Source organism: Ptychodera flava, chromosome 1 (assembly GCF_041260155.1).
Source record: "Ptychodera flava strain L36383 chromosome 1, AS_Pfla_20210202, whole genome shotgun sequence".
Classification (NCBI taxonomy): Eukaryota; Metazoa; Hemichordata; class Enteropneusta; family Ptychoderidae; genus Ptychodera; species Ptychodera flava.
This window is the reverse complement of record NC_091928.1, coordinates 17,168,317-17,240,405: the sequence shown is the minus strand read 5'-3', so window position 1 is coordinate 17,240,405 and position 72,089 is coordinate 17,168,317. Positions and strand designations below refer to the sequence as shown.

At 38.0% G+C, this 72,089-nt stretch overlaps 3 protein-coding genes and 2 long non-coding RNA genes across 6 annotated transcripts; 2 read left to right on the top strand and 3 right to left on the bottom strand.

Annotated features, from left to right (window-relative positions):
• Positions 1-24,174: 24,174 nt before the first annotated feature.
• Positions 24,175-29,642, top strand: LOC139143200 (FK506-binding protein 4-like). Its single transcript, XM_070713342.1, has 3 exons — positions 24,175-25,157; positions 29,044-29,287; positions 29,549-29,642. The coding sequence occupies exons 1-3, from the start codon at positions 25,133-25,135 to the stop codon at positions 29,640-29,642; spliced, it is 363 nt and encodes a 120-aa protein (XP_070569443.1). The 5' UTR covers positions 24,175-25,132.
• On the top strand, positions 29,634-32,526 carry LOC139131571 (uncharacterized). The gene is made up of 6 exons (XM_070697683.1): positions 29,634-30,115; positions 30,288-30,474; positions 30,759-31,019; positions 31,395-31,566; positions 31,822-31,970; positions 32,250-32,526. The coding sequence occupies exons 1-6, from the start codon at positions 29,786-29,788 to the stop codon at positions 32,429-32,431; spliced, it is 1,281 nt and encodes a 426-aa protein (XP_070553784.1). The 5' UTR covers positions 29,634-29,785; the 3' UTR covers positions 32,432-32,526.
• A 437-nt stretch (positions 32,527-32,963) lies between these two features.
• On the bottom strand, positions 32,964-34,791 carry LOC139131563 (uncharacterized). The gene is made up of 3 exons (XR_011552153.1): positions 34,332-34,791; positions 33,363-33,599; positions 32,964-33,184 (listed from the first exon to the last, which is right to left on the bottom strand). It is a non-coding gene; the product is annotated as an uncharacterized lncRNA (long non-coding RNA).
• A 2,099-nt stretch (positions 34,792-36,890) lies between these two features.
• LOC139131581 (peroxisomal membrane protein PEX16-like) lies at positions 36,891-44,058 on the bottom strand. 2 transcript variants are annotated; one of them, XM_070697702.1, is made up of 6 exons: positions 43,807-44,058; positions 43,162-43,307; positions 42,032-42,104; positions 38,579-38,698; positions 37,813-37,871; positions 36,891-37,539 (listed from the first exon to the last, which is right to left on the bottom strand). In XM_070697702.1, the coding sequence occupies exons 1-6, from the start codon at positions 43,893-43,895 to the stop codon at positions 37,478-37,480; spliced, it is 549 nt and encodes a 182-aa protein (XP_070553803.1). In that variant the 5' UTR covers positions 43,896-44,058; the 3' UTR covers positions 36,891-37,477. The 2 variants fall into 2 exon arrangements, with proteins under 2 accessions (XP_070553803.1, XP_070553795.1); XM_070697694.1 differs by having other exon boundaries at positions 37,813-37,877; positions 43,807-44,057.
• Positions 44,059-49,702: 5,644 nt separating this feature from the next.
• Positions 49,703-58,299, bottom strand: LOC139131596 (uncharacterized). Its single transcript, XR_011552161.1, has 4 exons — positions 57,929-58,299; positions 53,609-53,644; positions 53,020-53,096; positions 49,703-49,840 (listed from the first exon to the last, which is right to left on the bottom strand). It is a non-coding gene; the product is annotated as an uncharacterized lncRNA (long non-coding RNA).
• Between the last annotated feature and the right edge of the window lie 13,790 nt (positions 58,300-72,089).

Below are 72,089 nucleotides of genomic sequence, written 5' to 3'. Positions count from 1 at the left end.
TTGGTCGGCCAGAAAGCCCCAGCTAAATAGCATCAAATTTATAAAGTTTAGAACGATAATTATCGCGCTAAATATCGGATATATCACCCCAAAATTTTTTCCCTTGGCCGGCCAGAAAGCCTCAGCTAAATAGCATCAAATTTATAAAGTTTAGAACGATAATTATCGCGCTAAATATCGGATATATCACCCAAAATTTTTTTCCTTGGTCAGCCAGAAAGCCCCAGCTAAATAGCATCAAATTTATAAAGTTTAGAACGATAATTATCGCGCTAAATATCGGATATATCACCCCAAAATTTTTTCCCTTGGCGGCCAGAAGGCCCCAGCTAAATAGCATCAAATTTATAAAGTTTAGAACGATAATTATCGCGCTAAATATCGGATATATCACCCCAAAATTTTTTTCCTTGGGCGGCCAGAAGGCCCCAGCTAAATAGCATCAAATTTATAAAGTTTAGAACGATAATTATCGCGCTAAATATCGGATATATCACCCCAAATTTTTTTTCCTTGGTCAGCCAGAAAGCCCCAGCTAAATAGCATCAAATTTATAAAGTTTAGAACGATAATTATCGCGCTAAATATCGGATATATCACCCCAAAATTTTTTTCCTTGGTCAGCCAGAAAGCCCCAGCTAAATAGCATCTAATTTATAACGTTTAGAACGATAATTATCGCGCTAAATATCGGATATATCACCCCAAAATTTTTTTCCTTGGGCGGCCAGAAGGCCCCAGCTAAATAGCATCAAATTTATAAAGTTTAGAACGATAATTATCGCGCTAAATATCGGATATATCGCCCCAAAATTGTTTTTCTTGGTCGGCCAGAAAGCCCCAGCTAAATAGCATCAAATTTATAAAGTTTAGAACGATAATTATCGCGCTAAATATCGGATATATCACCCCAAAATTTTTTTCCTTGGTCGGCCAGAAAGCCCCAGCTAAATAGCATCCAATTTATAAAGTTTAGAACGATAATTATCGCGCTAAATATCGGATATATCACCCCAAAATTTTTTTCCTTGGTCGGCCAGAAAGCCTCAGCTAAATAGCATCAAATTTATAAAGTTTAGAACGATAATTATCGCGCTAAATATCGGATATATCACCCCAAAATATTTTTCCTTGGTCGGCCAGAAAGGCCCAGCTAAATAGCATCAAATTTATAAAGTTTAGAACGATAATTATCGCGCTAAATATCGGATATATCACCCCAAGCCTTAGCTGAATAGCGGCAAATTTATAAAGTTTAGGACGATAGTTTGGTAGTTGTTTAGCTGTGTTTAGCCACTTTAGCTACATTAGCTCCCATAGGCAATACATGGAGTTTAGAAACGCATCAGTGTAAAAGACACAATTCCGCACCTTACTCGACTGCGATCTCGTCCCCCCATTTTGTTTATATAGGCAACTACCGTGGCATTGTCCATATTGACGAGGACACTCTGGTTGGCCACTGAAACTTTGAAGCGCTGAAGAGCTAAGAAAACGGCTTGCAGCTCCAACCAGTTTATGTGCCTCCTGCCCTCGGCCACTGTCCACTTACCTGCTGCATACAGGTCGTCCAGATGCGCACCCCATCCTGTGGTAGACGCATCTGTAAAAAGGAACTTGTCGGGCCTGACAGTTTTCAGCGAAATACCCCGCTGTAAATTTTCCGTGTCCTCCCACCATAATAGGTGGTAACGCAGGGCAGGTCTGATAGGGATCGGATATGTTATGGCATGCCGATTTGGCCGCCACATTGACAGGAGGTACAGCTGAATTGGGCGTAAATGAAGTCGAGCCCATGGGACGATGTCTATCATGGACACCATCATCCCGATTATGCCTAATAATATTCTGGCAGGGACTGACGGCTGTGGGAGAATACCGCGTATTAGAGACAGGAGTCTGTCTATGCGATCTCGAGTCGGTGATACTATGCCTCTGTCTGAGCGCAGTCTCATCCCCACGAAAACCATGTCCTGCGACGGTGTCAGAGACGATTTCTCCACACTTGGTATGAAACCGAGGCGGAGAAGAGTGTTCCAGGTCAACAAGAGATGCTCCAAGAGAATTTCCTTGGCCTTGTTGCGAAGAAGCCAGTCGTCTAAGTAAGGGTGTATTTTGACTGACTGCCTGTGTAGGAAAGCAACCACCGCAAGTACTACTCTGGTGAAAACGCGTGGTGCCGTTGCCAACCCGAAGGGTAGAGCCGTGTACTCGTAAACTAGTCCGTTTACTATAAAACGGAAGTACCGGCGAAAATCCTCGTGGATTGCAATGTGAAAATATGCCAAATTAGCCAATCGTCTGGTTCTATAGCAGCTAGGATCGACCGATTTGTCTCCATCCGAAAGGAATCTACCTTTAAGAAACGATTGAGGTATGTAAGGTTTAGGATTGGCCTCCACCCTCCTGTCTTTTTTGGCACAAGAAGAGGTGGTTGTAAAACCCTGGACCCTCCAGGGATGGGTTTACACGTCTTACCACATTTTTGGACACCAACCCCTGAACTGCTTCGGTGAGTTGAGGGGTCTGTGTTGTGTTGAGGGGGCGAAAATGTACTGGAGTACAAGCCAGGGGCGGGGGGCGGATGAGTGAACTCTGGCTTGTAACCCTCCTTTACTATATTCAATACCCAAAGGTCATCTGTTATGGCATCCCACTTGGGGCCAAATTGACAGAGCCGCCCTCCCACTGGAATGTCCGGTGATGGTAAGGACGGGAGGGGAGGGAGCCCGTCAGGACTGCTGGCTGGGGTGACCCATTCCCCCAGGGGTAGAAGAGGGGAAAGGTTTCTTAGCCTTACCCCGATTTGATTTGTTAAAAGGCCGAGCACGCGATTTCTGTGACTGAGGGCGTGCTTTGGCCCCTGTGGCTCCACCCTTAAATTTGTTAGTGGGTTTCGACACGTTAGTAGCTTTTGAACAACTCACTCTCTGTTTATTCCTTTCGAATAACCAAGCATTATTTTGGCACTCCTGGGTAGCCTGCTTGGCCAGGTCTGGTAAAGTGCCAGCAAACAAGTTCTTTGGGGAAAAAGGTGCTAATCGAGCCTTCCCTTTTAACTCATCAGACAATTGAATGGAGTGGCAACTCAAAAGTGCATCGCGTTCAATAAGTTGTAAGGCCACATGATTTCGGACAGCAAACTCAGAGAGATGATTCACTGAATTAGCGAGCGCCCTAAGAGACTGCTTAGCTTTATCAGGGAGTTGCAAAGCTTGCAATTCACGCACAGTTAACCCCAAAAGCCAGTCAATATATGATGCTGCACAGATGGTCATATTAACTGTGTCACCCAGCCGGCGAAACATAGGCATATCAATCGAAATGGTCTTAAAAGACGATGACTGATTATCCACAGTAGAGGCGTCTTTATCCAAATGCGGGAGTCCCCCGGAAAAAAGAGAGGCATGAGTCTTATAATATTTATTTTTTAATTAACTAGACCTTGCTCATGGATACTTGCCGATTGGCAAAGGGTTAGAATCTTGCACTTCTCCTGTTACTTCTCTCCTAACCTTTTCAAGGTTTGAAGTGATAACTCGAGAAATGGGTAACGACCTGTGAGCAACCTGCTTCTCTGGGCCATTAGACAGTTCCGAAGCAGTGACTGACTCAATCTGAGCAGGTGCCTGAGGCTTAGGACAGTCACTACCAAAAGCTTCATATACCCAGGAAATGCACTGTGCAAAATTTGATTCCCTAGGTTTAGCTTGTGATTCTGCTACGCTAACCTGGTCCTCTGGCAAATCGGAATCATGTTCCGGTGCCTTAGCTATAGTCTCCCTAAGGACTGATTGCGTTGTAATATTATCCGACTGATAACCCTCCAACTCGACATCCACTGAAGGGGCATGTAGCTGGATTATCTCTGGATTGTGATCTCCCTCCCCCTTTGAAAGTGAATGGACTGGCCCTGAAGACTCACCCTCACTTTCTACCGGGGAAACATATCTCTTATGTGGGTCCCTTGAGAGCGAATTCTCAGAATTAGCATGGGGACGAGACAAGGAAGGGCGCGGCTGTAATTCGATCGACACGTTCTTACTGCCGTGTGCGAGATGCCGCCAAGTGCTGAGTCATCGTCCGGGCGCCATCTTGTTTTTTCCCCTTCCTCATGTCGCGCGAGAGGGAAAAATCACTAGCGCTACAAGACTCTTGCCCTGACACAGAGTGGTACGTGCATCACACGACGCTTCCACTCAGCCAGAATTCTGGGGGCTATGCCGAGAAGGCATTCTCTCAGCAAAATGAGGCCGCGTAGCGGTACCGCCCAATCCAGCATTAATCAGCATTTGCTGTTGAACTGATAGTGACTCCGCTATGGCGTGCATCGCCCCGCTCAAGTCGTGGTCCCGTTCAAAACGCCTAGACGTTGAATATCGGCGTCTGGAACTCGGGAAATCATCATCGGAATCAGAATAGTCAGAATGATATAACCCTGATCGATGATAGTAATCGGCCCTCGCTCTCTGGTGAACGGAAATCGTGTCTAAAACGCTTAGGTTCGCGTCTAGATCTCCGTGCTCGACCTTTCGGTCGAAGGTCGGACGGTCTGGAGAGCTCAATCGAGCCCCATAATCGTCATACCGATAGGGCGATTGATCACGCTCTCTGTAAGTTCTGCAAGGGGAGCGATGACGTCTACCCTCAAAACGCTGAGGCGGAAAATCATTACGACGTAAGCCTCGGCTGGAGCGAGAGATATAATTCGGACTAGAACGTCGCTTCGGAGATCTTTCGAGGCGTAAGTCCTGCCTAACTTCATCGTTAGGTTTGCCTACACTAGGTACCGTGACCTCTGGGTTTCCTTGGTACTACTGTCGGACATATCGATCGTTCTCCCTGAACCTGAACCACTTACCTTATCCGCCTGACCAATCGTCGAGTCTTCCCAATTCCGGGAAGCCGACTGCCGGTCGGAGGGATCAATATTTTGTTGGTCAGAGTCATAGGAACTTCACCGTCATCTGAACCAACGATTCTGCGTTCCGAACTTGCTAGCGTAGATGGAGAATTCACCGATTGTTGGCTAGCGAACGCAGTGGAGAAGAAAAATTGTTCCAATCGAAAACAGACCAATTATGACAAATGTCACAAGTATTGGACCGATTACAAGCGCGGCAAAGATGACACTTATCGTGCCGATCGAGGTTCGACATTTCATGTCCGCAAACACCCTCACGTCGGACTTGCAAGCTCATGACGTAAATAATAACGAGAAAGCTGGCCGACGAAACGAAAAGACAAGCGACCTAGCGGCGATATAGCTCCGCTGTGTTATGTAGAGAATAACTATTTTTGACACATGTTGATGAAGAAGGTGGAAATCTTTGATAGCTCAATGCAGTGGCCAGAAAAAAGTAGCTAAAATAGCTGCAAAAATACACAATCGAAGATTTCATCATACTTTGAATATATCACATGGGATCATCCCTAAGAACATGTCAACCAAAGCTATCTCATGAGTAATTTTTTGGAGAATAAAATTTTCTGACCAAAAATGGCAACAATTGCCCCCAAAAATAAAATTTGCAGATTTCATCATAATTTCAAAAGATCAAATTTAGTTCATCTATAGAAACCTGTATACCAAATTTCAAAGCTGTTAGAGCAGTTAACATGTTATGCTATGTTATATCAATTTATTAAAGTGTCATGTGTGGTCTTAAACAGTTTGGTTGCAAGGCCTCACCCAGCCCTAAGGGCTTACAAGACACGAAAACAGTATATTTTGAGAAACACATTTTTTAACCAAAAATGGAAAAAATTGACCCAAAAATTCAAAATTGCAGATTTCATCATAATTTCAATAAATATTATTTAGTTCATCTATAGAAACCTGCATACCAAATGTCAAAGCTATCAGATGAGTAGTTTTGGAAATACACATTTTTTGACCAAATATGGCAAAAATTGCCCCAAAAATACAAAATTACAGATTTCATCAGAAATTCCATATATATTACTGAACTCATCTGTAGAAACCTATATACCAAATTGCAAAGCTATCAGACCAGTACTTTATGAGAAACACATTTTTTGACCAAAAATGGCAAAAATTGCTCCAAAATTACAAAATTGCAGATTTCATCATAAGTTCCACAAATACCGTTAAGGTGATCTGTAGGAACCTGTATACCAAATTGCAAAGCTATCAGATGACTAGTTTTGGAAATACACATTTTTTGACCAAAAGTTGCAAAAATTGCCCCAAAAATACAAAATTGCAGATTTCATCATAATTTCAATAAATATCATTTAGTTTATCTGTAGGAACCTGTAGACCAAGTTTCAAAGCTATCAGATGAGTACTTTTGGAAATACACATTTTTTGACCAAAAATGGCAAAAATTGCCCCAAAAATACAAAAATACAGATTTCATCAGAAATTCCATATATATTACTTAGTTCCTCTATAGAAACCTGTATACCAAATTTCAAAACTATCAGACCAGTACTTTAGAGAAATACATTTTTTGACCAAAAATGGCAAAAATTGCCTTAAAAATGCAAATTTGCATATTTCTGCACAATTTGTACAAATCTTAAATAGATCATCCCTAGGGACATATGTACCAAATATCAAAGCTATCTGACTGGTAGTTTTGAAGAAGAAGATTTTTAAAGATTTTTTTACCAAAAATGACAAAATTGCCTTAAAAATACAAATATGCAAATTTCACCAGGATTTGAACAAATCTGACTGAAGTCACCCTAAGTAAACTGCATATCAAATTTGAAAGCAATCGGACAAGCGTATCCAGAGAAGAAGATTTTTTTACCAAAAACACCAAAAAATGCCCCAAAAATACAAATATGCAAATTTCACCACGATTTGAACAAACTTAAGTGAGGTCACCCCAAGTGAGCTGCATATAAAATTTCAAAGCAATTGGACTTGCTGTTTCAGAGGAGAAGGCAATTGTTGACGGATGACGGACGACGGACGACGGACGACGACGGAAAATCAACCTATTTGATAAGCTCCGCGTCGCTGACAGCGGAGCTAAAAAAACGAGAATGGCGATTGGGAAAAACGATACGCCTGATAAAACAAAAGGCGGAAAGGAACCAATCGTCGGAAATACAATCAAGAACAAAGTCTTCAAAGAAGAACAAAGGCAATGTAAAGAACACAAAAAACGGCACAACAATAGTGAAGATACACTAATCTGTCTAACTCTAGTGAGTTCACGAGTGAGTTCACGAAAAAAACATAAAATCCAAGCGGTATCGAGAGCTTCTTCAATACACGTCCAAGTGTAATGAGCGCAGAGAAAAAAACTGGTGTATCGTGGGTAATTATTCGTAGACCAAGGGGGGTTTGAGGCGAGATTTAAAGATCTTATCTGCGGTTAGAGAGCAGTCAGGGAAGAAGTCTTATAAGTACAAACAGGTAGGTAATTGGTGACAGAATTCAACAATATTGAAAACATGGTTGTTATCAATAAGAATATGTACATCCATGTCCATGTCTTTAACATGAAAGGAGATGCATGATAAAGAAATTTATTTGGTTAAGAAAATCATTAACTTTATATTTCGTGTTAATAAGGCATGTAACACATCTCATCTATACAAATATACTCAGAGTGGATCAATCTACACTGACCAACTGGCAAGACCTATGTTGAATTATAATATTAGAAGTGTTGATAGTTTGACTATAGTGTCCAAACTGTACAAGGAATACAAAGACAAAATTATGACATCTTGCCTTCTGGTAAACTATTATTCCAATTAATCTATATCCACTGAAACTGTAAGGATGAGTATTTGAAACATGAGTAATTATTTGTCATTTCACACCTCTTTACACAATATATTTACTTTAGGCTTCTGCGTATTAGAGAACAGCTGTACTCTTCCTATGGTTACAAAGTAGCTGACTGAACTCTATAGATGGCACTGTATCACTTACTTGGAATATCTGTCATAGAAAGGAGATCTTAGACGGTAATATAAAAGATACACTGTCCGTCTTTTCATCTCTGCTTCCCCATTGACATTCAAGACAAAGTATTTCCCAAGAATATTGCAAGAGAATCATCATTATCAAAGTATAATGTAAAAGCCTGCAATATGATTTATTTGTTGTTCAACTGCATCTGACAACCAACATTTCCCCTTTTTCATCGTTAGGCCTTACTGCGCAGTCGCAGTAAGGGTCCTTGGTATCATTAGAAAAGGCAAGGAATAAAAATGCATCTCAGTGAAGTGGAAGTCAATAACTCATTGTCAGGCAGCAGTCAACATAAGGCAATGGTCATATGAGGTCACTTAAATTATCTACCAGAAGAGCAGCTACACTGTATGTGTTGGTTTACTTCAAAGGTTCCACCTTTTTTTGGTACACTACATTATTTTAACATGTGCTGGTCAATATTATTGTAACAACTATTACTTTATGTCTCTCTTCCATATGGTGAAGTTCTTCAATGGGCACAGTGACAAAGCTATTCGAATATGTCACATTCAGAGGACAGCTTTAGAAAAATGGTTCACCGTTCACTATCACATGTTGAGCGAAGTCCAACACTCATGTAGTCAGCTTGTGTATTGTTTGTTAACTTTACACCTAAAGAATTAAAGTATTTCTCCATTGTAGATTTTGTGTTCGGCATTCATAAATGTTGATCAAAATAATCATTCAGAGATGTCGCTGAAAATTCATCAGTGTTTCTATGATATAACTTGTGACTTACAGACTATACTGGTATGTACTCACCTCAGACAGAAATCTGTCACCAAATAGTCCATTCCTCTCCCAACAGGTGACATACGAAAACTTGAAAGTTTAATATAAGGCACTATTTCTTATCATGTCACCATATCATATGTAATAATATGACTATTAAATATTCATTAATTATTTATACTATTTACAAACATTGTCATATGCTGACATGCATGCAGATGCCTATTTGGCCAATTGGTAGGTACAGTGAAAGTTGGGAGAACTGGTAGCTAATCCAAAAAGCTGTCGTTCATTTGTGTATCACCATTGTGATAGAGACTATCCTAGGGTCTTTATCAACTTCACATTTCGTTGAAAACTAATTAGCAAATTATTGGAAGTTGTCAACTAAAAAGAAATTCCTACATGTCTTTACACTAACATTAAAGTAACTCATCTAAATTGGTGATGTCTAAAGAAATTATGCCGATCTCTCTGCATTCTTTCAAATGGAGTGGTTCATTGAGGTGTTGGCTTTGCAATTACAATAAGATGCACTCTGATCTTTGTGTAATTACATGGAAATTTCTAGAAACCTTATAACAGAGAGCCTCGTTTTCACCACAATCCAACATGATTGTACGACCTGTCATGTAGTGTGCTTATATAAAACGTTGGTTCATTTTGGACCATTTATTGAAATCCATGTGATTAGTTATTTCGGGAAAATCCCTTGTAATTCCGCACTAGCAACGAAGTAACGAACTTCACTTACTGCTTCTTGTTTTTATTTACAATTTAGTGGCAAAATTGCTCATTATTTTTTTCGACGCCACAAAAATATGACTTGCTGCCGTGGTATCGTAGAAAAATTCAACTTACAGCATGGATGCCCGATAATAAAGTTTACTTTGACGTGCCTATTTTTTCTAAAAGGAAGAAAGACTTATGTCTGAAATTTTTCCGACATCAATGAAAGTTATCATCTACGCATCTACTTCTTTCTCAAACTCTTTTGCACCAATTCTTGGTTCCAGATAACGCATTTCAACATATGGATCGTTTCCGTTGACGTGACGCGTGGACGCTAGTTGGGTTGATGCGGTTAAACATGCCTGCATGAGCAAAAATAAAACTTTCTGATTTCAATTTATCAAGCAAACTTTATTATGTCTTAAATACCAATGCGATGTCATCAAATTAAGAAGAATAATAAGTAAACTTTTTGTAAGAAAGATGATCACAACAAAACTCTGGCAGTTCAGAAAAATCATAAATATTTAAACAATTAACCTCTTTTCTTTTATCGAGAGTCTCTCCTACAATCGCCCTTGATGTCCTCCTTTTTACAAATGCATTTGCTCTCCAGTGTAATTTTGTGGTACAGCATCATCTTGAAGTCTTTTCCTGATCCAAATTTGATTATGGATCGTCAAACAGCTGACAAAGTCCTTCTCTTGGAAAGGGCCTTCACATACGTAAAAACATGCACTGCACTTATAATTTTGAAAACTTATGTCAGTGGCAATCTTTACCAGCAACAATTTTTAGAGGCAGTGTTTTCACTTCGGGTTTCGTGCAGAATGCCTTATAAAAATCTCGCACATGATTATCGGTACATCCGTAATACTTACAGACAGGCATATGTTATATCTAAGCTGTTTGTGAGACTCCCTAGATCAGACCCCCTAGTCAATGCAGCCAAACCCGAAAACTTTACGTCATCATCCGGGCATTTCTCCCGGCATGCTTTGTGAAGGAAGTAGACAACATGGCCACGCACAGTCGACTAAAAAGGTCTCGATATTGCCTGATTTTGATATTTATTTTCATAGATAACTTCAACAAATCGCTGTTTCTGTGCAAAACGTAATGATAAATAGGAGGCCCCGTAGACCAGTGGTTAGGGTAACGGACTCACTATCGGAGGATGGTGAGTTCAAGACACGGTTCAAATCCCGGTAGATCCAGAGTAACGGATTCACTGTCGGAGGACGGTGAATTTGAGACTCTAGCTCGGTGTTGTGCCCTTGAGTAAGGCACTTTACTCCTCAGTGCTCCATTGGGGAGTTAGTGGGTTCTGGGTACCTAATCCTGTAAATGGGCTAGCACTCGTTCGATGATGGACTAAATAAAAAATAAATAAATAAATAAATAAATAAATGCTTTTATGACATAAATAATATAAACCTGTATAAAGCAGATTACATTTTGGGTGGACTATTCCTTTAACAATGTGGCTTTGCCGCTATAGCTCAAAATCATTCTCTTACACCTCAACCCAAACCAAACACCTCCACCAGTTTATGATATGACCCATCACTATGGCATGACGTTGCCGGATATTGACGGAAAGAAGTTAGAAGTTGATAGCACCATACTGGTTTTCAACTCTAATAGCGTTTCTGTCTATAAATAGACGAGAAGCTAAAACCAACAAACCAAAGTGTTAAATTGTAACTTTCAGATCGTAGTTTTAATCAGAGATTAATATAACATTTACGCAAAGGATTTTCGTCATCCTTTTTTTTTAGATTTTTCTGTGTTTACAGCCTATAACATACCTGTACTGTAATACAGATTGAATTACGTAAAGTTTATGTAAGAATTTGAAATCGATTTTCTTTGAAGTTTGTATCTCGCCTAAGACGCGTCACAAACAGAAGATATTATAAGAAGAGTATGATTTAATCTGTACCTGGTGAATTGTCTTATCAAGCATGATTAGACACCAGACTGCCATTGATCTTACAGATGAGATAAGCCTTTCGAAGTCTTACGCTTATCGTTAATACTTAACTCTTGAGATTTATTTTGTGTTATTTTACCATTTCTGAATCCGGTTGTGTAAGATTGTCAAAAGACTTTATCTTACCGGTGGGAGTATGTTGGGAATCATGTGTATGATGTAGCTCCACATACCCACCAACTCCTCTACTAATTAAGCAGATTATGCATTCGGAGTGTCATTAGTTAGGCGTGTCTTTAATTAATCCTAATGATTATTCATACTACAATGTACATGTGGACCTGTGATACTAATAAAGGTCAACTTGGACATAATTAAGACACAACACAAAGCTGTCTCTGGCCATTTTGTATTCCCTTAACCCGAACCTATCTCCAAGTGTGTATCCACATAATGATAGAAACTACCACATGCCTATCTGTCGAGCAGGGCTTTAAGAATGTCGATCTCTCTAAAATGCAAAGAATTTGCATTTTTCTGGGTCAGAGCAAAGTACAATTACATAACGCCAGAACACACACTTCTATGATATCATAGGTTCGGTGTGCATCTCGGAGCTAAGCTCCTCATTCACACCTTTGAACAATACAAGTTTCCTAACCAGTGGGGTAGGGTAACCGTGGATGGATCAACCACTGCTATAAATTAGTTTATGGCACTATCATGATAGTGCCATATAAACTAATTAGAGACTTGTGTCTACATTGCCACTATGAACTTATATGCAAGCAGACCTGATGAGTTGAAATGCAAGTGCATAGGTAATTACCTTGCAAGTCTCAATAAGTCACGCTCATGAAACTTTCAGCATATCTACACATGACCAACATATTTCACAGGTCTGCTGAACTTAAGTTCATTTGATGTTGATCATGACCAAAATGTAAGCAACAGCCACCAAACATTTCACATAAAAGTAAGACTATGGGACATTTGAAGTGCCTACAAAGTGATAGAAAATTTGCTTCTCAGGAACTCTTGAGATAAACCCATTTCGTTTTCAGGTAGGTGAAAATCCATAGGTGGTCGAACAGTACATTGTAAAATATTGAGTCCAGATATCTGAAAGTCCTTTATTAAAATATGCCTCATGGTTGATAATTCTAGACGCTACAACCGGAAGGCACACAAGTTTCAAATAAATATACGGTTTGCTCTTGAGGGTTGAAAGCTTTTATACAAATACTAAACAACAAGGCTTTGCCTACCAAACTCCAATAGATGATGAACCATTTTTCAAGTTACCATGCCTTTGCAACAAGCTGACTTCACGTCATCGAGTTGCGATTCCGTCTTCCTAATTACAGAACTGAACACAAACTGTGAAGGAAAAATTTGGAAAATTGACAGTAATGCAACATACCTTAATAAAAAAGCTTGTATGCAGTGTTGTTGGAGGCTCCTTCGAGGGCTAAGACTGCAACACTCAGATGTCAAAATGCTCAGAAGGATGTGCTGAACTTGATGTTGAAATATTGGCAATATATTGATAGTAAATTTTGGAAAAAAGGGTGCCTGAATTCTGCACTACCTGTACATGGGTAGGGCAATTGGTTTTGAATGCTGGTCATGTGACTTGTACCACCAGTCTTCAGCAGATCTGGTGAAACAGTATGAACAGGTTAAAGTTCAGCTGTTATTTGAAGTGTTACCAAGTTTATACCATTTAAATTCGATGTTTCTTGCAAAAACTTATACAAGACATTATGGCCTTTACAATTTGCCATACGTATTTTGTTAATTTATTGGTGGTCGTTACTAAAATAGATGTATTTGTGGCTCAAATATCACTGAAAAATGAAATAAATAGTTAAGCTAAAGGTCAAATTAGGTCTCTTAACCGTTTCACCACCATGGTTTGTCCCAAATCCATTGTTTACTATGGTAACGTTGGACCTGTAGACAGGGTACTGGGGTGTGAAAGGGTTTAATTATATTTAAATTATACACCTTACATGCCATATGGTGTATTGAATCAAGACTTTGTATAATACAAAATGTGCTTTGGTGCAAGTATCATAACCATTACTTTCACTTTTGGTCAAAGTATCACAACTACATGTATTATTTTTTTCTTGCTCACTTTCTAAAAGGTATATGCAAAACTGATACAGCAACAAACATAAACAATGTACTAAATGACAGTATTTGATGTACATGTAGAGTTCTGTATCAGTGGGTAAAGTCCAGCACTCATGTACTCAGCTTTACATTGTTTGTCAAGTTAATGATATACCGGTATGTGTATTGTACCACCTAACTGAGGGCACAAGGATCTTGTTTCTACCTCCATGCCAATCAACATACAAGTATTTAGAATCTGCAGTAAAGATTGGCAGCATGCCATGTTAATTCAGAGATGGGAGCTGAAAATTCAGTAATTTTGCTCTTGGACTTAAACTGAACAACCTACTGTATGTACTCGCCTAACAAGAATATATAACTTAAAGTTACTCTCACCCTAAACCTTGTGATGGAAGGGCAGTGTTGAAATTATCAAATTTATCACAAAACTAGCTGTCATTGACAATCATGACTACATGTAGTTTGGCAAAAAATTACGTATTAACTTACCTGTAAGAGTATTCTATGTTACTCCAAAGAAACAAAGCGTTGAAGAACCAATGCTATATTTGAGAAAAAGAATCACAATATTGAAATGGACAACTGACAGTAAATGTAGGATTCTTGAAAACTGAATCTAGTCAAGTTGAAAATTTTGGTTCACTTTTGTAACCCTACAATGTATTACTCAATTATTTCAGTGACAGAATGAAGTTAAGAGTTCAACAATAGTGAAGCATGGTTGTTATCAATGAGAATATGTACATACATGTCCATGTCTTTAACATGAAAGGAGATGCATGATAACAAAACTCATTGAGTAGAAAATCATTAACTTTGTATTTCATGTTGATAAGTCATGTAACATATCTCATCTATACAAATACACTCAGAGTGAATCAATCTACACTGACCAACTGGCAATCGACCTATGTTGAATTATAATATTAGAAGTGTTGATAGTTTGGCTATTATAGTGTCCAAACTGTACAAGGAATATACAAAGACACCAGATATGAACTGCAAATGCTCACGTGTTTCATTATATATTGCAGTGTTATGTGTAAATTTGAACCTTTGCCACATGTTTGCAACTTCATTGAAAGTATTATGATCAACATAATGAACAATATTCACCACAGATTAACTCTATAGGTTATTGCATTAAGTATTCAAATACACAATTAGCTGAAATAGAAATAATTAATGTCTTTGACTGCTGTCATATTGTATCACCTCTTTATATAGCAAGTGTAATTGCCTCTTGTCAAGTCCTTCCAACTATATATTCCAAACTTTGAAAGCTCATTAGATATGCAAACTATAAATTAGCTGACATGAAAACTTAAGTGCGAAATGACTTTCAATATTGATATAACCTGGTATAATCATCAATGTACATAGCAGGTTATGCCAACTTTGATCAAAAAATCCAAGTATACTGGTATATCCCTTATTAGGAAAGGTCATTAAATACATAAATTACGAATTGGCTAAAGCAAAAATGCTTAATGCCTTTCAATAATGTTAGCCTACATACTAGTATCTTTATGTACATGGCAATTTTCATCAATTTTGGTCATGTAAATTCAAATATATATCCCTAATTTCAAAAATTCATTAAATATGCAAATTAGGAGCTGGATGAAGTGAAATGCTTAATGACCTTAATAACCTCGTATCATAGTATCTTTAATGTACATAGCAAGTATCGTCGACTTTGGTCCAGTCAATACAGATAAAAATCCCTGATTATGAAAGTTCGTTAAATATGCAAATAAGGAATTGGCTAAAGTTCAAATGCTTAATGACTTTCAATAATGTTCTTCATAATATCTTTCATGTACATAGCCAGTTTCGTCAACTTTGGTCCTGTCAATTCAGATAAATACCCCTAATTAGGAAAGTTCATAAAATATGCAAATTAGGAATTGGCTGAAGTAAAAATGCTTAATGACATTTAATAATGTTCTATCATAGTATCTTTAATGTACATAGCAAGTTTCATCAATTTTGGTTAAGTAAATTCAAATATATATCCTTAATTTCAAAAGGTCATTAAATATGCAAATTACGATTTGGATGAAGTAAAAATGCTTAATGACTTTCAATAATGTTAAATCATAGTATCTTCAAATGCATACCAAGTTTCGTCAATTTTGATCGAGTAAATTCAGATATATACCCCTAATTAGGAAATTTCATTAAATATGCAAATAAGTAATTATCTTTCACGTCACCCCTTAATAACTTTTACAGCTGATATATCTTGATGTGATTAACATCTGTAGCAAATCTCATCAAATTGTGTGCAGTTGTTCTCAATGTAAATCCGTTTTTTCTAAAATCATTAATTATGCAAATTAGCAAAAAGTAAGCAAGCCACATCCACCAAAAACTAATCAGTTCTTGCCATTTGCAAACTGAATCTATGTACCAGATTTTATTCTGATCTGATGAGCCGTTTTTGAGATATTCTTACAAAGTAACTGACTGAACTCTACAGATGATACTGTATATCACTTACTTGGAATATCTGTCATAGAAAGGAGATCTTAGAAGGTAATATAAAAGATACACTGTCCGTCTTTTTATTTCAGTTTCCTCATGGACATTAAAGTCTTTAGTGTTTCCCTTCATAAGAATATTGCAAAAGAATCATCATTATCAAAGTAAAGTGTAAAAGCCTGCAGTATAATTTATTTGTTGTGCAACTGCATCTGACAACCATAAGGCAAAGGTCATATGAGGTCTCTTAAATTATGCACCAGAAGTGCAGCTACACTGTACGTGTTGATTTACTTGAAAGGTTTCACATTTTTTGGTATACACTACATTATTTTAACATGTCCTGGTCAATATTATTATAACAAGTCATTGACAAGACATAGTCCCCACTTGTAATAGGGAGTATTAGTCTTGATGGGGCAGGGAAATGTGGTCATTAAGAAGTATCACTGTAGTGTATATGTTGAGATCTATGGGCACATAGGTCTATGTTGTTGTTCCCAATTTGAAACACATGAGGCATGTCTAAGTTATGGTTCTAAATCGGGAAAAAAGATCAGACCTCTAGCTGTATTGGCCAGCCAAGAAATACATATGTGCATAATAATGAGGTACAAGATGTGACATCTTAAGGTCTAATATCCTATCAGAATTGGAGGTATAGAACTTGTGGTTACTGAGTTATGCATATATATGTATAATCAAGGTCAAAGGTCATAAGGTCACGTGACATTTTGAAAAAAAATTGTATTGCTAATTAATCCCAATATGCCAAAAATCAGACCTCTAGCTCTATTCGCTTGCCCAGAATTAGATGTGTGCATAATTAATGAGGTAAAGCGTGTGTTGTCATAAGGTCTCCCACCCTACTAAATATAAAGGACATAGCTCTTGTGGTTACGTATTTATCGACATAAACGTATATTTCAGGTCAAAGGTCATCAAGGTCACATGACATTTGGTCAAAAATTTCTATCCTATAGTTATCCCTATATACCAAAAAACAGACATCCAGCTTGCTCAGAATTAGATGTACGCATAATAATGAGGTACAGTATGAAGCGTCATAAGGTCTCCCATCATACCATATATGAAGGGTGTACCACTTGTGGTTACTGAGTTATTGACAAATATGTATATTTGAGGTCAAAGGTCACCAAGGTCATGTGACATTCGGTCAAAAAAATTGTATTGCTAAGTTATCCCTACATACCAAAATCAGACCTCTAGCTCTATTGACTCGCTCAAAATTAGATATGTGCATAATTAATGAGGTACAATATGTGGCGTCATAAGCTGTCCCATCATACCAAGGGTGTAGCACTTGTGGTTACTGAGTTATGGACAAATATGTATATTTGAGGTCAAAGGTCACCAAGGTCATGTGACATTTTGTCAAAAAAATTGTATTGCTAAGTTATCCCTATATACCAAAAATCAGACCTCTAGCTCTATTGGCCCGCTCAAAATTAGATATGTGCATAATTAATGAGGTACAATATGTGGCGTCATAAGCTGTCCCATCATACCATATATGAAGGGTGTAGCACTTGTGGTTACTGAGTTACGGACAAATATGAGGTCAAAGGTCACGTGACATTTTGAAAAAAAAATTAGTATTGCTAAGTTATCCCTATATACCAAAAATCAGACCTCGAGCTCTATTGGCTCGCTCAAAATTAGATATGTGCATAATTAATGAGGTACAATATGTGGTGTCATAAGCTGTCCAATCATACCATATATGAAGGGTGTAGCACTTGTGGTTACTGAGTTATGGACAAATATGTATATTTGAGGTCAAAGGTCACCGAGGTCACGTGACATTTTGAAAACAAGTCATCGTTGATGACACAGTCCCCACTTGTTAATGGGTACTTTGATTACAGGTCCTCAGAGAGGATAGAGTCCTCTTCATTAGGTCTGTGATAAAATACTTTTGAATAAATTCGCTTGATACATGTCTGAGTTGTAGTTCAAGACATGAAAAAATCGTAATAAAATTGCCACACCGTGGCCATATTGGATCGTATCCCAACAAATCAATGTGCATATGTATGACATAGGTGAATGTCCTTGTACCAACTTGGATTAAAATCGGTTGAGATATGCCTGAGTTATGGCTTTGTACATGAAAAAAATCATAACAAAATGGCCGCACAGCAGCCATATTGGATTGTATCACAAAACAAATTAAGATGCATATATATGACATTGGTCAATGTCCTTGTACCAACTTTGAATAAATTCGCTTGATACATGTCTGAGTTATGGTTCTGGACATGAAAAAAATCATAACAAAATGGCCGCACAGCAGCCATTTTGGATTGTATCACAAAACAAATTAAGGTGCATATATATGACATTGGTCAATGTCCTTATACCAACTTTGAATAAATTCGCTTGATACATGTCTGAGTTATGGTTCTGGACATGAAAAAAATCATAACAAAATGGCCGCACAGCAGCCATTTTGGATTGTATCACAAAACAAAATTAAGGTGCATATATATGACATTGGTCAATGTCCTTGTACCAACTTTGAATAAATTCGCTTGATACATGTCTGAGTTATGGTTCTGGACATGAAAAAACGTAATAAAATGGCCACACAGCAGCCATATTGGATTGTATCACAAAACAAATTAAGGTGCATATATATGACATTGGTCAATGTCCCTTGTACCAACTTTGAATAAATTCGCTTGATACATGTCTGAGTTATGGTTCTGGACATGAAAAAAATCATAACAAAATGGCCGCACAGCAGCCATTTTGGATTGTATCACAAAACAAATTAAGGTGCATATATATGACATTGGTCAATGTCCTTGTACCAACTTTGAATAAATTCGCTTGATACATGTCTGAGTTATGGTTCTGGACATGAAAAAACGTAATAAAATGGCCAACCAGCAGCAATATTGGATTGTATCACAAAACAAATTAAGGTGCATATATATGACATTGGTCAATGTCCTTGTACCAACTTTGAATAAATTCGCTTGATACATGTCTGAGTTATGGTTCTGGACATGAAAAAACGTAATAAAATGGCCACACAGCAGCCATATTGGATCGTATCACAAAACAAATCAATGTGCATAGCTATGACATTGGTCAATGTCCTTGTACCAACTTTGAATAAAATCTGTTGAAACATGCCTGAGTAATGATTCTGTACATGAAAAAATCATAATAAAATGGCTGCCTGGCGGCCATATTGGATTTTATCACAAAACAAATTGACGTGCATATGTATGACATAGGTCAATGTCCTTGTACCAAGTTTGAATAAAATCGGTTGTGATATGCCTGAGTTATGGCTCTGTACATGAAAAAATCGTAACAAAATGGCCACACGGCGGCCATATTGGATCATATCACAAAAAAAATTGACATGCATATCTATGACATTGGTCAATGTCCTTGTACCAACTTTGAATAAAATCAGTTGAAACATGCCTGAGTTATGGCTCTGTACATGAAAAAATCGTAATAAAATGGCCGCCTGGCAGCCATATTGGATCGTACCACAAAACAAATCGACGTGCATCTGTATGACATATGAAGTAATCCTTGTACCAAGTTTGAATGAAATCGCTCCAGGCATCTCTGAGATATCTGCGTGAACGGACGGACGGACGCACGCACGCACGCACGCACGCACTGACACACGCACGCACGGACATGACCTTGCAAACCTATAAGTCCCCCCGGACGGTGTCCGTGGGGACTAAAAAAATAGTATCCATATATACCATATATGAAGGGTGTAGCACTTGTGGTTACTGAGTTATGGACAAATATATATATTTGAGGTCAAAGGTCACCAAGGTCACGTGTCATTTGTCAAAATATCTGAGATATCTGCGTGAACTGATGGACTCACAGATGGACTCACGGACGGACATGACCCAATCTATAAGCCCACTGGACTTCATCAGTGGGGACTAAAAACTGTGTCACTGCATCCATTTTGCAATATGAATACGATGAGAAACCAAAATTTTTATTTTTCTTGGCCTTATACATGGGAGTCTATGGACTGCCTTATACATGGGAGTCTATGGACTGCCTTGTACATGGGAGTCTATGGAGACTGCCTTATACGTGGGAGTCAATGGACTGCCTTATACATGGGAGTCTATGGACTGCCTTGTACATGGGAGTCTATGGAGACTGCCTTATACGTGGGAGTCTATGGACTGCCTTGTACATGGGAGTCTATGGACTGCCTTATACATGGGAGTCTATGGAGACTGCCTTATACAGGAGACTGCCTTATACATGGGAGTCTATGGACTGCCTTACACATGGGAGTCTATGGAGACTGGCTTATACATGGGAGTCTATGGAGGTGAAAACTAAAAAGTCCTCTAACACGGCCAAAATTGATCGCATTGTGAAACAAATCGACGTGCATCTGTATGGGGTAGGGAACTATCCTTGTGCAAAGTTTGAAAGAAATTGACCTGGGCATGTCTGAGATATCTGCGTGAACGGACGGACGGACGCACGCACAGACGGACGCACGCACGCATGCACGGACGCACGCATGCACGGACATGACCAAACCTATAAGTCCCCCAGGACGGTGTCCGTGGGGACTAACAGCTATTACATTTTTTCTCTTTTTCAAAAAGATGAGGATCTCAAAGGACAGTGATAAAGCTGTTGAAGTCACAGTCAAAAAGACCGCACTGGAAAGGTGGTCTACCTTCCACTATCACATGTTGAGCAAAGTCCAACACTCAGCTTGTTTATTTGTTAAGTTTATACCTGCAAAGGATTAAAGTATTTGGCCAGTGAAGCATTAATGTGTTCAGCACTGATACATGTTGACCAAAACATAAAGTCAGAGATGTGGCTCAAAATTCATCATTGTTTCTGTTACATTAATGTGCGACTTACAGAATATAATTGAACTTACCTCAAACAGAAATCAATGTTACCAAATGGTCCATTCCTCTCCCAATTAACAAACAGGAGGTACATCAGGTGACACACAAAAACTTTAAAGTTTTAATATATTAGCACTATTGGTAATCATATCATATGCAATAATATGACTATTAAATATTCATTAATTGTACTATTTACAACATTGTAATATACTGACATGCATGCAGATGCCTATTTGGCCCATTGGTAGGGACAGTGTAAGTTGGGAGAGCTGGTTGTTAATCCAAAAGGCTGTCGTTCATTAGTGTGTCACCATAGACTATCCTAGGGTCTTTGCCAACTTCACATTTCTTGAAAGACTAATTAGCAACTCATTTCAAACAAATACATGTATTTAAATTTACTTAATTTCTTACATGTCTTTACACTAACATTGTGTATCGGGAAAGTAACACATCTAAATTGGCAATGTCTAAAGAAATTATGCCAATTTCTCAGCATTATTTCATACCAAGTAGCTCAATGAGGTGTTGGCTTTGCAATCTACTAGGATCTATTCAATTTACACATAGAAATTACGAATGTTAACCATGAAAGTGCCGCGTCGGTTTATAAACCGACACGGCATTCTCGCTCTCAGCGCCACGTCGGTATATAAACCGACAGTGATTGCGTTCTATGCTTATGCCTAACTTAGCTGTGCATTCCGAACTCAGCCAGAAGGAGGGTATTCCTGACCCTTTGAACCCAGTTTAGTACCATATAAGGACTAAAATAATGACATCATGCAGCCTAACAATCGAAAATTCCAGTAATTTATGCGAACTTTCTTCAAAAGAGGTCAGCGGTTTTCATGAATATTTAATCAGGTCTGCAGTTTTACCCGTACGCAGATACGGCCACAGTGCATTGAACGAAACACGTACGTACGTTTTGAAAGCTTTACCATGCCGTAGACACGGAAGACAACAATATTATGCCAAGCTACTGCCCTCTGGGTGATAGAAATGATAGATTTTACAGTTTTTTTGAGAATATTTTATGGAAAAATGACGCGATTTGGTGACCAAATCGATCGCGATAGTGAACTTCGAACGTATCGGCGGCCAAGATGGCGGCACTGTGTGATGCCTAACTCTCGACATGGAGCCCGAGGTTAAGGTTTTCGAAGTCCAAAACATGCAAGATTGAGAAATTTGTAAGGATTTGGTTAAATTGAAGTGTATTTTGTGAATTTTCAAGCGTTTGACTGCCAAAAAGCCCCTTTAAACTGTTGATATTTGACCTCCGGCCGTCCTGAAGCGAGACGGCCATAACAGTCGACCCGGTTTGTAAATGAAATGTAGTTGTTCTGAACTGTTGACATTGCGAGACATTTCCTACGTGTTACGCATTTTTTAACTGAAATAAACCGGACATGAAACTTTTTTCTCGATACTTAGTGGTTTCTTTCCATTTTGTGGCGGATTTTGTGGCGTGCTTGTCAAAAAATGTGATCAAACTTGGCGAACGGATTGACTAGTATGTATGGTAGTACGAGTCCGTGACTCGATAAGCCACAGATAGTTACACACGCGTACGTGAATTAAACTAATGTAAGTTGGGTCAAACACCAAAATTAATCGATAAAAAGGTTAGTGAAATGTGTTTTTGTCTTCAACTCTTCATTATAATTATACAGGCGGTTCAAACTATACAGAGTCAGTTGAATATGCCCTATAGTTGTGTGCATGTGTTGCACAATAGTTACCCTCCATGTACAATATGGAACCTTGTTGTCTCTGTGTATGCAAATTAATTGTTTGTGTTTACAGGCAAACAAGACTATAATTGATTTCTTCTAACTTTGAAGACAGATTTTAAATAACACTAACAAGAAATCGTATGATAGATAGTAAACTGATGACAAAGTGGATATGTACACTGAATTTTTCTCTGGAAAATCATTTCCACTAGAAGAAATAAAAATATATAACAAGCAAACAAATACAAACAAACAAACAAACAAATACAATAGACAAGTAAACGACAATGCTTGGGCAATGCAATCATGCTGCTGCTCCATACACAGTAGTTTTCAATCTACATTTAGTGTACTGCATGTAAAATATTATTGTATTTTTGTAGAGATGCATTTGCACTGGAAGCATTTGTATTATTTTGAAAGACACTAATTGTTTGTTTGTTTTTGTTTATTATTTACGTATGATGTTACATGATGCTGAAATCATGTGCCTGAATTTGTGTCTTCCATAACATGAAATTTTATTCAAGTTTGAAGGCCGATGATGAATTTTTTACATTTTTAGAAACTTTTTATCATTTTCAGTGAATTTTGAACAAAAACGAGCATTTTAGCCCAATTTTACACCTTCAATGTGTAAATTGAAACTTTCATTGTCATAGAGAGCTTCTTCATATCCTGAGCTTTGGAAATAATAATGGGTTGTTAGGGTTTCTCGTCACAGAAAATGAACTGCACCTGTCTGAAAAATGCATAACATGTTGAGAAGTTGGGTTCAAAAAGTCCTTGGCCTGGCAGTTGCATTGCATAGAAAGTCTATGGCACTTTAAAGTGTATGTCCCGCATAAATTCAAAGTTATTTTTGCTTAAAATCAACCATGCTATATGATTTTGCCATCCCTACTTTATCAAATAAATGCATCATCCCGAGAAAACGACGCGATTAAATATTATAAAATACAATATTTTGTGCGATTTTGAAGTTGACTGCCGTTCGGCTCGTTTCGGAAATCGCGGGCCTTGCAACCGGAAATGACGTAACTAATTGAACATACGACCAGCTTGCCCTTAGTAACGGGGACGCCGGACGCTCGCAGTTTCATGATGGTGAAAAGATGCGTTGTCGGTGGCTGTAGCAATAGCAGCGATGGCTGTTTTAGCATGCATAACTTCCCTCGTGATAAAATAATGAGTGCAAAATGGGATAGGTTTGTCAAATTGACAAGGAAAGATTGGAAAAGGGGTATTCCGACAAGCAATATATGCGGTGCCCACTTTCGAGTGCCTGATGACTTCGTTGGATACGCACAATGGCAAGCTGGGTACAAGAGTAGGCTGGATTTAGTTCCAGGGGCCATTCCATCAATTATACGACCGCAATGCCTTATCGATGCGACAGGAACCCCTCTTGCGGCGCCCAGTGTCAAAAGGAAGCGGTCACCGGTGCCACCATCTGCTTCGCCAAGAGTGACAGTGACAAGGCGCGACAGACCGGGAAGAAACTGTTCATATCGAGGGTAGGTAAACAATACAATGATGCCATAGATACTATACGTATATGCAATTGAACGGATAAAACCTATTTTTAATTGTAAATAAAAGAAATACGAGTGCTTGAACTGTTATATGTGTGACACTATGGTAAACAGATGTCGAACTTTTTTCACTGGCTGTCACTCAGTAATTTGTAAAACTGAACGTAAGAACGATAGGCTTCTACTATAGGATAGAGAGGTGGACGGTACCGCTGCTGACACAACGAGTCAACATACAGGTATACCAACGACAAAGCAGTCGGAAAGCGTTACCATATGCCCTCATTTTGCCAAAGAAAAATGTTCTCACTTTCTTGATAATTTCGTAGTTATCAATCGATGATCACCGTGCTTACAGCAGACATGTATTATGAAACTGCATCGGTCTTTCTTAGTTACGGAACAGAAGAAGTGACCACGGTCGTAGCCCCCTCGACAGATATGCCTCCGGATATTTAACCTTGATGTTGCATAAAAAAAATTGCTTCACAAGAAGTCTTGTCTTTTGCAATGTAAAGATTATTGAAATCGATTAGGTTTGTGATGTTTTTCTCAAAAGCTAGCGGCGAGCAAACTACAATTTACAGGCACTAATGTTTTGGCGCCAACGAAGTGTCAAATGACGTCAAACTTATATTTGTCATCGATGAATGATTATGAAACCTGCAAACATCATTGCGTTATTTTAACTGTTTCTCACAGATTCTAAACGACGCAGTTTACGTCGAAAAGGAACGTACCGACGACAATGACGAGTCACATGAGTCACAGCGTGCAAGTACGTCAAATTGTGATGTCTTACAGACCAAGTTACCGGCGGCACTGAGCCAACGACTGAAAGTTTAGACACCTGTGTCAGCTGTGATGCTGTACAGAGTGGACCTGAGTGCATCAACAACTCGGCGGTACCAGTAATAAAAAGTGTACAAACAACAGGAACTCAAGTGACAATGAGAACGAAAAGCCGAACTAAAGGTAGGAATTTCTGAATGCTGCCTTCAGATTTCTGTAGTTGGAGTGACACCGCGTCTGTAGTAACCATTGAATTTCCTTTAATACACGGGGGCACAGGAAACAAACAAACAAACAAATAAATAAATAAAAAAATAAATAAACACAAATAAACAAAAATACAAACAAACATACAAATACATAATAAATAATAAACAGAAAAACAAACTAACAAATGTATACACAAATGCACAACACACACACACACACACACACACACATATATATATATATATATATATATATATATATATATATATATATATATATATCATGTGTGTGTGTGCTAGTGTAAGAGACAACAGCATATTGAAAAATGATTGAAACGATCGACTCAAGCTCATGCAACATATTCAAATGTGATTGCAGTACCACTACTCCTATACTTCCCAACGGATGTGACTTACATAACCAGCAACGTCTCTACATGAGCAGCCATTAAGTCACATCCCTTTGGAAAGTATAGGAGTAGTGCAGTGGTACTGCTGTCGCATGTTGAATATGTTGCATGAGCTGTTCAGTCAATCATTTCAGTCTTTTTTCAATATGCTGTTGTCTCTTACACTAGCACACACACACATGATATATATATATATAAGAGTGACAGTGACAAGGCCGCGACAGACGGGAAGAAACTGTTCATATCGAGGGTAGGTAAACAATACAATGATGCCATAGATACTATACGTATATGCAATTGAACGGATAAAACCTATTTTTAATTGTAAATAAAAGAAATACGAGTGCTTGAACTGTTATATGTGTGACACTATGGTAAACAGATGTCGAACTTTTTTCACTGGCTGTCACTCAGTAATTTGTAAAACTGAACGTAAGAACGATAGGCTTCTACTATAGGATAGAGAGGTGGGCGGTACCGCTGCTGACACAACGAGTCAACATACAGGTATACCAACGACAAAGCAGTCGGAAAGCGTTACCATATGCCTCATTTTGCCAAAGAAAGTGTCTTCCCTTAATGTTCTCACTTTCTTGATAATTTCGTAGTTATCAATCGATGAACACCGTGCTTACAGCAGACATGTATTATGAAACTGCATCGGTCTTTCTTAGTTACGGAACAGAAGAAGTGACCACGGTCGTAGCCCCCTCGACAGATATGCCTCCGGATATTTAACCTTGACATTGCATAAAAAAATTTGCTTGACAAGAAGTCTTGTCTTTTGCAATGTAAAGATTGTTGAAATCGATTAGGTTTGTGATGTTTTCTCAAAAGCTAGCGGCGAGCAAACTACAATTTACAGGCACTAATGTTTTGGCGCCAACGAAGTGTCAAATGACGTCAAACTTATATTTGTCATCGATGAATGATTATGAAACCTGCAAACATCATTGCGTTATTTTAACTGTTTCTCACAGATTCTAAACTACACAGTTTACGTCGAAAAGGAACGTACCGACGACAATGACGAGTCACATGAGTCACAGCGTGCAAGTACGTCAAATTGTGATGTCTTACAGACCAAGTTACCCGGCGGCACTGAGCCAACGACTGAAAGTTTAGACACCTGTGTCAGCTGTGATGCTGTACAGAGTGGACCTGAGTGCATCAACAACTCGGCGGTACCAGTAATAAAAAGTGTACAAACAACAGGAACTCAAGTGACAATGAGAACGAAAAGCCGACTAAAGGTAGGAATTTCTGAATGCTGCCTTCAGATTTCTGTAGTTGGAGTGACACCGCGTCTGTAGTAACCATTGAATTTCCTTTAATACACGGGGGCACAGGAAACAAACAAACAAATAAATAAATAAATAAATAAATAAATAAACACAAATAAAAAATACAAACAAGCATACAAATACATAATAAATAATAAACAGAAAAACAAACTAACAAATGTATACACAAATGCACACACACACACACACACACACACACACACACACACACATATATATATATATATATATATATATATATATATATATAATGTATGTGTGTGCTAGTGTAAGAGACAACAGCATATTGAAAGAAGATTGAAACGATTGACTGAACAGCTCATGCAACATATTCAAAATGTGATTGCAGTACCACTACTCCTATACTTCCCAACGGATGTGACTTACATAACCAGCAACGTCTCTACATGAGCAGCCATTAAGTCACATCCATTTGGGAAGTATAGGAGTAGTGCAGTGGTACTGCTGTCGCATGTTGAATATGTTGCATGAGCTGTTCAGTCAATCATTTCAATCTTTTTTCAATATGCTGTTGTCTCTTACACTAGCACACACACACATGATATATATATAATATATATATATATATATATATAATATATATATATATATATATATATATATATATATATTATAGTCTAAAAGTAATATCTGTTACTGAGGCTGATCTTTTTTTGCATAATTATTGTGAGGCTTACACAACGTACTTTCGGAGCTAGCTATATGATTAAAAGTAAATAAAATGCTGCACTTGATATCATAATTTGCTTGACTGTAGTCCGTCTGAGCTCTGGTTTGCGGCAGATATGGTATCTGCTTCAATTGCCTGAAATTCAAGCATAGTGACGTGGTCCCGGTATCTTGAATTTTTGATCAGTGAAACTAATGTGTTACGAGATAATGCAAAATGCAAAATTTGATTGACAGCTGCTTGTTGTCCCCAAAATGAACAAAATGTCCCCCAAAATAAATGGTAGTGGGATACAGTATGTCCTGATCTAAAATTCCTGGCCGCAACACTGATATATATATATATATGTGTGTGTGTACATTTGTTTATTTGTTTGTATATTTGTCATTTATTCAATGTTCTATGATATTGTATGTTTGTTTATCTATTTGTTTTTCTGTGTTTATTACTATTTATGTAATTGTATGCTTGTTTGTATGTTTATTTATTTTTGTTTATTTATTTATTTGTTTGTTTCCTGGGGCCCCTGTGATCATTAATAGGGAGTGTTCAGAATTTACTTCCAAGGGGGCCTGGGTGATTTTAAGGGAGGGGGAACCACCCATTTTCCCCAGTGGCAATTGGACTGAGCAGACAAAAATACCACAATCTTTTAGGGGGAATTTAAGGAAAACAAGATATCAATTCAATATTTGCCCTGAAGTCCTGATCTAAAAAAGAAAACCATAGTAGCTATAGCTACCATGCAGGGTGTCAGATCACAGTTCCGTCATTGTATTTAAACTCTTTTAGCTAAAAAATTTGGTAATACAGGTTGTTTCATATATCTACTGCTGCACAGTATCTTGTTTTTCTCCCTGATGCGTCATTAACTGCCCAGTATTTAGCATGTCAACATGGACCATCCGGTGAACAGTAACTTCATGCATGGTTTTTATATTGGAAATACATGTAGAGGATACTTAAGAATGAAGAGTGTAATGAAATATTTTTTCTCACCATGGCTACTGTTTTCTTTGAACAGGTCAAATTTGCATTAAGGTTATGTATGGAGCTCAAAGTCATGGGAATGTAAATTATCTCACAACATATATTGGTAACACCCATTTAAAAAAAAACACCAGGAAAATAGAAAATCCTCCGGCCTTTCCTGGAAGTCAATTCTGAACACATCCATGAATTTAATTGTACAAACCAATAATTTCACCACATCATATCATGATGAATATGAAATATGAGAAATATATAGTTCAGATGTGATGTGCTTATCACCGAGGAGCAAATGAAGCAAATATTATGAAAAATGAAGCTCTGTAAAAATGCATTAATTCAGAATTTAGGATTCTTAATATCTATAAGTGAGGTGTTTAAGTTCAATTGAAAAATGGAATAATAAAAGATATTTTCTACGGGTAGTGTAAAAAGCCCATAATACAGTTCATTTTATTTTTCTAGGAGTCACTGTGAAACCAGAAACCCACCATATTGGCATACAGTGCAACTTGATTGATGCCAGACTGTTTGTGAATGAAGTTGGTTTGTCACAGTATCCAGATGATGATGATGGTGAAGATGATGATGATGATGATGATGATGAAGATCAAGATGAAGATGTAGATGATGATGATGATGGTGATGGTGATGATGATTATGTCTCCTACCAAAGTGACCTTTCTAATCAATACTTACCTCAAAACATGTGAGTACTTATCAAGCAATTTAATATGTAGCAATACTTTGATTTCCATATTCTCGTTGTATCATAAATGGAATGAAATATTTCTCTAGGAGAAATAAAATACATTGTTGAATGGACCAGAGCTTTTGCTTGGCCCTTGTTGGTTAGGGAAAGGACTTCTCTGAAATATGTCAGTCATTTGACATATATTATGATATCGCAAAGTTGTTAAAATTACTACATTATTTGATCTGACTCATTTTTACATCATTCTAATTGCAGACAATCATCAGCACAAGATGATCCACTTAACAATGCCAATGCTAATCAACCGCACAGAGAAGAAAAATTTCTAGTTTTCGAACAGAGTTATTAGCACTGTTTGACCACTGCCCTCAGTGTAATGGACCAACTCATGGTGATATTTCTAAGAGGGTTGGTAGTCTGATCCATGTCACCCAAAAGTGTGGTAAGTGCGGACACATCCGTACTTGGATTAGCCAGCCGTATTTGGGAAAGATGCCTGCTGGTAATCTGCTCATATCCGCAGCAATTTTATTTTCCGGATCCATGGTTACACAAAGCCTGAGATTATTTGACTTCATGAATATGCTCTGTATCAGACGAACTTCCTTTTATCGACACCAGAAAAATTATCTCCAGCCAACAATAATGAAAGTATGGAGGGACGAGCAGACAACCATGATCAATCAGCTTGCTGACATGGAGGGAGGACTCATCCTAGCAGGCGATGGACGGTGTGATAGTCCTGGTCACTGTGCAAAATATGGATCTTTCAGCGTCGTTGAGCAGAGGTTGAACAAAGTACTGGATATACAGCTTGTACAGGTGACATTGCAGAGTTATTTTCCAAATTCACAGCACACACATTGCAGACCATTCTCTTTACAGGTACACCTGATCAGTGTTTTTTCATATTGCCCACATTAGCCTGTACTCTTTCAGTGAACACAATAGTCGTGTCATATTGTATATTAACCATGTAGTTTTGCTGTTTCAGAGTAATGAGGTTCCCAACAGTTCCTGGTGTGAGCATGAAGGTCTAAGACGGACAATAGCATTCTTTGAAGACTGGGGCCTGGATGTATCAACTATTATCAGTGACAGACATCGCCAAAATGCCAAATGGATTAGGGAACAAATGCCCAACACAGATCATTATTTTGATGTGTGGCATGTTGCTAAAGGTCAGAGCAAGCTTTGGCTTCATTAAATTGTATGCTTGTGAGGCATGTGAAAGGTCAAACATATCCAATGTACATGTATGAGACTACATAAAGTACACATGTAACATATTTAGTACAGTCACTGCAGAAAAATAAATTGTGATATTGTAGCAATATCAAGCAATGTTATTAGGTTTATGACAAAAAGTCAAGTTTATATGCATATTATGATCTACAGGTTAGATGGAAACAAACTTTCTGTTCCACTCATTGGAATGTTGTGCAATGTTTTCTAACATTTACAGGAATCAGTCGAAAAATTGAATCCCTTGGGAGCCAAAAAGACTGCTCAGATTTAAAAGCATGGAAACAGTCTATCATCAATCATCTTTACTGGTCAGCTGCTTCAACTCCGGACAATAGGGGAGAAGTGATAGTGGCCAAGTGGTGTTCTGTCATAGGTCATATACAGAATACTCATACCAATCATCCAGACCCTCTGTTCACTGACTGTGCCCATGGACCACTTGAGGGAGAGGAGAGAAACAGGTTATGGATTCAACCAAGTTAGTATTTGCATTAAAAGAATAGTGGAAATTTACATTTGTAATTTGCCATTTGATAACACCAAAAATTCATGTGCTTGAGTTTAGTCACTGTATAGTCTGATCACTAAGAAGTATTAAACTGCATGCTAACATTCTCTGTTGCCGTAGCTGCTGTTCATTTTCAATTCAGTTCTGAATTCAGCCATGTACAGCCAGGCTGCTATTCAAATAATATTGCTGCATTTGCTTTATTCAGGTATAGTTGGCTCATGACCAGCTGTATTAATGACATATTAGTTTTTATTATCAAAAGGTGCCAGCTGACTCTTGATACTAGCAGGGTTTGTGTAATTGAGCAAATAAATTTAGGCATGTGACGACTTTAATTTCCAGATAGTAGAGCTGCAGTTAAGTTGGAGAATCTCCTAACATCAAAGGCTTTGCTTAAAGACATTGGGAAGCTATCGGCTCACTATCAAACATCCAGTCTTGAAGCTTTTCACAGCCTTCTGCTTCATTTTGCACCAAAACACACTGCCTTCTCAAACTTGGGAATGCAAAGCAGGTCAGTAGTTTCTCAGAAAAGATTAGCTACATAGAAAGTTTTGAGTATAAGTTTACACACTACAATGAACATACCACCATCCAGTGTCTCACAGTGTGATTCAAGGCGGAAACTGTGTAATTATCACTAATTCAGTAGATACGGTACCTTAATTAGCAATAATATGTCATTACATGCCTTACAGGCAGCTATTCAGTTACACCATTGTAGTAGATTCACTTTAACAAGAAATATGTAATTCTCTTTAACTTGCAGGCTGATACTGGCAGGGCTTCACTACAATGAAAATAGTGCCAGACCTCAAGCAGTCAATAGTGAAGGCCAGATGAGGTATTCCATTGTCTTCCCAAAGTACAAAAAAGGAGATTACACTGTACGTCCGATAAAGATAAAACCAAGCTATTGTAAGTCAAATTTTCTCACTCATTAAATTGAAAATGATTCAAGTCAAGACAAATGTGCCACTCTTCAAAAAGAAAGTATTCCAATCAAAAATGATATAATTTCTTGCCACTAGTGCTGTAACTCAAACCAAATGTGAAAATTTTGTATTGGCCTTGATAATGTAAGAAATATGTTTTTTTTCGTACATCTATAATCACAAGTATTCCATGAAATATTCCAGAAAGTCACGGTGTTGCAGCATATTAATATTGTAATTGTGCTGCATATTCCGTTTACAGTATACGTCCAGAAACTCATGGAAACACTGTTTAACGACTATCTACAACATCGAAGACTGATGAAACAGATGAGTGAGCAGCTCAGTGAAAACCTTCCAGGTCCCATGTCATCTAGGATGGAACATCCAGACAAGGATGAAGCGATAGATTCCTTTGTCAGCCGCTTCAATGCAGTGGTCTGAGGAGAAGCTTTGTTAGAATGAAGGGAGGAACGTCATAAGTTATATGAATATACAGAGAAAGTTTAAAATTCTAAAAAATTGACTGACAAGTTTTATTGACATATATGTGTATCCATGAAGCATAACTCCGCATGCCACTTAGTATAGTGCAAAGTTTTCATGTAGTTTGCTTTTTCAAAATAATTTTTTTATACTGTTGCTAAAAGTTCAATATACACAGACGAATGAGTAAATATGATCTTGTTACAAAATATCTAGAATCCAGCTATTTTCAGAATTGTGGTTCAGTATTTAACTGGTAACTGTTCTTTTTATACCTACATGATTTTGTGAGTACAGAGAAATTAAAAACAATTGTCACAATGGGACTTACTTAGGAATGTACAACATGACCCATACTTAGGAATGTGCAACATGACCCATAATGCAACATTAATTTGTGTGGCATTGTTGCGAGACTGATTGGGAAAAAATAAAGGAGCTGACAAATTACAACACAGAGATTTGTGAGTTTCAAATCACTTATATTCTCAAATTTAGAATTAAATAAATTACAGTATACATGAAATCAATCAATCTGATACTTCCTGGAGTGGACTGACAAATTGAAAATTCTTATATGTTCCATCAGATGATGGAAAATGTTCTCGTATCTTTGATATAACGCATGACGGAAGTGGAACACGTACATGTCTACCCAGCCATCCCCAACTCCATCTGACAAACTGCCGATAGGCTATGTATCTGTCTCTCCTGAGAAAGTAAAGGAAAATATTAAGTTTAAGTCATTTGTTGAAATTCTGTAAATTATAAATGTGTTTTTAATGACAAAAACATGGCTGATGAAGTAAACATGCAAAGAAATCAGAATAACCTGAAAGAGAAAGTACATGTATTGTAAAAATTATGGTAGTATACAATGCACACTCACTCATTTTGTTGAAACTGCCTCATTTTCCCATACTCCTGTCTGTACTGATAGTACGCCGTCTCCAGCACCCATCTATCCAGACAAACCGATGCAAAACCAGGATGGAGTGTTATGCAGGAACATTGTTGTTCTGACTCAATCACATAATGCTCAACCTTCTCCCATACCCTGTCCTCTTCCTGACAACAGTGACTGGTCTCCACCTGTGTCATCACACTGCAACATGAACACCTGCACCTGCAATATAAAAAACTAATTTCAACGACTTTGAGCAATATGAGCAATGATTGTATTGTCTCTACCACAAGTTCAACAAGCAACCTGTTTAGACATGGATGATTTCATAGGTAAGAAGGTGATATACCCAGATCATTGACAATGACAGTTGTGACCATGATGTAGTTTTGACACTGTAAACACATGACAGCAGATCTCAAAAGGGATCAACAAAAAACACCTTATGATATAAAAGGTCATTTCAAGAGAGCATTTGCTCAATGGCACAAGGAAACGCAGGCAGTTACAGAGTTTTTGACTTCCTACCATTGAACTAAAGTGTCGTGTCAACCCCATGATTGTTATGCGGCTAATCACTCTGACCTTGACATTTACACAGAGCTCAAGCGATATTCTGAGACGAATGGCGTTGTCAGTGAATGCTCTGGTGGGGCGTTGAAAACGAATTCTCAGACAGTGATTGCCAGAAAAAAAATCAGTCTGTATCTCTAGTGCTCCACTCTTGTATTTGACAGGCACGGCCAGGATGCCCTGTTGCATGTTGTTGGATATCACAATCCCGGTATGGTATGGCTAACGTATTGTATGTATTATCAGGCCCACGGAGAAGTGAAGAGAAACTACAAACTTTAGTACTTCTTGCTTAATTTTACTGTTATTATGCGGTTAATAAACTGTTCACAAAGACGCACAGTATCTTGTCAAAAACTTGAGAAACTTTTAGTTACTTACCAATCAGTGCTACCTACTCGCCCTGCATGGTCAACATTGACGCTCAAGTCCTGCTCCTGTTCTCGTTCCTGTTTAGGTGCGGATGGTTCAAATCTATAGGGTTGTAAACCCTGGACATCACCTATAAAGTGCTGTCCGCCGTCTTCTTCAGCGACATGGGCATTCTCAGTCACACTGACTTCGCTCAAGCAGTCATCACTATCATCATGTCATACGGAGCATTGTCGCTCGAACAAGTGGCCATCATAGATTCAATTAGTGACGTCACAGCTACTTGCGCCTGAAAACGAGGCGAGCTCGGCAATTTCCGGAAAATGTGGCGATGATCGTACAGCAAACGTTAAACTTTAGCGCGTTTTCGTCAAAATAACACGATATAACAATCACGATACCGCTCAAAATTGATTGATCCTGTGTAAAAATATTTGTTTTCTCAATGACAGTTTCGATTACAACCAGAGCTAACGTATAAACCTGAAATTAAACGAAAAAGCCTCAAAACATGGCGGGACTTACACTTTAAGGGTTTTAACCATGAGAGTGGCTGTTATTTTCAACTTTGACAGTGTTTGTTACATTTTTGCACACCTGTCCTAAACTAATACTCTTCACCATACAATGGGCATCCATTAGGAAAAATTGCATGCACTGCAGTGTTTGAGGAAACTATTAACTCACAAGAGTGTCATGATGATTGAATCTGTTATTAAAATGTCAGTTAGATTTCCTTTTTATTGAAGTCAAATTATTTGTCAATTGACATTGAGTAAAGAGCACCTTCTAATTCAGCATGAGTTCAAGAAAGTATAAACAACAGCATACATGTTCATCTGTCTTTCATTTGCAGGAATGATAATGAAATTCACCTCTATGCGTTTCACCTGTAGGAACACATGGATAGGGCAAATCAGTCAATCTTTGCTTGCCAAGGCTGTTGTTTGGGGCAGCTTGATGCTCTCTGAAATCAGACCTTGGCAGAACGAGTGGTTGGATCATGTTTTTTAAAATGCCACCACATGGCTGTACATGAGCTGTAAATAGCCTATCACGTAATCGCCTACTACTACTTTTCAGTTCCAATGGCAAAGTGTATGAGCCTCCTCACAGAATGTATCAACAGCGTCCTCTCTGTTTAGAGTTTGACTGATCAACAGTCAAAAGAAAGCAGTAAGCTCAATGTTAAATGCCAACGTCTTTTGTAAAATTTTTGTGCTATCAATCACTTTGCGTTATCAGTCCAAACAAAGCAGTCTTAGTATATAGTAGCATTCCTACTTGTTAGCATTATGCAGAAACAAGTTGCCTAATTATGGCGTGCTTCCCAGTCGGCAATGTATCAGAAATCAGAGTATCGGACACCATGAGTTTATCAATCTCTTGCACCTAGGTCACAGTTGCACACAACTTAGTCTTCTCTGTGTATGAAACATGTGTGACACGTGCTGTGATAGGTCTGGATGATTCAGACATCTGTCAGACAATATAGCTGGTGGGTCCCACATGGGTTAGTTAGTGAGAGACTGTGTTCTAAAAATCCACTTTGCACCTAAGTGCCCCATAGAGGTGGCATGTGTACATATGCCTGAGAAGAAGCAAGTCAGGAAACTAAATGGCTATAAGGACTGTGTAATGTCATCTTCAGCATTTGACTTTACTGTGAAAATTAGCAAGTTCATGTATCATGAAACCGTTGATTCGGTTCCTTGTCATTCTCAGAATTCATACCTGATACTTAATCTGCTTCAAAAACACTGTCACTCGTTTTGTGTGATTTTTTGCTGAATTTGATGGACATATTGCCAAAACATAAGCGTGAGCAACATTCCAGTCACCTCTTGGGCACCTCTACTTTACTGACGTTGGTGCCGCCTACCCATGCGGGGTGACTGGAATGTTGCTCATGCTGATGTTTTGGTGATGTGTCTTTCGACTCTGGCCGAAAATCACACAAATGAGCATTTTTGAAGCAGATGAAGTATCAGGTATGAATTTTCATGTGATTTTCGGCACAGTTCAAAAGACACCTAGCCAAAACATTAAGCATGAGCACCATTCCAGTCACCCCGCATGGGTAGGCGGTGTTAACGTCAGTGAAGTGGAGGTGCCCAACGTTCTTTGTGAGGTGACCGGAATGTTGCTCACACTTATGTTTTGGCGATGTGTCCGTCGAATTCGGCCGAAAATCACATGAAAAGAGCGTTTCTGAAGCAGATTAAGTATCAGGTATGAATTTTTAGAATCATAGGGAATGATCAACGGTTATATTATAAATGAACTTGCTAATTTTCACAGTAAAATCAAATGTGGAAGATGACACAGTATGGTACTTATAGCCATTTGGTTTCCTGACTTTCTTCTTCTCAGGCATACATGTATGTCCACACGTGTATGGGGCACATAGGAACAGAGTAGAATTTTAGAACACAGGTGACTGTGGTCAAACTAATAACCTATGCAAGGGGACAATGCGTATCAGTATGCACTAAGCCAATGGCAACACTGAATGTACAAATAATTATAGTGTAGTAATGTAATCAGTTTCAAGACATAGTCTAATTGTAAAACCAATTTTATTCCAGTGAAACTTTCGGTAAAGTTCATGTCTTAATCAAAATTAACATGTTAGTACAGAGATACTGGGATAAACTGCCACATGGAGTAAGAAAATATGTCTATTGAAATGGACCTTGATACCAATTTAGCATGGTAAGACTTTATGACTAGTTAGGAAGTGATAAATTCAAAATGAACATAACATGCAAATGTTATCAGCTATGACATCTTGTTTGTTAAATTGAAGTTTACACTGTTATTACCAACATAAACAAAATATATTTTACTGTTCTATGGAAAGGAAACTAGAAAAAGATGTGAAATCTTTGTTATAAAAGTTGTGCTCCAAAATCAAAATCAAAATTTAGCACTAAATCAATCCACAAAAGGCATACAAATAAAAAAAATTCAATAATTCAAGATATTTTGTAAATATTACAATGTTCTTATCATTGTCAGAAATTCCAAAAGAGTAGGCAATACCATTTCACATTTCCAGTTTTCTGAATATTGTCTGATGTATGACAGGTAAATATTCCAATTGTAATGATATGTCTGTTTCATCACAACTTTGCATTGAATTTGAACTGTTTCTAGTATCCCCAATTATAGAAATACACCTGCTGCCAGTAAGGTAGGTACTCCATGAGGGGTCCTGAAACAGCAGAAGATACAGTGTGGACTGTCAGATAGTGAACTACATGTACGGTATATTGTCATGCATTAAAAAAAGACTGATATGCTCTGGAGAGGTTAAATAATTTATCATGACATGAAAGTGTTGAACAGAATTGGTTATGGATGTGACTATAACAAGACAGAACTCTACCGAATTGATGACAAACTCTATTGATATATATACATACATGGCTCAAGCTGATCATTTTTCATTACTCACAAACACTTAGAGCAAACAAAGTATACTTACTTGCAATAAGCCCTACACCTGGTATTTTATTTGCCATTGCTGATAATAGAAATATTATTCTTGATCTGAAAATAAAATTAAAACAGAAGAAAAAAGCTAGAAAAGGAACTACTTTGAAAACAGCTGCTCACTGACAAATCATTGAGACAAAGAAGGTATTATTTCACATGAACCCTTTGAGTGCTTTAATTTTCCCATCAAAATTTTACTGCAATATTTTACCAGTTTATAAGACTTTTCTTGATTGTTTTGATAACTTTGGACCAAATGACATCAAATTTCATTGGCTACAGTTTTTCATCAAAATTTTGGCAAAAATCTGAATAAATTGACTGGGGTATAAGTTTATAATGGTGACAAAAATTGACTTTGGCGCTCAAAGGGTTAAACTTGTTCAAGTTGTCTTTTTGCATCACGTTTCAGTCTGCTTGTCCTGAATGTGCATATAATTGATTCCTTTACTTTCTACATTTCTTGTGTGATGAAAGGAGTGTATGTCCTACACACAGGCAACTTTGACAAATCATTTCCCCCAGGAAGCACAAAATCATCAGTGTTTTAAAACGTAGTATTGAACACGATTGTACAGGCATGTATGGTGCATACTGCCACATGACAAATGGTATGAAACATGAGTAATTATTTGTCATTCCACAACTTTGTACACAATACATATACTTTTGATTTCTGCATATCAGAGAACAGTACTCTTCCTATGGTTACAAGGTAGCTGACTGAACTTTATAGATGATACTGTATCACTTACTTGGAATATCTGTCATAGAAAGGAGATCTCAGAAGGTAATATAAAAGATACACTGTCCGTCTTTTCATTTCGGCTTCCTCATTGACATTCAAGTCTTTAGTGTTTCCCATCATAAGAATACTGCAAGAGAATCATAACATAGCAAAATCAACATGGAAAAGCCTGCAGTATAACGGTATAATTATTTGCTGGTATAATAACATGTGCATGAAATATCTGACTATTGATAGCTTCAGCTCTGATTAAGGGACAGATGGTCACACCTCGTATCTAACTAATTTTCAGATTGAAATACAGAAGACCTGAAATAGTTTGCTAAATTAAGTACTGATTAATATCAATTTCTACACACAGGGTTTTACATCACTTTTAACTTTTGAGAGTCCCTGGGACTCCTGGTGTTAGAAAATGGGAGTCCTACATCAAAATATGGGGGTCCCAATTTATTTCACAAAAATGTTTTATAGTTTATCAATGCCATGGTCTTCACTGTGTTCAATTAGTATTAAACCACACAGCAAATAGTTGCATATTTCTTAAAATAATTCCTACATGAAAATTCTAGTTCATACTGAGGGCCCTCATTGATCAATTCAAAGAACATTACTCATGATATTATCTCATAACTTTAATGACAAGTTCACAACGTGAAATTTGAACAAATATTCAAATTTGTCAAATTGACAAGAAGGTAAGTAATTTCATACTCTGAAATGGCATACACCTAGCAAGTCCAGTAGGTTGAGTTCACACTCTGCCAGCAGCTCCTTCAGCAAATAACCTACAGTAGCAGTGTTCATGAAGTCAAAATCATCTATGATGGGGACAACCAGTTTGATGAACATTAGTCTATTAAGCCTTTGAGGATTGAGTCTATTTCGTGCCCTCTGTTTGATGGCATTTTGTACTGAAAAGCCCCTTTCACATGGGGCAGAGGACACTGGTATGACAAGAGCAATTTTAGCTAGGATGGCAAAATCAGGATACTCCTCTGTAAAATCAGTTAGCAACAGCTTGAATACATATCAAAATTCAGTGCCTCCCTATGAGATCTTGTGAAGTGTTTGTAAACAAGGAAGTGTGCCCTAGCTCTATCGGCATCAATACCTGGTGTATTGTTATAATGAATCAACAGTTGATCAAGCGGTTGACCCCATAGTCAGGTAGGTTGGCCACATTTTCAGGATATCTGTGTGGGTTGAGAATCACATCAAAACACTCCAGAATATTCATCTCATCATCTGGAAATCTGCTATCTAAATTCTGCAGCAGTTTGTTGATATAATTTTCTCTTGCATCACAGAACCTCTGTCTGAGTGGCTGATTGTCAGTGATTTGAATGTTTTTGTATGTGTTTTTCTGACCATTGCCAGGAACATCACCCAAATCATTAAAGACTCTCTGACAGTGTGTGAATCATTAGTCATTGTATTCAATGTGTCCCTAGTAGACTGAACACTTTTTTTGATATAAGAGGTGACAGAATCTTTCTGAAATGTAAGGCTCAAAATTCCAATGACAGTAAGAACATCAATCAATAAGGCAGTGAATAGCAGAAACAATGAATTAGAGATAAATTTCAACAGCTCATCAGCCTTTCCCCCTTTTTTGTCACTTGCAAGTGCCAAGGCAATTGGCTCAAAACTGATGAAAACCATCTTGACAGCTGATTCGACCGACAGCCAGCGAACAGATGTAGCCTCAGTAATTTGTTTTGTTTTCCCATTCAACAGAGTTTGAATTTCCCTAAGTTTGTCATATCTCACACTAGAGTCAATGAAGTATTTATACAATGAATGGATTATATTATGATATTCTTTGCAATATTCAATATCTCTGCCTGCTTGGGAAGCAGCACGATTCAATCAATGTGCAACACAATGCACTTGAACAAGGTTGGGATTTCTGGCTTTTAATTTTGCACCCAACCCGTTCAACGGCCGGTCATTACGGCCGCCCCGTCTGTTCCTAGTCCATATATTTTGTCCACGGCTGCGTCACAGATTTCTTTCCTAGTCAAAAATTCAATCAAGGCGTTTTCAATCTCTGCAGCAGTGGCATCTGTAATTTGCTGGTTACAGAGGAAAGAAAAATTCGCCTCGCCATTCTGAATATATCGAACATATATTGCAAGTTTCTTATGCATGAAATGTCACAACACAAGTCTCATCCAACATTATACCGATGACGTCACTTGCATGTATGCTATCAATCAGGGACTTCTCGATCGCACGTTGAATACACTCTTCAAACTCCATAACTATCTGAGGACGTTTGTAATATTCAATGTCTAAGCCGTTCAGATTCTGCAGATGAATGATGTCAGTGAATACATCGCATGGAAGGTCACGTTTAGCGATCAGGTAAACAGTACGTAATTGTGCAGCGTACGCCTCGAGTTCGTTACTCTTACCGCTACGTATCACTCCACTCGTAACTGTGCTCTTACCCTGCAACTGCCGTCCTCATGCTTAGGATTTTAACGCTTGTGAGACGACTTTTCGAGTCCTGATGACGAGTGAGAGTTGAATGTTGAAAATTACAAAAACCTTCCATGAACGGGCATGTAACATTCGCTTTCAAACATACACCGCATTCCATGACGTTTTGCTCTTCAGAATATCGAAGCCATTTATAGTAAATCTATTGAGTCAACTTCTGTTGAATGTTCGTAATTTTGCTGACTTGGTCGGGGGACCTGAGTATCAGTATCGCATGGCGTAGCTGCCGTTTCGGCCTTGACCAAACCTGCATGGTGCTGGTTGCTGCGGCCGCCGAAAAACCTTCGCAGATCGGCCTGTTTGACACGACCCGCCATGATGCATAAATATGTGTTAATCGACACAAACAAGAAATCGACCAATTAAGAATCAGTTTACATTTTGAAAGTAACTTTTTACAGCAATAGAATTTGTTTCCGCGGTTACCATTGGTTATGAAACAGTGGAGGCCAATGCACTATGGAGCATTCCATTAAAGTACGGGGTCGGTAAGGTTTACTGGGATGTGTTTTACGTGTTCAGCAGCTTCGCAAGGTGTACACCAGCAACAGATATTGCTGCGTCCCAAGGGACGCGTGGTTTATTTTTGAGGGGTCCTGCGTCCGGTTTTATGCGTAAAGGACGCAGAAATGCGCGTCATGTAAAACCCTGACACACCTTCAATTGTTTTTTCAGATATTTTAAAAATTCTTTTTTTGTTGTTTGAAATTTGGAATACTTAAAAGTGCAAGAAGAAACAGCATGCCATATGAAAATGAAAGCAAAGTTGTATTTGATCTAAGATGCATCAAATATCTTCTCAATGGTAAAATGTTTTAAAACATTGATAAGCTGATTCTTAGCAAAATATAAAGACAAATTATACTAAACAATTCATAAAAAAATGATCTGACAACATAATTTGTGCACACCGGCAAACATACTATAGCACAGGTTGTAAATCCTTCCTTACCTTGATACGTCAAGGCCACATGACAGTAACCATGGTTTCCATGACTGTTGACCAAACTTGAACATTGAAGCCACTGGTTTTAGCAGTTAAAGAAAAGTCCAACAGTATCATTGCACTCTGTTGTATGTGAGTGCACATATCTTAAACAATGAGTGTACCGTATGATAGGAGCCCCTTGGATGAAAAGCTACATCAACAGTGCATGGTGAGTCCAAATTTCCTGACCAATCACGTTATGCTATAACCTTCCCGTCAGGTGATAATTTAAATAATCTTGTCATGGCATAACACTGTCAAACAGAACAAGTTATTGATGTGATTTTCATACAACTTGCTGAATCAATAGTAAACTCAACTGATGTGTCAATCATGCACAACTCAAGCTGAATATATTCATTTTAAAAACCCTTCACATCTGGATAATAATATACAGACGCCACTTAGACTCATCATATAATAATTAAGCAATAAAGCACACCCAGCGATGGTATACCACGAGATTTTGACAAGTTCATGACATTTATGCACGAGCGATAGCAAGTGCATATATGAAGTGAAATGGTCAAAATCGAGTGGTATACCATCGCTGGGTGTGATTTATTGCTATTATATCATCACAGTATATTGAAATTCTGGCATGGAACATCATAAAAGGACTTTTCCTCAAGCCGAGAGCTAGTGCACATGCCAGCCGTGGTATATCGGCAATATACCATGGTTCTTTTCGCGTCTCGACCAATCAGATCGCTGTATTTGCATCATCAATATACTGGTATGATATAATCTATAATATACAGCCATTCATTTACTTACTTTTTATCTATCTCACACTGCTGGATTAGAAAACCTAAAGTTAGGCATACTCATCTTTATAGAACAGAAGCACACACACAGTGCATACAAAATCCATGCATTGTATGGACATAACATATCACCAATAGGTACATATATAAGCACACAATGTTCATGTATTCAACTCGCCACATACATGTCATTATTTACCAGATATAGAAATACATAAACATAAAAAAATTACAGAAACACAACAAAACACATTCATACATACAAATGTCTGAAAAAGGGCCAAGGAAGAGTTTGTAGTTTCTTGTCAAAGTAATTTTGAAGGATACGATGTACAAGTGGTCTTGCTATATGTAAACTTTCTGCTATAACTCTTTGTCTTGTAAGTTGTGTTGGAGGTAAATATTTGCCCCAGGCTCTTCCTTGATAACATCTTCTGTTGGCAGTTTCCAAGTTCTGAGATGCAGTGGCAGTGCTACAGACAAGAAGGAAAGATCGGAAATTCAAATGGGATAAGCACAGTGTCGAATTAGATGGTTTTCATTCACTAAACACAATTACATGTACTTTCTGGACCACATTGTACACAAGTTGTGTATACTCTATTGACAAAATGTGTATTCATTCTTGTTTTGATAAAAACAAAAGTGAAGATCCACTAAAGGATAAACATATATTTCATGTTAGTCAATTAAGTTGTGAATTTATGAATTATTAAGCAGTAAAGAAAATATTCAAACACACATGTGTCTGACGTGAAGATTTCCCAGTGAGGACTCAAGGTTGGCTTTCTTGTGTGGAACTGCAAGTACATCAGAAATAAAACACAGTACATGTATATTACATGAAATCAACATGAGAGATGTCATTCAAATCTCCTAGAAATATTACACCATGTTAAAGTCTGTAGTCAATACTAAAATGTAAACCTGCATCAAGAGTTCTGACAACTCTCCCAGTTCGTTTACCCCTACATGTGTTTCTCTTTGGAGCTGCCGCTTCTTGCATCCCCCTTCCTCGCATTGTCAGTACACTTCCTCAAATTCAGAAAAATTTTGTTCATCTACTCCTGACTCCGTGGTTGCTGTCAAATCATCTGAAACTTTCACATCTCTCTGTCGGTTCGGTGGAAACAGTGGCAGCATGGACTGCAGGCCCACTTTGTGACAGATTAGAAGAACTGCTCTCAGTGTTGCCCTGCGAGATGGAATGGAAAACAGAAAATAAAATAACATATAGAGATCGATCTTCATAAATGTTATGGCTTTCCTATTTGCTGTTCTTATACTTTACAGTTCAGGGAAGGTGAGGAAATACTGAAGACCAATATCATGATTTTCACGAACAATGAAAGAGAAAGTGGGCGTGTAACTTCTACATACATGTACATAGACAAGTATTTATAAATTCTTATGATTACAACACACATGGATGATCCTATTCAAAAAATAGCGTCAATGACACTGTAGCTCCCATCCTGGACTATTTAGTGTTTGTTCTCTGGTCAGATATTTGAACATGTGTGAAAGGGATAAAGTGCATGAGGTGAAAATACTTAAATGAAATGTACTGGAGACAGTGAAATATGTTTAATGTAATTATTCAGAATATAAAATGGAAAAAATACAGAATTAGATATATCGAATACTGTGATACAACCATTAACTCAACAAGTCATTTACAATGACATAGTCCCCACTTGTAATAGGAGTATTAGTCTTGATGGGGCAGGAAAATGTGGTCATTAAGAAGTATCACTGGAGTGTATATGTTGAGATCTATGGGCACATAGGTCTATGTCGTTGTTCCCAATTTGAAACACATGAGGCATGTCTAAGTTATGGTTCTAAATCGGGAAAAAAGATCAGACCTCTAGCAGTATTGGCCAGCCAAGAAATACATATGCGCATTATAAATGAGGTACAAGATGTGACATCTTAAGGTCTAATATCCTATCAAAATTGCAGGGTATAGAACTTGTGGTTACTGAAATATGCATATATATGTATAATCAAGGTCAAAGGTCATCGAGGTCACATGACATTTTGAAAAAAAAAATTATATTGCTAATTAATCCCTATATGCCAAAAAATCAGATCTCTAGCTCTATTCGCTTGCCCAGAATTAGATGTGTACATAATTAATGAGGTAAAGCGTGTGTTGTCATAAGGTCTCCCATCCTACTAAATACAAAGGACATAGCACTTGTGGTTACTTATTTATTGACATAAACATATATTTTAGGTAAAAGGTCATCGAGATCACATGACATTTGGTCAAAAAATTTCTGTCCTATAGTTATCCCTATATACCAAAAATCAGACATCCAGCTCTATTGGCTCGCTCAAAATTAGATATGCACATAATTATTGAGGTACAGTATGTGGCATCATAAGGTGTCCAATCATACCAACATGAAGGGTGTAGCGCTTGTGGTTACCGAGTTATGGAAAAATATGTATATTTGAGGTCAAAGGTCACCGAGGTCACGTGACATTTTGTCAAAAAAATTGCTTTGCTAAGTTATCCCTATATACCAAAAATCAGACCTCTAGCTCTATTGGCTCGCTCAAAATTAGATATGTGCATAATTAATGAGGTACAAAATGTGGTGTCATAAGCTGTCCCATCATACCATACATGAAGGGGTAGCACTTGTGGTTACTGAGTTATGGACAAATATGTATATTTGAGGTCAAAGGTCACCGAGGTCACGTGACATTTGTCAAAAAAATTGTATTGCTAAGTTATCCCTATATACCAAAAATCAGACCTCTAGCTCTATTGGCTCGCTCAAAATGAGATATGCGCATAAGTAATGAGGTACAATATGTAACATCATAAGGTGTCCAATCATACCAAACATGAAGGGTGTAGCACTTGTGGTTACCGAGTTATGGAAAAATATGTATATTGAGGTCAAAGGTCACCGAGGTCACGTGACATTTTGTCAAAAAAAATTGTATTGCTAAGTTATCCCTATATACCAAAAATCAGACCTCTAGCTCTATTGGCTCGCTCGAAATTAGATATGTGCATAATGATGAGGTACAAAATGTGGTGTCATAAGCTGTCCCATCATACCATACATGAAGGGAGTAGCACTTGTGGTTACTGAATATGGACAAATATGTATATTTGAGGTCAAAGGTCACCGAGGTCATGTGACATTTGTCAAAAAAATTGTTTTGCTAAGTTATCCCTATATACCAAAAATCAGACCTCTAGCTCTATTGGCTCGCTCAAAATTAGATATGCGCATAATTAATGAGGTACAATATGTGGCGTCATAAGGTGTCCCATCATACCATACATGAAGGCTGTAGCACTTGTGGTTACTGAGTTATGGACAAATATGTACATTTGAGGTCAAAGGTCACCGAGGTCACGTGACATTTTGTCAAAAAAAATTGTTTTGCTAAGTTATCTCTATATACCAAAAATCAGACCTCTAGCTCTATTGGCTCGCTCAAAATTAGATATGTGCATAATTAATGAGGTACAATATGTGGCGTCATAAGCTGTCCATCATACCATACATGAAGGCTGTAGCACTTGTGGTTACTGAGTTATGGACAAATATGTATATTTGAGGTCAAAGGTCACCGAGGTCACATGACATTTTGTCAAAAAAATTGTTTTGCTAGTTATCCCTATATACCAAAATCAGACCTCTAGCTCTATTGGCTCGCTCAAAATTAGATATGTGCATAATTAATGAGGTACAATATGTGGCGTCATAAGCTGTCCCATCATACCATACATGAAGGGAGTAGCACTTGTGGTTACTGAGTTATGGACAAATATGTATATTTGAGGTCAAAGGTCACCGAGGTCACATGACATTTTGTCAAAAAAATTGTATTGCTAAGTTATCCCTATATACCAAAAATCAGACCTCTAGCTCTATTGCCTCGCTCAAAATTAGATATGCGCATAATTAATGAGGTACAATATGTGGCGTCATAAGGTGTCCCATCATACCATACATGAAGGCTGTAGCACTTGTGGTTACTGAGTTATGGACAAATATGTATATTTGAGGTCAAAGGTCACCGAGGTCACATGACATTTTGTCAAAAAAATTGTATTGCTAAGTTATCCCTATATACCAAAAATCAGACCTCTAGCTCTATTGGCTCGCTCAAAATTAGATATGCGCATAATTAATGAGGTACAATATGTGGCGTTATAAGCTGTCCCATCATACCATACATGAAGGGTGTAGCACTTGTGGTTACTGAGTTATGGACAAATATGTATATTTGAGGTCAAAGGTCACGGAGGTCACATGACATTTTGTCAAAAAATGTTTGCTAAGTTATCCCTATATACCAAAAATCAGACCTCTAGCTCTATTGGCTCGCTCAAAATTAGATATGTGCATAATTAATGAGGTACAATTTGTGGCGTCATAAGCTGTCCCATCATACCATACATGAAGGGTGTAGCACTTGTGGTTACTGAGTTATGGACAAATATGTATATTTGAGGTCAAAGGTCACCGAGGTCACGTGACATTTTGTCAAAAAAATTGTTTTGCTAAGTTATCCCTATATACCAAAAATCAGACCTCTAGCTCTATTGGCTCGCTCAAAATTAGATATGTGCATAATTAATGAGGTACAATATGTGGCGTCATAAGGTGTCCCATCATACCATACATGAAGGCTGTAGCACTTGTGGTTACTGAGTTATGGACAAATAGTATATTTGAGGTCAAAGGTCACCGAGGTCACGTGACATTTTGTCAAAAAAAATTGTTTTGCTAAGTTATCCCTATATACCAAAAATCAGACCTCTAGCTCTATTGGCTCGCTCAAAATTAGATATGCGCATAATTAATGAGGTACAATATGTGGCGTCATAAGGTGTCCCATCATACCATACATGAAGGCTGTAGCACTTGTGGTTACTGAGTTATGGACAAATATGTATATTTGAGGTCAAAGGTCACCGAGGTCACATGACATTTTGTCAAAAAAATTGTTTTGCTAAGTTATCCCTATATACCAAAAATCAGACCTCTAGCTCTATTGGCTCGATCAAAATTAGATATGTGCATAATTAATGAGGTACAATATGTGGCGTCATAAGGTGTCCCATCATACCATACATGAAGGCTGTAGCACTTGTGGTTACTGAGTTATGGACAAATATGTATATTTGAGATCAAAGGTCATCAAGGTCACATGACATTTTGTCAAAATATCCGAGATATCTGCGTGAACGGATGGACTCACGGATGGACGAACAGACGGACATGACCCAATCTATAAGCTCACGGACTTCATCAGTGGGGACTAAAAATTGTGTCACTGCATCCTTTTTGCAATATGAATACGATGAGAAACTAAATTTTTATTTTTTCGTGGCCTTATACATGGGAGTCTATGGAGATCTGCCTTATACATGGGAGTCTATGGACGTGTAAACTAAAAATATGCAAATTTCACCACGATTTGCCCAAATTTGGGAAAGGTCACTCTATGCACTTCCATACCAAGTTTCAAATCAATCGGACTTGTGTGTTTTCAGAGCAGGAGATTTTTTGACCAAAAATGGGAGAAAATTACAAAAAAATTCATGAAAATAGCAAGTCCAAGATACTGACCCAAGATGTGCACAATCATTTCATGTCAGCCAAAGTACTTACATGCTAATTTTCATGTAATCTGCTCAGTGGTTATTGAGTTTTTCAATTTTGACTGTTTTTACATTTTTTCACTTAATTTGCATATTTTTGGCAATGACAACTTCATTTGAACAAAATCTCATCTACAGCCCATCATCCATGTACACACCAAATATCAAGATGAAATGTACAGCGGTTTTAGAGTTTTTGATGTTGACGGACAGACATACAGACATACAGGCATACCGGTACAGACATACAGACATACAGACGTACAGACATACAGACATACATACATACATACATACAGACATTTTCCTAGCCTATAAGAATAGCTTCCATTGCCATATATACATATGGCTATGGGAGCTAAAAATTATCAAGTTTTCCACCAAATCATTGCACATGTTTCCATAATCATAATTAATTCATTCTTTTGGTGTTAACATACAGGCTGCACTAAAAAATTAAGGTCACCCATCTGCATTGTCTGTTTAGCAAAACATTTTAAATGGCTGAATCTTTATGATAAATAGCAGCAATCATGTCAAAATTAATAATCTTGATATAAACAAACAAACAAACAAACAAACAAACAGAGTGTGCAATACAAGATATATGTATTTCATTTGCAAAGATTCAACATTTTCCCAAACAGTCACATTAAAGCCCCATTAGCTGTATTTTTTTGCATTCTATTTTGATAAGATAATTTGAAATCAAATGCAACCTGTGAAAAATGCTTACCGACGTGTGATCACAGAACAGTCATGTTTTGCAAACATTGACTACAAAAGCACAAATTAGATTAAAACAACTTAATTTTTGCGTGGTTATTCAAATGTGGCTGCCACTTTAATACAGGTAACACTAGAATTTAATCAACCAAACCATCACCAAGGATTTGCATAGTGACATTTTCAAAGACAATGTGATTTAATGGTATACTGTCACCTGTTCCAATTTTGCCACAGTTACCATGGAAAGAGAAAATCTAACCAATCACAGATTTTAAGCGGGTGGCCGCTTTTTAAAAGAGCACCCTCACATGGCATTTTGAATACCAAGGAATGCCCCTTTGACCATACCGGTATATGGGCATATTTAGATTACAGGTGACTGTATACCTTTAATAATGGAAATCTACAACATCTCTCTGAAGACAAAAAGTGCAAGAAGATACAGCTAACAGGGCTTAAATTACAGTTTTTCTCTGACCCTTATAACAACATTTACTTTAAAACTTGTATAATTACAATAACAACCCATCGTCCAGCTTCACCCCAGAGTCTCTTTGCAGCAATCTCAACAAAGACTTCAATGTATTCAATTATAGTAAGCCATGACATCAACCTATACTGAGATGGAGGTGGCTGCCATGGAGATAATAAAGTAATCAAAGTGTCAAGAAAGATTTGTTCAGTGCAGTGGGGCATGGACATTTAATCCTGGCCTTATTTCCTGATCAATATTTTCCTATGTATTCTAGTACACTGCCTAGATTGTGTCGTGTGATCAGGTAAAGCATAACGTGACAAATGAAATCACTTTTTTCTTGATACATGCATATATACCTTGATGCCCTCCACTCCAAACTTTATGAGTCCGTCATAATTTGTGAAGTATTAACCAAAGTTTGTGCCATTTTATAATATTTTCCCCAAATTATAGCCGGCGAAAGTACTGTCACAGACGTACAATTTCGCCGGCTGCCGGCTTCTAATGAAAACACTGATGACACATGTAAGCAGCGTGCGAAATTAACGCTGGTCCGCTGGTCCGAGACCAACAGAATTCCCGACGGACCAGCAGTTTTTCCAGACCACTGGTCCTTCGGACCGGCGCAAAATTCACATAATAATTTTGAAAACCGAATTTGTTTGCCTATATGTATCCAACTATTGTCGGTCCGAACCCCTCTTGCATGAGTGTTTTTCCAAGTTTTGCTACTGCAATACGCAACGAATTACAAACTCTTCGGACAGAGAACGACAGCCACGACAGCTTAAAACTTTTTTAAATAACGCACGTAATTGGCCGATTTCAAGGGAAGGCTGTTATTTTAACCAATCACAATTCTTGATACTGGCAAAGTTTGTTAGAAAGGTCATAGGTCTTGCAAGTCTGCTGTCACACGTGCGCAACCTGACTACAGTGACTACGCTGTTGCGGATCGCCCTACCTAAATGTGGCGGGTTTTTTTTGAAAGATGTGAGCCCTAAAGAAGAATACAAAAACAAACGAAAAGGAGAAGCAACAGGCACGAAGGGAATATGAGGCCAAAGAAAAAAATTGTGCTGTTCCGACTACCCGACCTAACCTATTTTTTGCCTGTCGACCCTAAACTTTTTAGAGATACGTAAACACGGAAGCAAAACTGAGAAAGAAAAAACCCGTAAAATAACGTGTTCGTTACCTGGCACTTGAGTTTTGCTTGAACGAGGATTTCTCTTATGTTTTTATTCCTTTTATATGTATTATACATTTTTCTGGAAGTGTTGTGGCCAGTATTTGATCGCCCAGAACCCCTGAAAATTGCATATTTGAAAATAAAAATGTTTTGGAAAAAAAATCCCTGCCGTCCTACCTACCCTATTTTTGAAAACCATTTTATCGGAACAGCAGAATTTACTTTTTTTTACCTCATCGAGAAAGACGAAAACCGCGACCTTTTCAGAATGCATGGCAGAATGAGTTCGGCGACTGGTTGTTATTTGATAGAGGCAAAGATGCATGCCATGCCGACTAGAATACGGCGATCTCTCTACCCATAAGGTAGCCGCATATCTTGTAAGTCTGCTTGCTCAACTTATTCTAAGGGTCCGTTTGTAGCTGGCACTAACAACGTTAGACACTCGAATTTAGCCTCACACAGTCCGTCAGAGTTTCATAAAATCGCCGTGGAACACGCTAAGAACCGTAATGCGCCAAAGCTGAGGCAACACTGTAAAAAATGAACAGTGCGGTCTTCACAAAACTCTGCTATCTCAGTATCTGTTCCGTAATGCCAATGCTATATGTATGAATAACTGTCCATCAAAAGACTTTGTCTGGATGGCTTCACTCGCCGATAAAAGAGGAGTTGCTGACAGATGCTGTGACAATCACTGCATCTACATCTAATCAGGAACAGAAAACTGTGCAAAAGGAGGTGGATCCTGCAAATGCAGTTGCTACTCAGTGTGCTGATCAGGACACCGATGGAGAATCAGACTAGGAATCTGACTTTGAGTTTGGAGACTCTAGCTGCTCTGAGAATGATGATGCTCGTGAACTGTTCGAAATTATGGTGTAAATGAAAACTGAAGACTTGTTCTGAAAGACTTTTCCGCATGTTTATTTTAAATGAAAACTGAGACTATTTCCCATGTAAATTGGAAATGAGGACTGAAAGGATTTTTTTTCATATTAATTTGGAATGAAAACTGAAAGACTTTTCCTCATGTTAATTTTGGGATGAACTATAAAAACCTTTTCCCATAGAGATCTGGTTCTGGGTGATACCTACCTGTGGTCAAGGCATATATTATTGAGCAAAAAAAAATTTAAATTTTAAAATATATATATTTGTTAATTTATTTGTATCAATATTATATAACAACACCAGAGTAGGAGAGACTGATAACGTACCATGTTATCAGCTATTTTTAGTTAGTTTTTGTTAGTTTTTTGTTTGACCAACATACATCAAGAAGGACCAGCAGATTCCCTTTGCTATTGGTCCTTTGGACCAGCACGCATTTCAAGTTAATTTCACACACTGCATGTAAGTGTTACACACAAGGTTTAACATGTTGTCATACCAAACCTGTGTCCTCTTTGCATCAGTGTGGTGATTAGATGCTAGGTATGCATCATGCATACCTATCCCTGATAACTTTTTTGACTATATACATGTACCATGATACTTCTAAAACAGTACTGCTTCAGTGTTGATTCAAAGACAACGAAAACTTGACAATCTGCTGTATTAATATCTGTCATTACTTGTTGCCTGATGTAAAAATTTTATTTATTTTACATGTTGGTACTGGATGAGTCAAACATAGAAAAATTTTTGTGTCCGTTATTCGTTTTGTAGGGACGTACATCATTATTTTATATTCTGATTGAGAATCTGTCATCAATGGACAATATCTAGACAGACTTGAATAAATTCAAAGAAACAGTGTATGACGAATCCTTATTGCAAAGTTAAGGTGTTTGTGAAATATACATGTAGTTGTCCAATTTACTGAATTGGTATGAGTGCAGGTACTGAAGGGTGTTTCAGTCAAAAGATTTCATTGATAAAAACGTCACTGAGACAGCAAAACATGGCAAGCCTTGCCACGCTTGCACTCCTATTGTGACATGCATGCCACTTGTGACCTAAAGGGTCATAGGTGTCCCCCGACTCAGGTTTGTGACAGCTTCAGCCTGATAAACAAGCCTAGCTGATAAATGAGGTCACTGATGCTATGAAAACATGGTACTGTGACGGTAAATCAACAAGGCCTGTGTACAATGTAGCTATTCAGTCATGCACACAAATGGGTGTGTTATTACTCACCAGTTTCAGTTTGAGTTTAGTAGCCTTCCTTAAGATTGCATCGTTCACGTACACCAAAAGATTTGATGCTGCATAGACTGGTGGGAAAGAACAAAGGTCATTTTTAATGTTTACGTCATTAGTGACACATTTACATTGTATTAAATCAAATGATGAATCCCCAAACAACTATAATTTTTCTGCTTTCAATCTCTTTACAACTGCTACTAAAATTTTAGTTTTGTTCCAATACACTTATTTTGTCCTTCCATGTAATGTACTATCAAAGACATTTCAGGTAACAAACCAGGTATGTGTGTCAGCAGATAGTCTAGTTGCCATAGAGGGCGCACTGCTCCATAATTTGTCCTGTGCTGTATACAGTGAACAGGCAAACTGGTTTCACATTAGTAACAATATTCTTACATCTTTATCTTTCACATTTGAAGAACTCTTGTAGATTGATTTTTTATTTCAAGAAGTTCAAGTTTGTGATTTCAAATCAGTTTGAATTTTGATTATACTTAAAACAGATGGCTCAACACATCAACAGGTCTGATCGTCATAGAACCTGAATTTTTTGAGGGTCTACAGGTATGATGTCACTTACCTAATTCTGCAAGTTCTTGGGACTGTTCAAAACGACCTGGAATTCAAAATGAAAGACTAGATGACTGAAAATGTATATGTGATTATAAGATGGCTACATTGCAAAGAATAACCTTGAACTGCACATGTAAGAAGGGTACAATTTGTATTGACAGAAACCTGTTTATGACATCCAGGTCACACAAATTTCATGCTCAATGACATGGTTGAACCTAACTTCTTTACACACACTGTATTTGGTATGACTGTCAAAGAACTCTGTGCAGATAAATATACATATGCCAGATTTGAACAGTAACTATGCAGCTGTTTTGGTGATCTACATGTATTGTAAGATTATGAAGAACACACATTAGTATTAATAGGTATAGACCTTGTACATGTAGCTCTGGGGTCTAACTTACAGGACATAACTGAAACAAAAGGGCAAAACAAGCAGTCTTACATGTAGTTGTCTAAAAGTTCAGATAAGTAGATTTCATACACATACTGGTATGCTTAGCACAGTGTTGAGTACCATGAGACTTAAACCTTTGCTAAAACCATAGACATTAAAAAAAGACCTTTCTCTACGTCCATGCTCAATAACAGACCATGAACACTGCAAGTCCATCACCTCCTGATAAGCTACCCATTGTTGACAGCATAGCTAAAATCATGAAACTTGTATCACTGATGGAAGATTTGTTGTCAGTCTGAGCAAGGTAACAGTAAGTCTTTTACAAATTGCTTGATTTATAAGTCTCAAAAACTTTCCTCGATAAGGTTTCAGCCACAAATCAAGAATAAAATCAAGGGTCACTGTGCAAATTTCGGTATTACAGCAAAAATACAAATATTATCTGGAGTGTCCCTAAACAAAATTAGGTGTCACCATTTTGAAGAAGTGCTGAAAGTGCCGACATCCTACTACTTCGTTTACACCTACATACAATCTTTGACAACTCCGACAGGCCAGCTAGGTCACGTGGTCATCATGAGAGGATTGGCCGGCATAAACCATGTATCTAGGCTAATCCCCTGAACTCGGAAAATTTCTGCTTTACCGAATTATTGGCTTATGACTCCCCAGAGAGTAAATAAACTACCGATCAAGAAGAACAAAAGATCACAATGTTTGAGAATATGACACTACCTGTGATATAATAGAGCAATCACCGATTGACAGTCAGTTCACACCTCAAGTAAGGTATCTTTTCATATGGAAATGATTTCGAACCTAAAGCATGTGTGCAGGGGAATGTTGGCATGCTGAGTCATTGCACAAATGCATAAGGCAGGTCAGGTTAGTTTTCTCAAGTTGGTCCCACCCCCTGACACATTAGGGCCGTTCACATTAGCCAAAAAAGACTAGGCCCTTGTCCTAGCCAGGTTCGTGGCCGACCAAAAAAACAGGTGTGAACGGTTCTGGCCAGCCACTGTCCGGACAATTTCTGTCCTAGTCGAAAGGGGAGGTTTGTGGCCGACCCAGGTCTCTGGCCGAGCAGTAAACAGCGTATGTGAACGCGTTTTGTCCGACTCAGGTCCCAGTTGACGCCCTTTGTAGTTGACATGCTGTGTAGTCTTTGACCTATTCGACGATTCAGTATCATTTTAGACATGGCGAGTCGAGGAGTCAACTGGGCTACGGAAGAAATCAAGTGTCGAAGGCATTTGGAACGAAGATATGGTGAAAAATCTGATGGACGGCACGTCAAGGGATCGAATCGCCTACAATATCATCTCACAGCATTTGTAATAAAGGGAAAGCGGCTGCACACATCGCCTACACTATTTTTTCGTTCTCTGTGTTTGTGTTTGATTTTGTGTGTTTGGCTATTGGTGTAGATATAAGCCATGGCGAGACGTAGCCGTAATCTGGCTGTCGAATGACAGGGTGATCCTTTGACGCTACGTTTCGAAACCAGTGTGTGGTTTCTTCCTCAGTCGCTTTTCTTTGGAGATTGCTCTCCTTAGATTTATGTTTCACTGTTCGTGGTTTAATTATTGTCAGTGTTTTGTTCGTCTAGCAAGGAGGCTAGAATACTTATGTTTGGTCAGTTTGTTGTGTTTCATTTTGTTCGGTCGTTTCTCTAAGATTGTGTACTTGTGCATTTATGAGTGTGTCGCCAACTGTTTGGATTTCTTTTGTAAGCGATGATCGGTTTCATCGTGAATAAATTATTTAGTGTTTGGTCTTTTTCTATTTCTTCCCAGTTCTTCAGGAGTGCTTGTTTGATGTCTTTTGTTTTGATGTGTGGACTATATTTGGTAGCAAATATCAATATTTGTGTTGTTGTTGTGCGTTTGTTTGTGATTTAAATGTGTTCTTCGTGTAGCGTAATTTGTTCCGCATTGATGTTTGATATTTCTTGTTGTGGATATTCTCGCAGTAATAGCTTTTCATTAAATGTTTTGACTTTGTTGTGGAAGTCTTCTCCATTGTTACATGTCCTCATGTACCTTAATGTTTCGCCTTTGATTAGGCCCTTGAAGGTTGATTTTGGATGACATGATTTTCTATGTAGGAACTGGAATGTATCTGATGAATGTATTTTGACCTGTGTAAGGTCAAAGGTCGGCTAGACGCTACCAAATGATCTAGGCTAGGACAGCGTTGAACGCAATGTGAACGCGGACAAAAGATTAGCTTATCTTCTCACATTCTGCCGGATTAGTTCTGGCCGGCCCTGGGCCTAGATGTGAACCCCATAATTTTCTCTTGGGCTAAAATTAACAAATTTTCTGTTCTTTCTTCCAAATTCCTTTCACAATGGTATATTTTGTCACATTGCAGTCTGGAGCATGCAGTACACTCAGTGTGACAGTTTTCGGATAGCATAGTGAATTTAGCCCAAATCTGTTTAATCACGGTCCCTCATTTGGGTCATCGCCACAGTCCCGCTGCGAGCCAAACCATAGGCTTCGTTGGCAGTTTACTACGAGACCAACCGGTATTGTAGATTTAGCTCCCAAAATAATAAAATAGATAAAGCATGCAATAAATAAAATTATACCTACTGTATCACTGACTATCTGAGACTCATCTTCTACTCCTGCTAACGAGCCCGACCGTGACAACATGTATTTTCGACCGTTTTTCGGTGAGTCGTCGATGGTTCCTCCTTGAATTTAAACTTTTGACCTCCAACGTATTCAGTGCGTTGTACGCGCGATCGAGCAAACATCGTAGAAACCGTCGACGGTTCACAGGAAAATGGTCAAAAATACGTGTTCTTATCTTCAAGGAAGTTAGCAGGCGTACAGAATGAGTCTCACATAGTCAATGATAAAGATGATACAAGTTTATTTATTCAAAGGCTAATATAGTTCATTATTTTGCAAGGTAAATCTACGATACAGGTCGGTCTCATAGTAAACTGCCGACGAAGCCTATGCGTTGGCTTGCAGCGGGACTGAGGCGATGACCTCAATGACCCGAGCGCATTCGATACACGCCACAAGTACCGCTGCGATATCACAGCTAGGTCATACATACCTTGAACGGGACATTACCCATACTGGCAGTTCAGCACGGATTAATTAGCGTTTTATTTGAACTTGTGACCTTTGCTAAAATATTTTCTAAAATATTTACCAATTAACTAACAATGGTAAACTTTCCCATGACTTGGGTTTGTTCAAAACATAAAGCTGCAGATGTTGTACACCAGTATCTGTTGCCCATTTGAGGATTTAAAATTGGCGGTTGTGGGGTCACGGGTTCAAGTGGAATGCTAATGAGAAACGCGCTGCTGCTGTATGTAAGAGCCTGATGACCGGTGTGACCAGACAGTTTCGGGCAAATATTGAGACTACGGTAAATGCTGGGTTGCCCAATTGAAACTTGAGCGTTACAGTCAGTGCCATTATTCTTCGGTGGGGCAAGTTGGTAATTACCTACCAATTTAGCTAGGGATATTGCAATATACCAAGGGAACTTCCTAAGCCAAACTCTGTTTTCCTATCTGGAGCGGCAAGATGAGATCTAAACAAACACAGCGGGTAATGAGATTTTACAGCCACCAATGGTGTGAGCTGGTTTTGCCGTCCGACCCAAAAACTCAGGCAAAACCTAAAGCTACTGTACTGCAGCTATACTACTATATACTCACAGGCGCTAGACACGTCGCTTCGCCATCGGTACTGATTCACAGTAAGCGGAGAGGAAACTGTATGTTTACTGTAAACACAGTCCCTCTATCCAGAGGGACTGTGCTGTAAATCAGTACCGATCGCGAAGCGACTTGTCTACCTAGTATTCGGCTGCCGGCTCTGCCTTTCAACGCCTTTCGTGGCCATAAACCCACGAACAGCTAGCCTCGCTTGGTTTGTGACTTACCAGTAGAAGTTCCAGTCCTTCATCCTGTGACGCCTGAGCCCGACCGCGCTTTTCAAAATTTCAAAGCATGACTGATTTTCCATGTCACACTGTGCATGGAGCCTGGAGGCACCGTACCTCCATGCTGTGACTGAGCACAGGCCCATCGCACCTCCTGTCCCGACATTTTGGGTGGCTCTAATGTCCAAACCATCGGTTACATTTAGCTCTAGAGGTACACTTAATTGAAATTCAAGTGGCTTTCTTCCTGTCTTGGAGCAAGGAGCAAGACTGGCGGTGGTGCCTGTACTGTGCGGCTTCCCGGACGCGGGACGGAACGCCAGTTGTGTTGCAAAACACAGCGACCGGCAACACTGCATTTAGTATTAGTATCAGATTCAGTATGCGAGCTCAGTTCCCTTCGGATGCCTTTGTCGATGAAAACAGGAAGCACCTCGCGTGAAATATTGTATAGAACGTCATCTTAAAAACTACAAAACAAAATTTAGCTGATAAAAATTTAAGAATGTTGAAGGAGATGGGTTGAGTAACTTGAGACACCTTTCTGTAAGACAAAATAAGAATTTAAATCTGATCTTGTCACCTGGTGGTGGCAGTCTCTGGGTTGGTGGGTACCCATGCGCGTTACCAAATTCACGGAAAAGGGGGTGTTTTCTTCAGTCATCTCGGAGATACTAGGTCCGTGAAATCGAGAAAAAGGGGTACTTTTTCAGAGTAACCTCCGAGATTAGGGGTATATAGGAAAATGAGAGCAACTTTACACATAGTTTTCTACCTTAGGGAGCCGTATTATTTATGGCCTGGGGAGGTCGGAGGAATCTGAGGGGGGGGGGTCACTCAAAAAATCGAAAGCTACAAGGGGGGGTTGCTCAAAAGTGGAGAACAAGAAAGGGGGGGCTACTCAATTTTGTTGACATGTATTGAAGCATTTAGTGGAGTTACGAATTAATACAACAATAATAGTAAAGATATGTATATTCATACCCGGTATTTGTGTACACACACACACACACACACACACACATAATATATATATATATATATATATATATATATATATATATATATATATATATATATATATATATATATATATATATATAAATCATAATACAGGTGGTTTCAAGTAGAAACTAAAATCTCATTACACTATGTGTTTGGAAATATATTGTAACTCCCTGACAGGCAGATCAGATAGTCTAATGGCTTTTGATGCATTGAAAGTGTGTAAAAATAATAAAAAATGACATCACCGATCATAAGAAACGTGGTGTTGAAGATAATAGTTTTTAAGAGAAGACTATGACGACCATATTTCTGTAAGAATTGTCTAACTTTAGAAAACCAACATCTGAAGATTTACTTCAACCAACACTTTTGGATTTGTTCTACTCTTATTATAAGATTTGTCGAATTTCTGGAAAGTCTGTGTACATTTTCGATGTCTGTGTATCGTCTATACCGAAGTCAAATCAGAAATAATTGTATAATCAGTTCGCGACAGCGTAAACCCCCGCCCCTCTCTCTCTCTCTCTCTTCTCTCTCTCTCTCTCTCTCTCTCTCTCTCTCTCCTCTCTCTCTCTCTCTTGCATTTTTCAATGTTTTATATTGTCGACATTTATATATCAGTCTGAAGTCACTGCTCAATGCAAAAGTTGATGTCAATTTCCCGTATCGGGCATGGTCTCTGTCGTCACTCTAATCGTTAGTTTTTTCCTGTTATATTCGATATCAGACTCAAAACACAACGTGAACAACGCTGATAATATATTGCATCTTTCGTATCGAAAACCGTAAAGTTCGTAACTGGTGACATGTTACGGCTGGAGAAAGTTCATCACCATCGATCGAATGTCCGTGACGCTTTTGCTTCCAAATAGACATATTGAAATGCACAGGGAACTTCGCGGTATGGTAATTATATGAATTTTACCGTGAAGAAAGTCTTTGACTTTAAACTGGCCGTACAACCAACAAAAAACATGGCGGAGCAATGATACCGACTTCAGAGACTTCGATTTTTTTTTTCATTGCGACCGCTGGTGAGAGCGAGTCGTCGAATTTTTTCCCACTGGCTATTTGGCTTTGAATTTCCAATTGCCATCATGTGCTAAGTTAAAGCTAAAAACAAGACAGGCGTTCTCTGTAAATCAATAAGCCTTTTGAATATGAAAAAAATCGGACATCTGAACCTCAACACGCAGCTTGAAAGTTGTTCTCCGAATCAGGACAGGGACATCGGCCCGGGACATCGGTGAGGCCGGATTTCACGTAGTAGCTATGGAAACCGACGGCTCGTTCGTTGTAAGAAAGCATGCGATGTACGTCTCATGCTCCCTTGGGCCGTGGACTTTCGCCGTATCGCCTCTACAACACCGTCTATTACCTAACCATGCTAACAATCACACGATAGTTCAGTAACATGTGTCTTCATTAATCTACCGATCATCGACCGTCGAACACTTCAAAAACAATGGTCGCGGTCACGGATTCAAAGACGTTCACAAGAAGACACTATCAATAAGTGGCGCGCAGAATTATTTTTACTGGTTTTGAGAACTTCTAAAATAACTTGTAATCTCATATTGAACCGATATTGTATACCTATCACCGTCGAAGTTTATGTCTTTCACTGTAGAGTTCTTTTTATCCAAAACACATATCCAGAAGAGTCCCTCAGAGCGGTCAAATGAAAGGATAATTGCTTCAAACGAATGAAATTGCACGAAAGAATAAATATCAACAGCACACCCTGGACGTGATTTAAAACAATAGCGCTTGTGAATATGACTATTCTATTTGAGTAACAGGGACGGAAAGCACAGAACTGTAAAAGTACTGGAAAAACATGCCGTTTTTCTCGCAATTTTAGCAACTGTAACGACCCTTTATTCTTTACTAATACCTTTCCATAATTGAACAATTCCCTTTTCTGACCCAAGAAATCATATTTCAGGATTTCTGTTGCAATATCTCAATGGCATAGGCACTATATCTAAAGGGGACTTTTTGACTTCTGTAAATTGTGAAAATTTTAAAACAAGACAGGAGTCAATAAACTAGAACTAGTGTTAAAATCAATATATTATTCTCTCAATTTGTCCCAAGGCATTTATTTCCATGATGAATGGAGGCAACACTGGTAAACAGATTGTACATATAGCCTACCTTTGATCAGCAAGCAGTTCTACATATTAGGGCTTACACACACAGTGTACAATGATGTACAAACTTTAAAAAAGTACTCTGCTGGGAACGAGCAGGTGTTTACACTATAATGGGCGCACAAAAACAATGGTCACGTCCATAGGTTCAAGGACGTTCACGGGGAGACACGTGGTAAAATTGCTTTATATACAAGTTTTAAGAACATACAATATCTGGTCATCGGTGTACCGCTACCTGTGAATCGAAACGACAAGTGTAGGCCTATAGATTCGAAAATTTATGGAAGAGACACCAAGACTGAGACCGACGTAGCACAACAAACTATTCCGAATTGTGTGTCCGTGTTTAATACAGACATCTCTGTAGGTGATTCTGGTTTCTCAATCGAATCAAAAGTCCGACATTGACAAAATTGACATAAAATATGTCCGAAAAGTTATGTTTTATTCAACTAACTGATTCATCTCCTATGATATCCCCTAGGCTACATGAAAACAGTCCGGAAACACTGACATCGATGTCTCTCGGGCCCCCATGCATACAGTATGACCGTACGTGTTCAAATATTTCTTCACAGTTTTGCAAAATATCTCGTCAACCGGGCGCATGGGCCACGTCTTTGTACGTTGGTCAAAACTAATGACACTATAGGTCAGGATATAACATCGGTCAAAGTAAGATTGAAATATGCAATGGAAGACGAAAATGCTTTCATCGATTGACAAAAATGAGAAGGAACGAGTCAGTTAATATCGAACCACAAAAGGGAGATCGAGACTGCCATCATCCCCCATGATTAATCAACTGGGAACAAAATATATATTTCGATCGACAGACTTATACAACCAGAAACAGCATTTTATTCAGCTTTAAAATAATTCACTGCCTTTCCTGTAATAACACCACGTTTGCGTTTCGATCTACTCTACTCTGTTCCCGGCGTTATACAGCCTACTACATGTGAGAGGCCGTATAACGCCGGGAACACACAGACCTGTACGCAAGGCTAGTTGCTATGTCATAATCTGTTCACACGAAAAATTACGTCTCCAGACAGATTTTACGTAAAAGCATTTCGATAAACTTCGAGGCACGATCTGCTTGTGATATTATACCCTTTCTCGCCATGACAGTGGTGGCAATCCAAGCGCCACATCAGACAAAACATCATGAAGAATGGACTACATAGAAAGTTATATTTTCTTCTTTGCTAAAAACGAAATAAACGTTAGAAGCGATTTCCTGGCGTAGCTGCATCTTTCTTTTCACGTTCTGTTGGCAGGATTCAAAATTTCGACGACGCTGTTGGCGATCCATTTCAAACTGAAAAGTAACGCGTCAGTGCGTAATGGACCAATGCACATCGTAGTGGGCGCCCCCCCGTCCCTCAGAGTCCGGTTTTTAACTCTCTGCGGGACGTTCCCTCAGAGTCCCATATTTTACACAGTGCGGGACGTCCCTCAGAGTGCCAAAAATTACAGTTTGCGTGTCCCGCACTTTGTCCCTCACTCCTCCGTTTTTGATACCTCGAAATACCTCCCAGTGAGGTATCTTCAGTTATACCTTACTGGCGCGTTCGTTGTTGACTTTGTCAAATTTAATCCGGTGATAATCTGGTGACAGCGTCCACAGCTTAGTAATTTACCCTTGCTTACTTTGGCCAATTAGGCACTCAAACTCATCAGATAATAGATACAGCATGTTGATAAAACGTTAACGCAAGATTGTCAAGGGCAGTGCTAAGTTTAAGACCAAAACACCAAAGGTTGGTAGAATATATCTTTATTAGCAATACAACGAAACACCTACTCACCCCTGGGGACGGACATTTAGACAACACCCTGTGACTATACCGTATAATGTATGTCTCTATTGATATTAAAGCTTTACATTAGCATGCGGGCGCTCCGCAGGACCCTCCCCCCCCGCCCTCCCCGTTCGCCCGGCTTTAGGCTGATGAAAAGGCAGGTGCAAGTTTCAAAATAAGGGGAAGAACCATTTGATTTCTTGCGGGGATGGAGGAGTTTGGGGAGGAAAAAAATTGTCGGCAGGTGGAGAAAAAGGGAAAAATTGATCCAGTAATGTCTTGAGGTGCAAAAAATGAGTAAGGCTTATAGCCGACCAAGGGAAAGAATTGTAACAAAATTTGGTGAATCTGGATAATCTGACTCTCTCATTCTGCCATTATCTGGAGGTGTGCTACCTTCTGCGGTGCTAGCATTTTCAAAATACATATGATGAGGAAGTCCAATGTCTTCAATGTTGGAATTGTTGACTATTGTTATTCAAAAACTGCCACGGTATAAAGATATCAGTGTCCAATGCCATTTTCAAACAGTCTTACGCCTACTTAGTGAAAAACAAATTGAAACACCTCAAATTGCACCATTGTGCACATCATTTTCTCAAAAGAAGGGGACACCCCCTCCTCTTGCACTCTCCCCTGGGGTGTTACTTTCAAATACTATTCTCTAGTGCAAACAAATTGAAAACGCCTGTCATATAGCACCATTGCACACGTCAATTTCTCAAAATGTTTTACGCGAGGGGAAATCCCCTCTCGAGCTCTTCACTCTCGGGTGGCCTGTGTCATTTTCAAAGAGTTTTATCAAGTACAAACAAATTGAAACACCTCTAAGATTGTACCAGATTGCATCATTGCACACATCAAGGTTTCAACATTTCCGATGCGAGAGGGTGGACATCTCGCGCTCCCCCTCCCCCCACCGGCCTCTTGCACCTCCACACGATGCTCTAGTAGTTTTTTCCTCAGTTTTTTACTGTTCAGTTTCAATGAAGAATTCATTAGAGACAAGCCTTTGTTTTGCACAATCTCTGTCCTCTAATTTAATGCCATCTCTCCTGTCCTCACACATAATTATACTCGTTATTTTTATATGGCAGTTGTTACTAGAGACATATGATTATCTCAAGAACCGCATATTTAAAAAATATGGAAATCATGCAAAAAAGTTGCACTGCTTCCACATGCGGAAAAAAATTGATGTAGGACAGCAAATATACTGCCACAGTGACTGGAAAAAATTTGCTGCCATACCCATTTCCCCGAGCCGCCCCCCGTAATCAAATGGTTCTCCCCTAATTTGACGACAGTTATTTGCACACTTATATCATATCATCAAAGTACATAGTCTATAGCCCAAACAGGGATTTTCTCGCATATCACTGTAAACCCCTGCAGAATGCCTCCGCTCCATTGCTCATTTCACTGGTTACTCAATATGACTATTTTAAAACTGTGTGTCGAATCTATTGACAACCTCATATTCAAATTTGACCAATAGGAAAAATTAGAGTTTTAATGTCAGTATTGAGTTTGTCAGAGTTAATCCGGTGATAATCTGGTGACAGCTTCCACAATTAACCTACCTTTGCTTGGTTTGGCGCAAAAAGCAATCGAACACATCAGACTAAAATCGCAAAACGGTGATAAAACTTCGCCTAAGATTGCGGATTTATTGTTTTTAAACGATTTAAAATTATTCCAATAATTCCAGCCTTTTATTCCATATTAACACAGGCTAAGAATGTTTTACATGTAAAAGTGTCTCTTATGAGATCTGTAAGTGTATGCTGTATACACACCTTTAGGCTCTATACTAAATTATTAGTTAAGATGAGAAGACACCAAAAGGTTGGTAGCATGAATATTTATTGACAATATTGTAAAAGTATTAAAATAAATAATAGCAAGAAACACCTGTGCTGAGACCAAGACACCCTAACCCCCCCCCCCCCGGGGGACGGACATTTCAACTGCCCATATGACTGCGCCGGTTTATGTTTGAACTGGTGACATTAGGACAACAAACTTTGAATTTCAATGAAACTTACTTTCTCATTTGTAGGCATTATTTCTGAACTACAACTAAGGCTTTTATCAACACCTGGAATAATAGTACAGAGTCACGATATACTGGAGGAAAAAGTACTATTTTTTTTTCAAAACATAGCCGACAACACGATTCCTGCATTGGGAAAACAATGCGTTGGCTACAGATGAGTCCTAAATATAACAAAAATATAAACGAGATACCCATATACCAGAGAGGTATAGGGCACTTTGAGGTTGTTATCTATTTTCTTTGTTTACACCAGGCTATTTTTATCGTATATCAACACAGTAATGGAATTTGATAAAGTACAACAGAGTTCATAGCTTAGAGCTCTGATGGACACAGAGGGCGTCATAAATGTGTAAGTGTCCGACAAAATGTGCAATGGAGTTGATTTTGTGGATATATTTTCAAATCTGAGGGACTTGGAGATAAGGGATGCGCCTTGATATCATTCATATAGTTAAATTGAACTTGCTTCCTTTATCTTCTTTCACACGTCTGCTTTTTAAAACATCCCTTACTACATTTTCCGATTGCTTCAATTGCACAATTATGTAGACATGACACTTCATGTTGGTTGTAGATATAGCTGCTATGCAAGTTTTATTCATGAAAAAATTCACCGATCGAAATGAAAAAACAATAATCATGGAGATTGAACTCATTATGAATGTACCTGTTAATTTTTTCGCAGAATTTGTCAAAGGGTCGATTTTCTCCCACAATGAAGAATATTATCGGGGGTCATGCACCTGTAAAGTTTTAGATAACTGAAGAAAATCACTTCAAACTGATATCATTTGAAATATAAAATGGCAAGCATTTAGTTTTAATTCTATGAAAGACTTGAATTTGTCCCAATATTGGAAAGATGAAATGCAAGCATCTCAAATTGTTTACACATGAACCTTATATGAGAAACTACAATGACAAAACAGCTTACAAGAGTTGGAAGATGTATCTTATAGTACATCCTTCACAAGTCCTAATGAACAGTTCGTTATACATTTGCCCAATACATTTCAAATGACTTCTCAAAGGAAAATTTGATCTACACATGTTCAACCTTTCAGCGGAAGAAGTGTGAAAGTATGCAAAATATCACCTCTCCTGCCACAAATTATGAATTTAAACGATTTTCTTTGTAGGATCCAATGTATTAGAATCAGTTTGATCATGAAACAAGCAAAAACACTAAATATTCTCGGCGTTTCCATGGATTGTTTCGGTTGTCATAAACTCAGACAGTCGCTTCATTTTTCGTCATACACTGTCAAATACACAAGGCAGATCAGTGGCTGTTTATCCTCCTCCTCCTCATCATCATCAACATCATAAGAATCATAAGAATCATCATCATCATCACAAGGGTAACAACAACAAGGGCGCAGTAATAGCGCGTGACGTGATGATAGCGAAGATATGTACATACATGATAAAGGAACGAAATGTAATTGAATGTAGAGGCAAAAGAACGTTTGAAGGCAAATTAATAAGTTCTGGAAAAGTTACTGTGGTTCAAATCAGTGATTATCGGTGTGGCAATCTGTTCTGACAATCTATTAAGGAAACTGCACAAGATCTTTTATTGAATAATTGTCTGTAAAATCCACGGAGAGTATATTTGTCAAGAAGATAGTACTGTACATTCTGAGAACTCGTGATCCTATCAGCGTCCATCTCAGACTATCGCTCAGGTTACAAGTCGTCGCACTCATCCTCTTTATAGGTCATGAACTTGAACTCGATGTGGTCTCCTTCATCAGGTATGAAACAATCTATATCTACAATCATAAACAGAAGCGACCATCGAAAATGACCTTGAGCGTGGCAGGGTACTGAGGAAATAATCCGATAAAGAAAAATACTGGCAGAATAAACTACTAACGATTCAGTAACTGCTTCTACATGGTATGATTTATCAATCAGACGAGAACAAGGATGAAATTGGCTATTGTAAGTTAGAGCGACGTTTTTTATTTTGACCTTTGTCTATGCTCTGCATACCCTAAAATTACATTGGGCTTTATAATTATGTGTTCATGTTTTAAGCTTTTACTGCTCTTAAAGAAGATTTTTACCTTTGTCTAAGAACTCCTCCTGATTGTAAATTGATCAGTAAAGTTTCTGGTCAAGGTCACCCCAGATTCCCTGGATCGTTTCTATGTAGTGGCCAAGTCTAGCGTAAACACTCATCACAAAACTAAAGAAAATTGAATATTGAACAAAGCATATCGTCATAATAGTAAACATATGTTGTATTATAACGTCTGATAGATACTCGTCCGATTGTTCAAACTTAGGTCCTCTTGGATTTCATTTTGAGAAAATATGACAATGTAGAAATTCGCTCTGGAAAAAATATCTGTCAGTTTGCTTTTGTCTATTTGTTTGTCGTCCGTCTTTTGTCTGCCCGCACGTCCACCTCTCTCTCTCTCTCTCTCTCTCTCTCTCTCTCTCTCTCTCTCTCTCTCTCTCTCTCTCTCATTGAAAATCACTCCAGTCCTGTCAGATTACTATGTGTGAATCCAAATGCTAACACACAAAAGCAGCGTGTTTACAAGTAAATCTTGTTAAATGCGTCATTCAACCCGTTTAGATGAGTCTTAGGTTAATTTTATATAATCTATCAAAATTGCAAGAAAACGATGTAAATGGCGTTTTTGAACACGTACTACAAGTTATGCTTACTTTGAGATTCCAGCCGAATCATCATTTGATAGAGAGATGTGCCAAGATGACGTAATCAAGATGGTAGCGGCCAAGAGTTTCTTTGCCGTGTATTGTATCGATGACAGATACATCGAAAGAAAAAAGGTAGAAAAATAAGTAAAGGGATGTTGTGCATTCTTTGGTCACAATTGTTTTCAGCTGAGTTTTGATGGAAATTTCCTAACAGCACAGTTTATTTTTGGAATGTCAGGTATCAATCGTCGGCGAATCCAAATATGATCTCCATTGTCACTGTATCGGTCATTACACTCCGCGCATTTTTAATACAGCCTAATGAATTGTTTTGACTTGTCGCTTGTTCAATGACTCATTGTATTATATCTTTGTTAGAAAATTTAATGAAACTTATTTACTTTTTCTGTAAATATTTTATTTCAGTCGCAGCAAAAACTTCTACAAGTAGATACTTCAGTTATTTATGACATCTTTCTAGGCTTGACCCTTGTGCATTTATTTTCCAAAGGTTAATGCAAAGAGATTATCTCAATTAAAATTATGACATCAAAACTGGTCAAATGATCAAATCCATTCAAGCATGTAATTTTGAACCCCAGGTTTGTGAGACACTTTTTGTTTACATCCCGAAGTTGGACCATCATCAATCAGTAATAGTAACGAAAACATTAAAAAATGCAGCCTCAAAGTGGACACAGACTATGTAAGTGTAGAGTTGAACATGGAAGTGAAGATAAATTTACATATGATTATGTTGGGCATAATGTCAGTGGAATGACTGCGCTATTCAACGGTCCTCCTCCCAAAAACCTTGTAAACATAGTGAGCGTTGCACTTAATGATTGTATCAGAGCCAGTTTACTTGTGGCATTGCTATACATTTACAATAACTCTTAAAACGCAATTTGTCATTCCTCAAAGTTATAACTTGAGATGCAAAGAATTTCACGATTCTTCAAAGTTAACTTGAAATGAAAAGGATACTTGAATAAAATTGTTTTCAGCCCCTTTCTACTTATGTTCTATCAAATGGCATCCTCAAATCTAAGGAGAACACGGATGATTGATAGTAATCCCGGGGGGACTACCATTGAAAGGGTATAGGGGTATGTGCCGCCCTAATGGGTCACTTTTTCATGAAAAAAAATTCCTAAAAGGTTCGATTTCTCATCCGTAAAAGCCGTAAGCATAGGTCAATAACAAAGCAACTGTCTCATGCTTCAGGAAAACCTTTGAATGTAACAGAATAAAGGTGAAAATTCCCAAATTTTTCAAGCAAATCCCTAACAGTCGGTCACATTTTTGGAATATACATGGGGTGACGTTTTCCACTTGGGTGGCATACCCCTATATGAAAATATCGTCTATACCCCTACAAGGAATGTACAATATGCAATTCATTTATGTAGAGCTGCTTTGGCTCGTTTACCTATTGGCAATGTAATAATATGTTTTAAGCTGATTTTGAGAATTTGGATGCAATATGCACCGTGATGTTATGATTTACCGTTGGATTGTCCTTAATGTTTCATCTCCATAGAAATTATAGCATATCCCTTTTGTTCTCTTTGCAATACACACATTTACTCAGGAAATGGCCTTAAGATTGAATTCAGTTTGGTTTTTTTCCTCTCAGAACTTTTGGACATGTCTGACAAAATCAGTGACACTCATAAGCTGCACTGATTTTATAGGGCATGTCCTGGATTGATAAAATATTAGGAACCTCTCAAGCAACAACTCATCCTACTGCCTTTAACCTAAATCCTGCAAAATCAGTGGAAATCACATTGATTTTCATGGTGTTCAACAGCTTTCATTCTAGAGCAATGATCCTGTGAGTCAGTGGATCTTGTGGAGGTATGTTGGCATGGCTGATACTTTGAACTTTGGACAGATAATTGGACTCTCACATTTCTACAATTCTTGTCTGATCTACCACTTGTGCAGCTCATTTTAAAGCTCTTGGGGAAAGAAAAACTTTCACCAGCTTAGTTTTTTTGAAAATCCACAATTTAAATTCCCCCATAGAGCTAACACAGGAATGGCGGCTTTTGAATTTCATATATCACAGATTGTAGGGTAATTTATTTTGCTAGTTCCAAACTTTGCCATAAACGGTGACCCCTGCTTGTTATTGTAGATTTGGCAAGAGAATGGTTTAAAGCTTCATTCATGAAAGTTTGAGCAAAAGTTTAAGTCTTTCACTTCAAGGTGCACACTACCTTAACGTAGCAGAATGAAGAGCAAATTGTCTTTTTCATAAAATACAAGCTTCTGAACACCCTGAAAATCTATGTGATTTCCAATAACCTAGCAGTGGTCCTGGCAAGTCAGTGGGTCCTTAGAGGTATGTTGGCAAGACAGATATTTTGTACTTCAACTTAACGTAACAGAAGGAAGAAGCAAATGCTTTTTACAAAATAATGAAAGAATCATCAAAAGTTATTGTCTCTTCAAAGAGACAATAGCATACATAAAGACATATACAGACAGAACACAGCTTACTTGTGTTTGATTCTTGTATTTTCATTTATTTTACAACTGTATGTGAATACAAACAACAATGGCTAGATAGAAAGACCTACCAGAGAAGAATAAAGTACAATATGTCGAGAGGTTCTGTATTGAAGAACCTAAAAGCATATTTCAGTAATATAACATATGGTACACAAGCCATATTTCACAATGTTTTACAAAAAATTGTACATACAAAAATCACATTACTATCTAGAGCACTTGTGTCTCTAATTCATTAAGGCTAGGTCTCACACAATGAAAAAATAGAAATTGTAAAACTTTACCCAGAAATCATACTAAAGCATACATATAATCATATTAAAGCATTCATGCTTTATTTATGCAATGGAAATTAAAATTATCAAAACCACCTGCTCCTTTTATTAAGCTACAAGTTAAACACAATTACTACCTGGAGTATAAAATTGCTCTGAAAAAAGACAAGAGACACACTGTTGTACATGGATTAACCCTTTCACTGCCATGGTTTAGTCCAAACCCATTGTTATCAATGGTGATTGTGGACCTGTTTACGGGCAATTGGGGGTGAACAGGTAAAAATACCACCAATGATAAACAACAATTGAGAACTATATTACACTGTTACACCTTTCTGAAAATCACTGTAATCCTTTATTACTGTTACAAATAACATCTTCATAGACAAAAAGATAACAATGCCATTTGTTGCACAATGCTATGAGTAAAGTTCTTTGCAGGAAAAGATACATTTCTGTTCATAAAATCTACTGTTTGTAAAATCCAAATTCCTTTGGACACTGTTAACTTCTCATTATAAATACAATATTTACATTTCCAGTTAAATTATCTGTTAACTGTTGCATTTTGATTAGTAAAATACATTTTCACAAACTGTACAATTTTGTTATAGTCACCTTGATCAAGTCGCTGCTTGTCAATGTTAATTGATATCAGCGACAGCAACACATGTCACTGCAACACTGCATCTTTACATGACAAATAGTTCATAACTCATACTAAAACCATAAAGGCTGGTAACCCTTATACCCCATACAAAACAAATATTGCTGTGATATGAGTATAGCTGCTGAAATATTAAAATGCATTTTACTTTTACAAAAGTGGATGATTTTATTGGTTTACACTAGCATTTGAAATATTTGAAAGACATTTCATGTCGACATGTAACTCTCAGAAGCATATTTAATAAACCTGAATATATTATTTCTGTGAAAAACTGGGATAATAAATTGGGAGCAATCACTTGTTCAGTCCTCATAATGTTAATCTCCATCACAGTTCCAAGATCATTCGTACTACTTAAAATAATACATTTCAATCGTCCACTACATCAGTATTTCATCATGGACAAGCAAGACCAGTTTAATACAGAGTTCACAAATTTGTAATGTGTGGAAATTGCACAGATCCAAATGACAGCATTGTCATGATGTACACATGCACCTCTCTCAGTGTGCATATATCAGTATACTGATACAGATCAGTGTTACAACACTAAGGGTCTCTTTGTTGACATAGATATCATATAACTACATACTTTTAATAGCCACTAGATAGGTCCTGTCACAATAGTAGAATTTTTTGCTGTAAGTTTATTATGAAGATGTTTAGTTTTTAGTTTTGCCACATTTTTATGTCATTCAATTTTGTAGATTAATCAATACATTGTTACTTTTCCTCATACGCTAATGTTCCATCCATTGCTAAGACATGCTATAAAAGCAAAGCAACTTGAAGTAGTAAGTTTGGTCACATGACTACAATGGCTCATATTATTCAAGTACACCAAATTACTTTCCAGAGAAGGCAAGATTGTAAGATTACCATAATAAAAACTTGCCTTTTATTTTGAAATATCAACAGTTTCTAAAATAACAAAAATTACTTCAAAAATACTAAAAGGCATGTACCCTTGCCTTGAA

Excerpts from the sequence above, each read along its gene's own strand:
- LOC139143200 (XM_070713342.1), top strand. The coding sequence starts at position 25,133 with ATGAGAACGAAAAGCCGAACTAAAG. Across the intron at positions 25,158-29,043 it reads AACGAAAAGCCGAACTAAAG|GAGTCACTGTGAAACCAGAA; the intron begins GTAGGAATTTCT and ends TTATTTTTCTAG. Across the intron at positions 29,288-29,548 it reads CAATACTTACCTCAAAACAT|ACAATCATCAGCACAAGATG; the intron begins GTGAGTACTTAT and ends TTCTAATTGCAG.
- LOC139131571 (XM_070697683.1), top strand. The coding sequence starts at position 29,786 with ATGCCTGCTGGTAATCTGCTCATATCCGCAGCAATTTTATTTTCCGGA. Across the intron at positions 30,116-30,287 it reads TGGATATACAGCTTGTACAG|AGTAATGAGGTTCCCAACAG; the intron begins GTGACATTGCAG and ends TTGCTGTTTCAG. Across the intron at positions 31,971-32,249 it reads AAAGATAAAACCAAGCTATT|TATACGTCCAGAAACTCATG; the intron begins GTAAGTCAAATT and ends TTCCGTTTACAG.
- LOC139131581 (XM_070697694.1), bottom strand. The coding sequence starts at position 43,895 with ATGAACAAAATTTTTCTGAATTTGAGGAAGTGTACTGACAATGCGAGG. Across the intron at positions 43,308-43,806 it reads AGCTCCAAAGAGAAACACAT|CACTGCCACTGCATCTCAGA; the intron begins GTAGGGGTAAAC and ends TCTTGTCTGTAG. Across the intron at positions 38,699-42,031 it reads TGTGGCCTTGACGTATCAAG|TATTCTTATGATGGGAAACA; the intron begins GTAAGGAAGGAT and ends ATTCTCTTGCAG.